The following is a 72,089-nucleotide window of genomic DNA, read 5'->3' as shown; positions in this document are numbered from 1 at the left end:
ATCTGAAATGGTCTGCTGGTGGACCTTTATGGTACCTTAATTGAGTGACAAACTTACAGTTTACTTAATTTCTAGATTTTATCATGACCCATAATTGATACAGTATAAGATCGTTTTGGATATTAGTTCACTAATCGTTGTGCAGTAATGCTTTGCTTGCTATGCGTTCTTGGGACATCTAAAAAATGATGTATTGGGACTTTAGCGCATCACAAACCACAAACAAAACGGATCTCCTTACTTGCTAAAACCGGCTTGAATTTAAGTGTCTTCAGCATATTGATTTTGATGTACTACACACCAGGCATTTAAACACCGATGATTGTGATATATTAACACATGTTTGCCTTGGCTAATAATTGACTTAGTTTCTTTGATAAGATCAAATACATCTCTCAGAAATAAATTACTGATTGTTAAAGTTATTGTTTAACTTTAAAGGTACCCTTATGACATTGGACGGATAAAATAACCTGTGCATTGCCACAATTTATATATATAAGTTTATAAATAATTATAATATATAACATTAAAAAAACATCAACACACGTAAGACAATTTCGGATCATATTATAAGACTTCAAAATATAAAATTAACACATTTGTGCAAATAGGCTTAAATAATAATATATGTTAAAACCTGGTGATTGTTCCAGAGCTCTTTATATTTTCAGCTCCTTTTGTGAAATAGTTGTCATTACTAACGATGCAGAATTGCATTACAAACCAAACGAACTATTAAATAAATGGGTCCAAATTTACTTGCATTGGCATTATTGCTCAGTGAGTTTCGATATTGTGGTCATAACTGTGTGTACTGTTGAATGTGTTTGTTCCCATACTGTAGACAACCGATATATGTCAAAAGACATAAATCAATTTAATCCACTCGCATCACTTTTGATACACCAGCGCCGTTATTGGAACATGCTTAGGTAGATCGAAAATTGATCCAAGCACGCAGATCCTTTTTGGCAGAGATCAGACATACGATACATTTTATGAGTTTTGTAACGTGTCGGGTGAGAACGTTCAAAGGTAAAGATATCGCAACATGTGGCCATTATAAGAACATAATGGTGCAACGTTGTATTTCACACAACATGACCAACACATATAGAGACAATATAACATAAAAATGTCTGGCTATGGTTATTACATGTGAAGATAAGGAATTAAATATGTGCCATTACAATATATAAAAATAAATGAAGATTTAATAGTATTTAGTAGTATTGATTTATTTATGTGTTTTATACATACAATACAAACTCATGATCATCTTCGTTATGTAAAGTAGCAGAACCATCTTATGAAGCACTCATTTAAAAAAAAATATCCTCAATTGTTGGTAGACAAGAAAAGAACATCGTCGATTCAATACTCGAGTAAAATGGATGAAGGCGACAGGTGACAGTCATTCGCAGTCATACATTTTTTCCAACAAAGCCGTCGCGTTTTGGTGCTAACTATCCTAAGCATAATTTTTACAAACACACTCAAATACTAAATTGGCTTGAATATGTTGAACCACTGCGACTGCAGGCATTCCTGAATGCTAAGAAATATATATATATATATATATATATATATATATATATATATATATATATATATATATATATATATATATATATATATATATATATATATATATATATATATAATTCTAGTATTTTGCAGTCTTCATGTTAGGATGTATTAAAATGTGTGAAGGTGTTGGCAAAAGAACATGCGCTTACAGGAGCATTTATATTTTAACGGTTTTGTACCTGTGCTTAGATCAAAAGTACTGCATGTTAGATGATGCTTAGTAGTTCAGATGGATCATTAATGTGCTTAAATATTAAATCCCCAGGACTTGTAGTGAATATAGAAAGTTTAATCTGTACAAATTAATTAAACTTTCATGGACCGTTGAAGTATTTGGTTCCTTCAAATGCGATACTAATGGTTTTACAAATCCGCCCTATCCTAATCGATATCGAAATAGGTTCATGTCTGCTTTCTCAAAATAGGCTTGAAATGCAATAAGCAACAAAAGAAAAATATTGTGTTAAACCAATCATGTTAAATGAACATATATATATGCATATAGTGCGCCTTATGTTGCGTTTGCCTCTTTAAAACAGGAGCTCGAATCGACAAACAAATCTGATAAATTTAGTACCGCTCGAAACCATCAATCAAACTATCATAGGTTATTATGTTAGTAATTTGACAAACCGGGATATATAAAGAACAACACAAATATATATATATATATATATATATATATACTATTATTTAAGGTGGGTCGTGGGCAGTTTTGTCGTCCTCAGACGGTTTCGTGGGCAGATAAAAGTTCGTGGGCAGATTTCCATCTGCCCACGAAGCACGTCGTCCTTTTCTGCACTCTTGCCACAAATATCAATAAAATAAATGCATATTTACGCTGCTGAATGTTAAATATTCGATACATATTCATCTGCAAAATAAATAATTGCCTTTTTACCTATTTATTTCCATTTTTTCATTAATGAATTGAATTGAATAGCACAACTTGAGTTACCTCCCTTTATGTACTAGTATATATTGCACCTTAAAAATAGATTGACCCGGAAGTAGTATGTTTCAAATTTACTGCCCATGATGACGGGGGTCGTTACAAAGAAAATCAAGGGATGGGGTTCTAACCTGTAACAATATAATATGTTAATAGTGTTACAGGTTAGAACCCAAATCTGTTGATTTTCTTTGTAACGAGCCAATGTGCCCGTGATTATTATTGTGAGAGATCAAAACTGCCCGGGAACCAGGATGTGGAGTGAATAATCTGCCAATGTCGCCAACAAGCACCATACATATATACTATTTATTCTGATATCTAAGAAGTTTTCAATAATGCTAATTAGTAACATTATAATGAGTGAGCTGTTATATGTCTTTCGAAATACCTCTATTCACTATTGCTGGTCTTGAGCCCAAACTAAGAGGATTGTGACTGTCATTAGAAATACAAGTGATACCATTTATTTAAATCCAGGCTTAGTAAGTTCATAACTTCACTTAAGTTCATATTATATGCTGCTGCATTTTCTTCTCTCAATCTACCATTAGCAACGACAACAAAAGAAAAATGGTGTTTACTCAGAATTTGTTCCTATATTTATCAAAAAATTTGTTTTGGAACAGATATTTTGTTGGAAAAGCTGAAAGAATAAAATTGGGGGAAAATCATGATGGTATAATAATACAATTGTTTACTTATAATAAAAGAATACTAGATTTAGTGTACAACATCCTTGCAATAATTAAATGGCATTGTGAATATGCAGAACCCCAATTCTTTAATGTACATGTACTGTTTAAGGTACAAAACTGTTTTGCATACTTCATAACTTATTTCTCTAATAGTGCAAATAATAGGAGACAGAAGACATTTAGAAAGAATTAATTTGTCAAAATAAGTTAAATATCAAGATTAGTTTAATGGACGTTTGAAAATTTACTATTAAAGTAAAATTGCCTATTTTTGAGAGAAAAATCCTAATAGTAATACACGTAATTTTATTTAAATTAGCAGTAATGTAGAGGATGCTGATTTATTTATGAAATATACCATATACGTGTGTTTCATGTTCATTACTCCAAAGTAAAATACCCAAGAACCACCTCAAAAAATCAGTAATGACATATTCACGTAAAACACAAAACACAATTCTAAAAAAAGTGATGGAGATGCAGTTATCAGCTGTGAGTCACATAGCTAACACATGTTGAGTAGCAGACTGGATGATTGGTATGGAACGAATTGTATTTGCCTTGTCAGAATAGTTGGTAAAGATTTTAAGAGGACTTCCTGGTTGGAAAAAAGTGAATTGGAGAAATGTATTATTTTTTTCATCGTATGTGTCCTTGTTTCACTTCATTAATAATAATGATATGACTTTTGACAAATCTTTTTGTCCGAGTGACTCAATGCTGATAAGTGTAAAAAAATGTCGAGGCTGCGACAGATGTGTCCTCTGTAGAAATGGGTGTTTATTAAACTAGGTCAAAATTAGGTAGTGTAAAAATAGGAAGTGGAACAATACACAATATGGAAAACGCTCGCTGTGGAAGACATTGGGCGGACATACAGACACATCAAGATGTATTTAATAAGATTCATACACATATTATATACTGTTGTATAGCTCTCCTTGTGTGCTTCAGATTTATACTATAAACATTGAAGTTTGTGATACCGAGACAAACGGCAATGGAAGATGCACGTATCAAGGTTATGAAGATTGTTAAATTCACAAGCGATACAGAGTCAAATATACCAAAACTTTCATATTACATTTTCTTACATTTCTACTATCACAGATCGATTTAGACTGATGCGAAACCTATCAATTTATATCAAATTTGTCAAAATCGGGGTTTATTTACTATTGTTATGAGTTATTCACCTGTATGGAAAACGATCGTATAGGAAGACATTAGGCTAAATGACAGACAAAGGAAGATATACTTAATAAGATACATACACATACTATTTACAGTTGTACGGCTTTAATTATATGCTTTAGATATATAGCAATAGCACCGAAATATGTAGTACGATCGCAAAACGGCAATGGTAGATTCACGTAGCAAGGATATAAAGTCGCACCCGATATTCAGTAAAAAGAACAAAACCTTCTATTTTGCATTTTCGCACATGTCTATTGGCACAGATCGATTTAGTATGATTAGAAACATATCAATTAAAATCAAATTTGTCATCTGATATCAAATGTGTCAAAACCGTTGTTTTTGCGATTGTTATGACTTATTCGCCCATATGAAAAACTTTCGTATAGGTCGGATCTAGGCGCACGGACAGACAAATAAAGACGTGCTTATTAAGATATATACACACATTTTATAATATTGTATAGTTTTAATTCTATACTTCAGATCTCTAATATTAGCATCGAAGTATGTGCTACAATCACAAAACGGGAAGGGTGTATTAAAGTAGCAAGCATATGAAGATCGGTAAAGTCGCACCCGATATTCCGTAAAAAGTGGAACTTTTTTATTTTGTATTTTCACACACGTCTATTGACACAAATCGATTTAGGCAGATGAGAACCTATATATTAATATGAAATTTGTCAAAAGCTGTGTTTGTTTACTATTGGTATAAATTATTCACCTATATGGAAACCGTTCGGATAGGAAGGCATCGGGTGCACAAACAGACATATGAAACCGTACTTAATAAGATACATACACATATTATTTAATGTTGTACATCTTAAATTATATGCTTCAAATCTATAGTATTAGCATCCAAGTATGTGCTACTATCGCAAAACGGGAAGGGTAGATGCACATATCAAGGATATGAAGATCGGTAAAGTCGCAAGCAATAATGAGTCATAAATACCAACTTTTTTATTATTAATTTTCTCGACTTTTTTTGGCACAGATCGATTTAAACTGATGAGAAACCTATACATTGATATTATATATGTCGAAATATATGGTTGTTTAAGATTGGTACAACTAATTTACCTATATGGAAAATCTTTGTGTTGGAAGGTATTTGGCGCACGGAAAGACAAATGAAGACGTACTTAATAATATATGTAAACATGTTATATGCTGTTGTTTAGCTTTAATTTTATGCTTGAAATCAGTAGTATTAGCATCGAAGTATGTTGTAACCCCCCTCCCCTTAGTACGCTACTGCAAGCAGACTTTGTCAAATGCTAAGAGACACTAATTGCTCGAAAATTATAATTTAAAAAATATTTATGTATTTATGGACTCGTATATTATAACCTTATAATGCGCCTTCATTTTCCATCAGGTAGGTCTCCAGGTCGAGTTGTCATGAAAAACAGGAACCAGTATCGTACATTCTTTACTAAGCGACTTCTCCGATGGTGCAATGTGTCTATAGAGCGTCCGCCTCGGATGCGAGGGGTCGCGTATTCAAACCCCTGCCGAATCATACTAAAGACATAAAAATGGTACTAGCAGCTGCCTCTTTTGGTGCCGATCATTAAGAGGTTAGTGTTCGGATTAGTCGGCCTGGTGTCAGGATAGTGTGACTGGGTGGGACAAGTTTGTCTTATGTCCGCTAAAATGCAAAGGCCTACTGAACCAAGTCGAACAGGTTACGTATTATACAACTTATTTTCGAGGTTTCAGCGCCCCGCCCCCCCCCCCTTAAATGCGTACATATATTATCAGTATACCTCCATGCTCAAGCCTATGCATTTGGGTTACCCCCCCCCACCCCTCTATGCGTACATACTAAATGGACGGCCCCTAACCATTCATGAGATGGTATTGATTCAAATTTACGAGTGCGATTGTGATGTACGCATTTCCCTACACAAACACGGGATGGTATTATTCAACCGTACATGTCCACAAAACTATATATATTTATAGATATATGTATACAACCATGGTACATCAATTAGGTATCTAATTACATAATGACAGTGTAGTGGTTAGCAAATTTGAGAAATATACTTTTTTATTCAGACACCATGCCAAAAGGAAAGAACTAACTTACAGTTTACGCTGAACTAAATTAAATTTACTATTTTTGTTTCCAGCATGGTCGGAATATGTTTACATGTTTCATATTAGGAAACAATTTGCATTATGGCTAAGTATATCTAAGAAGGAAATAAGATGTTCTTACAAACTCTTATTTTGTTGGTGTATTGGTTACCTCTCAATATATGAACCATTCTTTGCCATCTCACGATTATAATCCGTATGTACTTAAGCGTTGTCTCATTTGTAGTGTTAATTTTTAAATGTATACTTTGCTTGTAAAATGATCCCACTTTATATAAATGTACAAACACCGCAATCGTGATGTGCTTACAGGAATACATTCTTCTGAGTTCTACTGAAGTCAGTTATTCAGTATAATTTGTAAAACGATATGGACTGATTGATAAAAGTGACTGTTTTCTTTACTTTGGTTTGTCGCAATATTTTTCTAACACAGTACTAATACACACTGGTCACACATGACGCCCCAAAGAAGCAGTTGTAGTTAATTCTTTTTTACCTGTAGTAATGGGATTTTTACAATATATGGCTGTGGCAGATGTACGTCGATTATCAGACAATGGTCGGCTTTTGCACTATTCGCTTATTTCCCTACTTCGAGTGCGGACTGATTGACCGTTAAGCAAAATCTCAATTAATCTCTGCGATTTATGTGCAACGTACGATATTGTCCCCAGTGTTTATTTAATTCCATCATCGTTTAACAAAACTTCTTTTCTTATCCTCTCTAAATCAACTTTTGTTGACCAAAGACAATACATTTTATAAGCAAGGCAGAACGCAAAATCACATTACCCATCCACGAGTACAATGAAAATATGTAAACAAAAATAGTTAATAAAATTCCAAGGTATGTATAATATTGTAATATATTTTGGAGTATGCGCATTTGTTTACCGCTCTCCATTTTAAGGATTCCTTATATACTTGCTTGAATATGGGAAGTCGGTGCTGGGATTATAGTCTTTAGACCAAAATAATTAGCCAATTACTAGGGGCAAACGTTATGGAGTGAAGTGTAAGTGAGTTTCAAGATGACATGGTTTACTTTTGGTGAATTCAGGTAAGAGCCGCATGAGCATCCCTGTCACTCAGTAGTCCCTATTCAAATCTAATTGCGTGAATTGATCGTGTGACTCCAGGTGCAGTATTTATGACTGGAGATTGGTAAATTATACAATGGAATCAACAGAAAAGGACTGTTCCGCCGTCGGCGGGCGCCATTTATTGTTGCTGTGGTGGTAAATATGTTACAAAGTTACAGGCGAAATGAAGCTAAAAATCATGATTTAAAAGGCCTAAGGTGGCGTAGTAAAAACGGTTCCCTGTATTAGGTTGTTGAGTTGTATAGTTTCACGGCGTGAAATACTGGCGGTAAGTTACGGAAAGTTAACGAAGAGAAGCTTTGCAGTTGTGACATTGACATACAATTGGGAAGTTGGGATTTGTGGTCATGTATTAATTAGAGTAACATTACTGATAGATTGGACGCGTTGGACTTTCCAGTTTGCAGAAGTAGTTGTACAGGATTCCTTTGATTCGGGGAAACCTATGACTCGTAGCGGGATTCGCGCAAGGGCTTGACATCGCTCGGTCAAGAAACCCATTTGGTTGATACAATATTTCTTGCGTGATCATAATGCAAATATGTATACTGGCTTGCACTGTTTTCAGCTATGATGTACGATGTTAAGATCTCAGTCGGTCAGGATATTCTTTAACAACGGTATCTTTTATCCTAACACGTCTTTCAATACGGTACCATTTACCCCTTGCAATAAAGTATATCAGTTGGAGGTTGAGGATGAACTAATCGATATTGAATTTCTCTAAGTACTGTTTGGTCAATGTTCGGATCTCATTATCTTGTTATTGCAAAAAATATATATTGGTTATAATCAATTACACCTTTAGTGTTATGATTATTTAGACATTCTATATAAATCCAGCATGGTATCAGATAATATTTCGACGATATTGTTATATGTGACCAGTACATTTGAACATGTATGATTATAAACAGTAAAATTAGGCATTTAAACTGTAGGAAGAAAAATTCTACTGAAAAATGTTTCATCAGCATAAAAAACTAAGGATTGTCAAATCCGAGACTAGCAATATTTTATAGTACCTATATTTGCTCTTTTCAGGCCAAGTTCTCAAGTAATGGCTTGTTTTAGTAGATTGCTTGTTTTTGTGTGGGTTTTTTTGTGCTCCCACACAAAATGCGCATGCGCGGAATTTATTTTCCGTTGCCATGACGTATAAAAGTTACCGGCCATGCACCAACATTTTTCTTTATACATCAGATTTGCATAACATGATTAAAAGTAGTTATACTTGAACAAAAAGAACCAAAAAAAACCTATAAAGTGTACAGAAAAAATAATTTAATTTCTCGAAATAAAAGTATACATCACTGTTACTTAGATACGATTTTCCACCTATAGAGGACGCCAGCAGGAAATGACGTACATTTATCCCCACAAGACGAAGTACTGGGGGGGGGGGCCGGCACCAGACAGACCCCCCACCCCACTTTTCCAAAAAATTATAGTGTTTTATGTGTATTTATCCCCCCCCCCCATGCGTTGTATGTTTTATATTATGCAAAAGAATTTAGGTCAAAAAAATTTAATTCTCCTTTTTAACGGGGTATTTCTTTTAAAACCTAGTTTTATCTATAGGGTTGTTTTTCCGAATAGGTTTCCATCTTTCCATCACCTGACTTGAAATCCCTTCCCTATACTCTTGGTTGACCTTGGCTAGAGGTCGCCTATATCCCGTGTGTGCTATACGTATATATGCTATAGTTTGTGTATGCTATATTTTGCTTCCATGTTGGGATAGCCTATATTTTTTTTCCCAAATCTCCCCAGTAATCTTAGGACCTTATAATCGGATCAAGAAAAGGTTTATTTTTATTTATTTAATATATTTTTGAATTTTGGCTAAGTAACGGTGTATTATAATTTAATTAAGAAAAAAAAAACTTAATGTGTTCTGTGTGCAAATATATTGTGTCATTATTCACATATTGGCTTTGTAAATTGAAATCCGCTGTACTCGAGTTGGAGTCCATACACTTTTTTATTTGCTTGTATTTCTCCCACCTAGAGTTAGGCCGTCTCAAATTATTTATTGGATTTCTGCCAAAATCTCTAAAAATGGTTGTTCTTCCCACACACACACACACACACACACACACACACACACACATACACACACACAGTGGGGATTTACCGTGCAGTGCGAGAGCTGCACATTTTGAGCAAATAGAATTAGAAGAGAGACTTATTAGATCCTTTGTTTTCGTGTATGTATGTAAAGTTTCCTATATGAGGTGTTTTTCCCGACTCTTTCATAGCCCCATGACGTCATTATCTCGTACTTTTCCCATATAGTTTCTCTGTCCCGATAATTAGGATTTGTGATAGTTTACGTAATATAATTAAAGTCTATTTAATTATTTAATTTTAATTGTAATGGATAATAAAAAGAAACTGAAGCTGTTTAGGAAAATTTATAAGAAATTAAAAGGGTGGCGGCTACAGCAGATTCCAATCCGGGGTGGGGGTATGAGGGCAAGGGTTCACTTTGTGATGGTCCCCTTTAAGGGGAGATTATCCATTGCCCCATCTCCCTCCCTTCTTTTCACCCTTTGCAGCCCCGTCCCTCCCATTCACAAATCTTCCTAGAAGTTCTTTTTTCTAATTAATTTGAAAGGATTACAAAAAAATTTGCCTATTCATTTTTTTTATGTTTATGACTTGGTCACACGCCATCATGGTTTTAGTTATGTTATCTGTTATTTTTCCTATTAAAGTTTTGTTAAAGTTGCCGTCTTGATATAAAACTTGGTTTCTTCTGTATTTTTATTTCTTGGATATCTCCGTAATTAATTGTATCCTGTCTTGTTTCCTAAACTCGCACTGTGCCATCGCATGATATTTTGTGAAGTTCGCACATTTGCACATGAGATATTTTACATGTATGCATATGTCGTGTAGATATTTGAATATCAAGCTTTGTATTTTTGGAGAGCCGATGTTGGTCCAGTACCTCCAAGGTCTGTCCCAATTAACCGAGATATTTCCTCCTCTACTTTATTTTTAATTTTAGAGGTTAAATTTTCCCTTATCCAATTATATGTTTCCTTAGTTTCAATTCCCCAAAGTTCCTCATTTTCCCTATATTTACATAAAAGTTCCTTTATACTTCTAAAGGTCCTTGTTGTTTCTAGTCTTTTTACCAGTTTATTATTTTTGTAGATGTCACTTATGTTTTTCATGCTAAAACCAAACCAGTAAATGTATAAAGCTTCCTAAGGGGTTTTGGGTTGGATATTTACTTCTTTTACATTATAAATTAAATACTAGAGAGGAGGCCTAACTCGAATCGGGAGAAACACAAATAAATAAAGAAAGAAAGTGCAGACCCTGACTCGAATACAGCCTACCTCATTTTGAAAATAGACTTTAATGTGAGAAACGCCTCACCATAGTCAATCACATAAAACAAAAGGTTTTATTTTAATTTCAAATGGTAGTATACCGTTCATCTCACCGGAATTCTAAATTGCAAATTAATTCAAAAGCAACTAAATTTATACCAGGACAAACAAATAAATTTGAAAAGTCCATAGAAAAATATATATTAAGACAACAGAGACAAATTTGACATAGTATTGCTGTCCCTACACACAGACTATATAGCATACACACACCATAGCATTGATACACATAGCATACACGGAACATAGAAAATTCTTGACAAAGATCACTAAAAATCAAGGATATGAAATCTGAAAATGGGAATAAGACCCATGTTTCAGACTACTACCCTTTAGAAAACACTAGGACTAATTATAAACTAAAAGTTTGATCAAAATTCCTTTTTTAAACTTTAAACAAGCACATACATCTTGGGGTATACAAGAGTACATGAAAACACTTTATTTTTTGTGGGGGGGGGTCATCTGTCTGGTGCCCCCCCCCCCATGATACTTTCGTAACTCATACTAGCGAAAGATTATCATTTGCACTCACATTGTATGTTCTTTAAAATAATGATTTCTTTTTTTATTTGCGAGATATCGTCGTATAGTTAACCTGGATACAATATAATCTTGGTCCGTTTGCACCTTGAAACTTATCATGCGTGAATGGCAGGCGCCTTCAAGCAATCTGGTGATATTTTCGTCTCTTTTGCGATATTTTTTTTATCTGACATTAGCGATACACACACAGTAAGGATGCATACGCATGCCGGCATCCGCTACATTTACGGAGTTCGTTGATATATTTTGTTCTGTAAATTTCGCATGATGAAAAAAGAAGGAATACATTATAACAATGCAAGGTTAGTTTCTTTTATTTTATTTTCAATCAAGTGTTTGTTTATTGTACCGTGCCGGGGCGGGGTGGGATGGGGGGGGGGGGGGGGCACAAATTCAACACAAAATTAGTTCCTTTCTTATCTGCATGGAATAATGGAGCAAATATGATTGACGATATTGACTAGTAATAACAAGCTTTCAATTTACGCGCGCACACACGAAGACAACTTGAAAAATAGAAACAAACAATAAAATTAACTGGTAACTTCGCACTTGCTCAAGGCTTTGTAGTTACAATGGGGGGGGGGTCTGTGCTATTATCTGGTTAGGCATGACTATTTCGCAGAAATACAAACAAATCTTTTGAGATGAGCATAAAATACAATTATTTCTTTTCCTCCATACATTTACGATGCTCTCAAAGGACCCACATATTTAGGTAAAAGTATGACCGTTACCAGGCGTTACCGAGTTGAAAAAATGCCGAGTAAACTTACGAATTACGCCACGTACAATGTATCAACAACACTTGGCAACTTTTAATGATAAAAGATGGTGTTTTTATTTATTTACTTATTTATTTAGTTATCAGAACTCTTTCAGAATAACAATGTAACTGCCGATTATACAGCTCGCCTCTAAGAAGATTTTCGTAGTTTCCAACTGCCATGCATAAAATAAGTTTATGCCAAAGTGATCGTGACCTACAAAATGTTGGCCATTGTCACAGGGCATAAAATTCATAAAACAATAAAGAACATTCCTTTTTGTTCTACCAAAGCAGCGGAACCATAATGAGTTGATAAAACACAAGGATATTTGTTGTTATTTTGCAAACCATTGCTAATAAAATCAGCTTCAGAAACTATTATTATTGTCCGCCCCAGAGGAAAGATTTTACAAGGTGGAAATCACTGACTGTCAGTATCCCTGGAATGACAACCAGTATGACAACTATAACTAGCTTGTGCATCAGTAAATAATCTTGAGTAGCCACTGCACCTGAAATGCGTGCAGTCCATTCATCGAATACCTCCTATTCATTCATTGTATAATACACATTTTACTTACTAAGAATACCCTATCACAGTATAAATGTTTAGTCATAAATCGGGAAAGTTTACAACTGTATATGCATATTTATTTCTATTTTAACCGTACTGTCATAAAAGTACTTCTGTGGAGGCTAGTGTGTATATGTCATGATGAAAGCTTATGTCATTAATAGTTTTCTTTCTTTGCTCTTTACAAAAAATCAAAATAATAAGACTTTCGTTCATCTTTTGTTAGATTTCATATTTTCTTGAGAATTTTTTTAAAAATGTATCTGGAAAGTAAACATAAAAAATACGATAATTTAAAAAATGAAATTTGGGTCTCCATCTAAAGAATTTATATATTCTTAGTTACTACTCAGTAATTTTGAATTATTCATAAATGATTGTAAGATAAATTAGTTTTACAATGTAAAAGTGCGAGTTTGCTCCATTTACAGAAGGGTTTACTTGCTATTCTCTTTGTATAATTCTCCCAGCTTTAAACTACAGATACAGAACATTACATAAGACAGCGAATTTCAGTCTTAACCTAAAGCTCGAGGCTGGAGAAGAGGTCACTAAATTACCGTTTCCATAGTTACACACTGGTCAGATAGAGCAGTCTCCCGCAGGTATCATTCCCTATAGATGAATTAGAGGCCAAGTAAACTGCTTTCATTTCATGAGCTATTCTAGTGTAGTATAGATGACATAAGTTTTCAATTGCAAAAGTTGTCTCTTTTGTAACCAAAGTACAAATCAATAAAGAAATATAATGACATGTAAAATTACATGAACAGCAATGAAGGATCTTTTCACGAGAGTCGCAAAAGATTGAAACTATTTAACGAATTTCATAAATTTCATTTTAAATAATCTTAAATGTAAGATTATGTTATGTGTATCACATGACAGAAATGATATTCAATAAAAAGCATAAAAATAGGTTACATAATTGACTTTAAATTACATTCGTCATTACACCTTCAATTCATATGTCGTCATGCCGGCATTTGCTGAGTTATTGGGTGTTATTAAACGTATCATATAGTTACGTATGATACTGGAAAATATCTTATGGGTATATTAATCTTAAGAGGAGCAACATTGGCTCAGTGGTTAGCGTCTCAGACCTGCGACCGAAAGGATGCAGGTTCAACCCCTGCCATCGGATCAAATCCTCGACCTTATTGGAAAATAATGAGATAACAAGTATATTCTACAAAGACATGGAACCTATTATCTCCACTGAAACGTACGAAATGATCATCTAAATTTGCAACAAGTGATCAGGAGAAGTGCGACCTGTTGAACTCGGAAGTTTGATATGTTACACGTTTAAAAAATTATGATAAACAGTTACCGCATTTTGAAGTTAGAAATGAAACTTTTATTTCTGCCATCATTATATATAAACAAGAAATTATAGATGTAGTAACTAGTCTTGACCTAAACAAAACCGCTGGAACCAATCCAGTTTAGTATGTAGGATATTAAGGTGACATTTGTCAGTAGCGTAATTTTAGCGTGATGACCCGTTAGTTGAATTAGAAAAACGTTTCTTAAAAACAGAAAGATTTGGAGGATGAGAAACCTATAAACTGATATCAAATGTGTTAACATCGGTGGTTCTTTACAATTGGCATGACTTATTTGGTTATATACAAACCATCAAAAAACGGCAAGGGTAGAAGCGGGTAGCAAAGATATGAAGATCGGTAATTCGCAAGCAATACCGAGACAAAAAAGGCAACTTTCAAGGTAGCATTTTCACATATTTATATTGACACGGGTCGTTTTAGACTAATGAGAAACCAATAACTGGATATCAAATAGGTCCAAATCTTTGTAGCTTTTAATACGATTAACATGACATATTTAGCCTTATAGAAAACGATCATGTTGCAAGGATATAGGCGCACGGACAGAGAAATGAAGATGTACTTAATAAGATACATACACATAATTTTTACTGTTTTATTGCTTAAGTATATGCTTCATATCACTAGTATCAGCATCGAGGTATGTGATACCATCGCAAAACAGCAATACTAGAGGCACGTAACAAGGATATGAAGATTGGTAATGGTAAAGTCGCAAAGGATACTGGGTAAAATATATAAACTTTTCTAGGTTGCATTTTCACACATTTCTGTAGGCATAGATCAATTTAGACTGATGAGAAACCTATCAAATAATACCAGATTTGTCAAAATCTGTGTGTGCTTACGATTGGTATGACTTATTCGACTCTAAGATAAACGTTCGTGTTGTAAAGATCTAGGAGCACTAACATTCAAATGATTATCATCGAATTATATGGTACCATCTCAAAGCGGCAAGGGTAGAGGCACATAGGTAGAATATAGAATATGATGATCCGTTGATGATCCGTAATATCGCAAGCGACACCAAGTAAAAAATATCAACTTTTTTACTTGCATTTTCACACATTTATATATTTCACAGATCAATTTAGACTGATGAGAAACCTATCAATTGATATCAAATTCGTCTAAATCGCGTTTTTAAAAAATTACTAATGTTATAACTTATTTGCCTATATGGAAAACGCTCATTGAGGAAGACATTGAGCGGACATACAGACACACAAAGATGTACTTTATAAGATGCATACACATATTATATATTGTTGTATAGCTTTCCTTATATGTTTGAGATCTATAATATTAAAATTGAAATATGTGGTACCGTGGCAAACTGCAATGGTAGAGGCACGTATCAAGGATATGAAGATCGTTAAAGTCGCAACCGATATTGAGTCAAAAATACAAACTATTTTATTTTCATTTTCACACATTTCTGTTGGCACAGATCGATTTAGACTGACGAGAAACCTAACAATTGATATCAAATTTTGCTAAATCGGTGTTTATTACTATTGTAATGACTTATTCACCTGTTTGTTAAACGATCGTATAGAAGACATTAGGAGAAAAGACAGACAAATGAAGACGTACTTAATAAGATACACACACATATTATTTACTGTTGTACAGCTTTAATTATATTCTTCAAATTTATAGTATTAGCATCAAAATATGTGGTACAATCGCAAAACGGCAATGGTAGTTTCACGTACCAAGGATATGAAGATCGGTAATGTCGCACCCGATATTCAGTAAAAAGAACAATCTTTTTTATTTTGCATTTTCACACATGTCTATTGGCAGAGATCGACTTAGAATCATGAGAAACGTATCAATTGATATCAAACTTGTCAACATCGTTGGTTGTTTGCGATTGGTATGACTTATTCGCCTATATGGAAAATATTCGGTTAGGAAGGCACTAAACGCAAGGACGTACAAATGAAGACGTACTTCATAAGACGCATACACATTATTTACCGTTGAACAGCTTTTATTATATGTGTCAGGTTTATAGAATTAGCATCGAAAAAATGTGATACGATCGCAAAACGGGAATGGCAGATGGACGTAGCAAGGATACGATGATCGGTAACGTTGCAAGCGATACTGAGTGAAAAATACCAACTTTTCTATTTTGCATTTTCACCCATTTATATTGGCACAGATCTATTTAGACTGATAAAAATTTATCAACTGATATCAAACGTGTCAAAATCGTTCTTTGCGATTGGTATGACTTATTCGCCCATATGGAAAACTTTCGTATAAGTCAGATGTAGGCACACGGAAAGACAGATAAAGACGTGCTTAATAAGATACATACACATATTTTATAATTATGTACAGCTTTAATTCTATGCTTCAGATCTATAGTATTAGCATGGAAGTATGTGCTACCATCGCAGAACGGGAACGGTATATGAACGTAGCAAGGATATGAAGATCAGTAAAGTCGAACCCAATATTCAGTAAAAAGTACACTTTTTTGTATTCTGCATGTTCACGCATGTCTGTTGGCACAGATCGAGTTAGACAGATGAGAAACCTATATATTAATATGAAATTTGTCAAAATCGGTGTTTATTTACTATTGGTATGACTTATTCGTGTATATCGAAACCGTTCGTAGAGGAAGGCATTGGGCGCACGAACATACATTATGAAGACGTACTTAATAAGAAGATACATAAACATATTATTTACTGTTGTACAGCTTTAATTATATGCTTCAAATCTATAGTATTAGCATCCAAGTAGGTGCTACCATCCCTAAACGGGAAGGATGGAAGCATCAAGGATACGATGATCATTAAGTCGCAAGCGACAATGAGTCACAAATAGCAACTTTTTTATTATTCATTTTCACACATTTTTTTTAATTATTATTATTTTTTTTTTTTTGTTGCACAGATCGATTTAAACTGATGAGAAACCTATAAATTGATATCATATATGTCGAAATCGGTGGTTGTTTACGATTGGTACAACTTATTTACCTATATGGAACATGTTCGTGTAGGAAGGCATTTTGGCGCACGGAAAGACAAATGAAGACGTATTTAATAAGATATATAAACATGTTATGCTGTTGTTTAGTTTTAATTTTATGCTTCAAATCAGTAGTCAGCATCGAAGTATGTTGTAAACTCCCCCTCCCCTTAGTATGCAAATGCAAGCACACTTTGTCAAATGCTAAAAGGCACTAACTTTCTTGAAAATTATAATAATCAAAAAAATTCCGGATTCGTATATTATAACGTTATAATGCGCTTTCATTTTCCGTCAGGTAGGTCTCCAGGTCGAGTTGTTATGAACAACAGGAAACAGTATCGTACATTCTTTGCTAAGCGATCGCTCAGGTGGTGCAGTGTCTGTACAGAGCGTCCGCCTTGGATGCGAGAGGTCGCGGATTCAAACCCCTGCCGAATCATACTAAAGACATAAAAATGGTACTAGCAGCTGCCTCTTTTGGCGCCCATCATTAAGATATTGGTGTGAGGATAATGTGATTAGGTGGGACAAAATGCTGTATGTTTGTGGTATGATGCCACATTGCTGGACATCATTATAAACTGTCACAATGCAGACATGGTAGCGATATGATTGCATTTTTTTTTTAAAGCTACGTTAAAAATTACACACACACACACACACTTTGCTTGGTTATTTGCTATTTGAAGAGATGGAATATTGTTCATATTTCAACCGCTTTTTATTAATGATCATCGATGTGACCAACATATACGATAATAATACTCCCGATGATGATGATGATGGTTGTTGTTCTGATTTCTGTATTACTACTGCTCCATGGGTATATTATATATCGAACTTGAAAACAGAAGCACTACCAGCAATAAAGCAGCTTTGAAAACAAATCGCACTTAATCGATATCAATATATATTGACATCAAAATGAACGTCAAATGCTCTGTGCAACTGTATCGAAATGAACTATTACATGCTGGTTTGTTTTCTTTTTTTTTTTTTGGACAGTTTTAGACCGAAAAAAGTAGTACTTCAAGGCTCTGTCTATGGTATAAATATGTTCATGTACACTTTTCCATTGTAACTTTAAGTGTATAGACTGCAAATACGATGAAGCACAAATCGAGGACGTCGAGTGTTAGCATTTGAACAATGTTACTACTTCGGTCGAGAAGGATAACGACCTATATATGTATTCCTGCCCACTACCATGTAGGATGTATCAAACTGTATATTACTCAAGCGCTCTTTGTCGAGAGTGCTGGTGTGTGTGTACAAAAAAAAATGGAATATAATAACTTTAACTGAAATATATACAATTAAATTCAATATAAAAGTGATGCGGCACCTGGGAGTAAAGCAAAAATGGAAGAAACAAATTTCCGGATCGCTACTATCAACAGCAATGGGATAGACAAAGCGAAAGCAGACAAAGTAGCCAAAGAAACAAACTTTGATGTAATAATGATACAAGAAACACACTATAGAATTAAGCCAGAGTTCAAAATTTTAGTAGAAGACAAACTTAACGCAATAAAGATATGCAACAATTTTGCAAATAATGATATTAGAGTTGGTTGCAACAATAATATTTTTAAAAAGCTGGGAAAGGTTTGAGGAGGGGGGAATTTTTTAAGGGACGGTTGCTACGTGTTAAAATGTTTAATTGGCATATTATAAATGTGTACATGCCAGCTAATAGAAATAAGAAACTAATTTTAAAGAAAACTTATATACCTACCTACAACAATATTCGATGGAAAATCTAATCATAGGGGGAGATTTCAACTGGGTAACTATAAATTAAACCAGTCTAGCAGGATTGATAAATTTTACGGAAATTTTTATGATCCATTAATATATATTAATACTGCAATAACCAACCAAAAGCTATCAGACCATTTCATGCTCACTATTGACCTAAAAATGAAAAAAATAGAAAAATGTGGGCCAGGACTATGGAAACTAAATAATAAGATTTTAAATGACAAAGAATATGTCGAAATAATAATTAAAAAAAGAAATTGAAACCGTCAAAAATGAAGAAAATATTAATATAATAATTGATTGGGATGTTTTAAAAAACAAAAAACGTATATAAGCGAGAAGAATTTAAAAAAGGGGGTGATACAATTTTAAACAATATCAAAATAAACAATGTAACCCATACTGTAAAAGAAGATATCCTAAATAATATTTCCAAATATTATAAAGAACTATACACCACACACCACACAGAACATATACTTCAGCACAATCGACAGCTACTTAAAAAATGTCGACTGTGAGATGACATCAGCAGTACATAGAGACCAATGTGATGATGTCATCTCAGATGAAGAAATCACAAAAAGTATATCAACACTCACAAAAGTCACCAGGGAAAGATGGACTCATCGTGGAATTCTACCAAAAGTTCCACGGTGAACTGACGCCGATCTTAAACGCTTTGTATAATAATATAGTTTTAAGTAAAAATAAAATGACTATGAGGGAGGGAGTTATCACAATTATATACAAAGGGAAAGGGAATAGAGACGAGATTAAAAACTGGAGGCCTATATCACTTTTAAACACGGACTATAAGATTTTAAGTAGGATTTTAACAAATACAGTAAAGGGTAGGATAAACAAGATAATTAATGTAAATCAAACTTGTGGGGGAGGGATATACAAAACAATATTTTAAACATTAAAACTACAATTAACTACATAAATGAAACTGGTATGATGAGTGCTATGGTACTCTTCGACCAGGAGAAAGCTTTCGACTGATTTGAACAAAACTGTATAAAGAATGTTTTTAAAAAATTTGGTTTCGGACCCAATTTCCAAAATGGACCAAAATCCTACACACTGGGATAATTAAACGGGAAATGCACGAAAGAATTTGAAATACAACGATCAGTGATACAAGGATGTCCACTATCAATGCTAGAATACGTAATGGCAATATAAATCCTACGTCACACGATAAGAAACAACCCAGATATACAAGCAGGGGCGTATTAACCATTAAGCAGACTAAGCACGTGCATAGGACACCAGGGCCAAAGGGGGCACCACAAAGTTGAGAAAAGGGTGAAAAGAAAGAAAGAAAAAAGAATGAAGATTTGTAAAAATAAAATGATACAACTAGTGCAAATTGATCATGATGTTCTGTTTCTTGATCATTATACACCCTAGGGTTATCTTCTCAGGTGTACGTGGAAAAGAGGGGGGCACCAAGATTTGTCAGTGCTTAGGGCACCAGTGAGCCTTAATCCGCCCCTGATTATACAAGGCATACAAATACCAAACCTAAAAAAGAATTAAAAAATGCTCTAACATGCATATGATTGCAACATCTTTATAAGAGAGGGGAAATGCTATAAGCATCGGGTTCCAAAATAAACCACAACAAGCACGAAATCTTAAAAATAGTTAACTGGAGGGGCAACCACCCTGGATTATCGCCCCCCCCCCCCACACACACACTTACTGAGAGACACTGTAAAGGCTCTAGGGGTTTACTTTGGTAATAAAAAAGAAGCTGTAGAAAATTATGAACATATTATCAATAAAATAGGAGAAAATGTGAAAATCTGGCCGTGGCGCCATTACCTATCATGGAGCGGGCCCAAGTGGCCAAGACTTATTTATACTCAAATATTAACTACATAATTAAATCCATAGATATGGATAATACAATTTTAAACAAAACAGACAACGAAATAATAGATTATATATGGAATCATAAAATGCATCATGTAAAAAAAGAGACATTATATAGGGCCAAAAGTAGAGGGGGCTTGGGGTTGCCGAGCCCTCTACTACTATAATTAACTAACATAATCAATAGATTAAAAAAAAAATGCACTCAGACCCGGCTACAGCGTGAGAAGCACAGTACATCTACTGGTTCGGCTTCACCTTGAGAAACCGACCAGAGATATACAAAAATAACAAATTAATATAAAAAAATCGAAGTGACACGCAAACATATGAACTAATTTTAAAATATAGAGACAAAACAGATTTATGCAAAATTTAATAAGTAAAAGTCACGCTTGGATTAGGGAGGAGGTAACCAAAAATATAAAATGTAGAGTAGAGCAGGACAACTGAGGGGGTAAATTGGACAAAAAATTGGAAAAATTGGGGAAAATATGATCTGTCAAAACACAAAGTATAATTTTTAAATACCTGCACAACACCTGGCTAACAGGCGAAGAAACAATCAAACATCGTATGCTGAGGATAATGCCGAAATGCCCTTTATGTAAAACAGCGAACTTCACCAAACTACATACGATTGTCCAATGTGATAAAACTAAACATAATAGGATAAAGTTAATAATGAAAATTTGCAAAAAATATAAGTATAACAAAAATAACATTTTATTCATAGATTTAGACTACGAAAACAAAATCGTTCTAAAATGTATAGACTATATAGTAACTACGATGATATCCTGTGGACAGGTGATAAAGATTTTTAAATAAGATACGTGGTAAAAATAAGAATATTAACCACAACAAGAACTCAATACGTCTTACGACGAATAGATACTTACCGTCAGGTTGATATAACGCAATTGATGTTGGAATTGGGGGAGAGAGGGGGAGGGAGGAATAGGTATTACAGACCGAAGGGTCGCGTAGCGCAATTGCGAGCTGATGCCATACCCATACCCCCTCCTCGCACCCCACAACAGCCATATTTCAAAGAAAATTTCAAATTCTATTTCAAATATTTCAAAGAAACCCATATAACTTTTTTTTTAAAAGAGAAAAGGGAAGAAAGGAAGAAAGAAAAAAATAAAAGAATTTTGTAATTTAATTTTTTTTCTTCTTTCTCTGAAAGAAAATTCTAAAGACATATATAGGAAGGGATACAGGGAAAATATAAGGGGGAAGTAAATGGCGATGACATCATGGGGCTAAGTCACAGGGCTCAGTGAAGTGCACAGGCCCATCATGAGTCTTTGAAAACACCCAATGTAGAACATAAACAGACAAAATAAAGACACAAATACATACTGTATAACACTTAGTTTAAAACCCTACTAACTTCTCCCGCACTGCATGGTTGACCACTATAGAATAATGTGGTCTCATAAATACGTTTGGATCTTTCAATAAAGCATAATCAGATAAACTAAATAAAGGAGGCCTAACGCGACCCAGGAAAAACACATAGAGAATAAAGAAGCGTGAACCTTGGATCGAGCGTAACCTACCTATCAACATCTTTAAAGACTATTATGAGGAACGACACATATTATCACTCGAATAATAAAATAGGAAATTATTTTTTTTAAACAAAATCTAAATAGTACACCATTCCATCGTCAAAATTAGAAAACCATAAAACAAATTAAAAGATACAATATAACATCATAAAGGAAGAAATACAACTGGGAAAGATATTTGATCTATACTTGCTGTCTCAAACATAAAGAAAATATAGCATACACACAATATAACACCATTACATATAGCAAACACTGAGACCTAGGCGACATATAGCAAAGGTTACAAAACATTTCAAGGGAAGGAACTTCGAGCAAGGTGAGGGAAACCAGACTCGGACGAACAACTCTTTAGATAACACTATGGAAACATAAATACCCCATCAAAAATTCTAAAAACTAAATTTTTTATATAAAATTTTGTTTTAATAAAACGTAGAACACATCTGAGGGGGAAATACACAAATATAAAATACTTCTTATTTTTTTTGGGGAAATGGGGGCATCTGTCCGTTGCCCCCACCCCACTCCCCAAAAAGTGTGTGTGTGTGTGTGTGTGTGTGTGTGTGTGTGTGTGTGTGTTATTATACCCATTACATTACTTGCAAAATATATACGGTGCTGACATTTTCGGCAAGAGGGAGACCTACCGATATTCTGCATATAATTATTTTAATGTTTTTCAGAGCGAGAGTATTGGGGCCTGATCTGTTCAATATATTTCTCAACTGATACAGCAGGTATAATCAGAGGCGTAGCTGGGGGGTGGGGGGTGGGGTGGAAGGGGAGTACATATGTTCCCCGGGCGCCAAGGTACAGGGGCGCCAAAATGAGGCTTACAACGTTACATTATAATAAGTAAACAAGGGTAATATTCAAAAATGTGATTATACGGGGAGGGGGCTGGGGCGCCAATTTTATAGTTCGTCCCCGGGCGCAAAATATCATAGCTACGCCTCTGGGTATAATAGAGACCCCCCCCCCCCCCGAGTTTGCTACAGAGCGCTCGTGTAATATACGGTTTAATACAAAATACATGATTGTGGGCAGGAATATACAAATTTTGGTCGATATACATGATCGTTGTTATCTATTCAAACGAGGGCCATGAAATACATTAGCAAATTCCTACAGTATTTTAAGGCAGGCGATTACGAATTATTTAAACCACGTTTTTCATCTGTCACAGATTTTATAATCATTTTGAAGTGGCTGCTTTATCTCGAGGAAAACGAGCGGTAAGTGTTATACAAACAAAATCTTAATAGCAATTTGATCACTTTTGCGTCATTTGACAGTAAGAATAGTAATAAATAGAGGATAATTTCTTTTCCTACGTTAGGCCTAATACCTGGTATGTTTTTTAGTGTGGTACACACACACAAAAAACAACCCCAAAACAACACTAACAACATTTTAAAAAACCCACAAAAACGAGTGCCGTGCCGAAGCCACGGGCTAAAATGCTTTATTATCATTTTTTTTTATTTATAGCATCAATCACAAATTGAAATATATACAGTATTAGCGTTGGAAAAGAAAGTTTTCTTTTTGTTATATTTTTTTTCTCACCCTAGCGAAACACTTTCTGCAAATGACCTTAATAAAGAAAAATAATAAATTAACCTAAACCACTTCGAATGTCGACCGTATCTTTTATTTACACGGCATCATGCGCGGAAGAAAATACCAACTGAACCGGGATTTCAGACAGCAGATGAATTGAAGTTGATTCATTGAACATCATTAGCAATTGTACAATCAAACAGATGCAACAATGAAAAGTGGAACTATGAAAAATCGAGAATGTTAGATTTGCGAAGGATTTATTCCGAATCATTGTCTGCTAATAGAGAATTCATGTCAGTTGCTGTGTCGGCGATGCTCACACAGCGCGCCGTCCAAATGTGAAGTTGCGTTTTGCTGACAGACATAACACTGTGCCATAATTTATCTGATGGCATGTAAAGAAGCTGCTTAAATTATAGTATTTAAAAGTTTCTTCATTTTGTAAGAGCTCAAGAAATTAATTCTGGTTTGAAAGACAAGATGACGGTAAAACTCAGAAGACGTAGCTGTACAGTACCGTTGGTGTTGGAGACATCATAATAAAGGTAACTGCGTTAACTTCGCTTTTTGTTTGGTAATTTGTTGGATATTATCTTTTGCTGATCTTCTTTGAGCTTGGAGTAAATTTTACATTCTGAACATTTTTATTTGCACTTATCTGCTTAATATGTATTGCTGGGATATCATATAGAATATGAAGTCAGTATAATGGTACTATATTTTACATATTTGAATGATAAAAGATTGGTAAATGATATAATGATAAACTACAAAATAAATAATTTGCCCATTATCCCAAATATGTTAATTAAAACAAACATTGAATGTAAATTCAGATATAATGAGCAGTTGTAAGAAGTAAGAAATAACATTTTATCCATTGAACCTGTTATGTGTTATCATCATCAGTTTTAAAATAAACACATGGAGACAAGTTTGCTTAAATTCTAAAATTAACACACACACACACACACACACACACACACACACACATATGGTATTTTAATCTAATACAGAAATGGTGACATTGATATATGCAGACCAATAGTTTTTTTTCTTCTTCAGATATAAATTAAAAAGCCTAATTCTGAGAGTTTCACCTACAACATTCATGATGGGAAAGGGCCACTAATTAAGAGCTGACATATGTGGAAGAAAAATACCATCCATGTTGAAAAGGGCTAGAGGTAATGTGAGAAAACATAATTTATCAATCTTATTTAACATATTGTTGATATTTTATCTCAACTGGTCAAAAGGCTAAGTGGGTTTATGTAATGGTCCAGTGTGTGTTATTTATTTCACATCCCTTTCTGTCTTTCAACAGTAAGAAATTAGCTACTTTGGAGTCCATAGTTCTGATCAAATTGTTTATATAAAACTTGGTTTTGGGCTTAAATCAACATCTTGGATAAATCTAATAATGAGCAAAATCCAAGTATATACATGTGATCATGTATAAGATTAGTTGAGTTTTTTAACCAGCCTAAAAGCCATACTTCCACAATATAGGCTAAAATCATTAAGTTGTCCTTGAAGTTTGATGAGTGTTAACCATTAATAATAATAAGGTGATCTTTCATCTGAGTATGTTACCACCGCATGCAATATTTATACATGTAGTGCAGTTTTTACTAAACTTAGAATACATGCTTATATAAATGAGATCTAGATTGAAGAAGTGAAAATGCATACAAATACATGAGGTTATAACCACTACTGCTGATTCAAGTTTGATCATGCTTGGCCATTGGGCTTATATAGTCAAGTTTCACAATGATGCTTATTATGAGTGTGATAAAGGTATGGTAGTGAAGTGACCTTGCATCTGATTGGCAGAGTTTCTTATGATTTGCACAACAGTGTTTATGATCCAATTTAGATCTGACTTGTTTAATTATTTGCTTGTATGTCTGAGGCTATAAGCAAAATCTATGCATATAATGTGGTGGTTCTACATCTCACTAGCCATTCTTGCTACTGCTCTTAAAACTATTTCTCATTAATTTTATCAGACTTGGTGAATAGATTTATCTCATCAAGATATAGCAAAAGAGCAATTTTGTAAAAAAAATATTCATTCATATTAAACTCAAATTCTGCATCAGATTGGTTGACTTTGCAAATACTATAAGGGCTCTATTTCTGACAAAAAGATTATTTTGATCAAATGTAGCAGAAATGCTTATATGATCAAAACATTGAACATATTTGATGACAAATAAGAAATAGTTTTTCATGCAAATTTGATAAACATTTATAAATCGGTTCATATCATTAAAAGCTTGGAAGAGTTTGATTACATGCGAGACCATCACATATTAATCATTCTTTATTTAGTGAATTATTTTTGTCAGGATTTAGTAAAATATGTAAAATCAATATGGACTGGTTTTGTTATGTACAGCAACACTAGTTGTTTACCGAGTACTGAGGGAATTGGAGTAAGGCAAGGGTACATTGCAGTAGGTAACCTGGTTGACTTGATAACAGGATTTTAACACAAACATTTTTATCAGGAGTCTAGCATACTAACCATTGATTCACTGCAGATCCTGCCCCCATTAGTTACCTTCTAATACATAAAGCATTTGGGTTTTTTATGTCACAAATCCCATAGGGATTAAAATTAACATCATAGGTCTCACTGGATAGTTTCGTATTTTGACATCCCTCTAATTTTTAAGGTAGAAGGCATGAACCTAATTATCACAAGCCTAGCATTTATAAATTTACACATAAGCTAAATCTATAATGTGGTTCAGATTTACTTTGAGTTAGGCATGGAAATAGGTTGGCTTGTTGGTGACTGCCTGTCACAGTTAGATGAGCATTGGAGATCATATGCGTAACTTAGTCTGCAAATGAGCTGCCGACTTTTATTTGTGTCTGCTACAGAGGTAAATATAAAAAATTCTTGATGGTAGAGGGGTGATGAAAAGTATGCTAATTTGTTATAGTACTAGTGAACTTTATTCATGCATAAGGCACATACTGATTCTTTTAGTTGCCTTGTCACAGAAAAATATTGAAAATAGCTATTTCTAGTAAAAAATGAATGTAAAATGTACCTGCATCCTTTGACCCTACCAGAACCAAACTAAAAGCTCAAATTTGTGCAGCTGCTTTTGCTCATCACAAACATAATTGGGAGTATAACTGCTAACCCTACCCTCTAGCACACATTTAAGATCTTTAGAGTTTTTAAATACAGCCAGGAATTACATCACAATTAATACTTCCAGTTCAGTACCCACGAATGTAGTTCTAGTCTATTTTTAGAACATTTTTTCCTCTCTCATTTTGGTGGTGATAGAAGAGTTTTATTTATGCATTTTTGGTAGGGATTTAAAGGTAACTGTTTATTCTTGATAATATGAGCTCAGGGTGTTGTTGTCTGTATGTATTTTGGCGACAGTGCACAGTGAGTAATAAGGCCTTGGTGATGATCCGGAAGTGAAATACGTGTTCTGGTTACATGCTGTTATGTTGACAGTCAATGATCTAAAAAAAGAGCACATCAACCTTTGACAAGAACTTCACCGTGAAGTCATCTTTGAAGGTATTTTAGATTAACATATGATTTGCATTGATTGTCACACAGTGGAAAGGTCAGTACTGAGAAACAAATGTAGAGAACATATAGTAAAATTAATTGTGTACTATGTCCTGTCAGGGCAGTACTAAATCAAAGTTTAAATTGGTATAAAATCTTTATTATTAATGATTGACACATGAAATTTTAATATGTCATGTATATTGACTTTTAAAATATAAAAATGAAATTAAAAGTAAAAACTTAATTTTTATTTTAAAAATTTTAATAAAATTTTAAAAAAATTAAAAAAAATAATTATAAAACCCCTCAAATGCACATATATAATATTTTTGGGAATCATATTAAATGTTATCAGCATGTATGTATTCCTACACCATATAGAAGCTCCAATGTTGGATTTTTGTCACATTTTGTCAGAGAAAATATCTTTGTAGTCAAAATGAGACCTTCATTAAAAATACATGAAGACAAAATTATAATTTGTATTGGCCATTCAGACTATTTATTAGGGGTCCAATCAGTTAATTTATGTGTTTACGATGGGGTCACTTTCTGAGTAACAAACATCTGCTTGTATAGCCTTCAGTAATTCTTTATAAACATAGTTATAAGGTATTTAGTGAGAGGACAGCGATGAAAACTTTATACTAGAACCTACTCAAGTTCTGTACTAAATCATTTTAAGCTGTCTGAGAATGAAATACAGGTCAAAGGGATAAAATATGCTTCCCCCAGGTATATTTACCCTTGGATTTAAGAAAAAAGCAAAATGATGTAAGTTGAATACAAAATGCATTCCATTTCATTGTTCAGTTAGGTTAAGATATTATTGGTGTAGTGCGGCATTGTGGCCTATATGATGTTATGGGAATTCTAATGATCCATCTTGCTTTATGCATTATTAATTACTAATACTATTTGTTAACTGACACTCTAAAGATTACATAAGAAGCATTCAAGCAAATTATTTGAATTTAACTTTGTACATGGTTACATATCCCACATGTACAAATATCCATCCATTTTAGAATGTTTGGGATCAAAAGTTCACATTCAGTACATCATATAGGCTGACATTGTACCTATAGTGAACCTGTAAAGCACATGTATGGCTATGTGCACTGAAAATATCCCAAAATGTTATTTTCATCATGAATATGCCTATGTATGGTAACATATTTCAATTTAGTACTTTGACAGAGTGCGGTATTGAAACATCAGCTGATATCTGATTCCACTCAATCAATGAGCTTAATAATTGGTAACCAACACTCTTCAAAATACCATATAAATGTTCAAATAGATCATTTGAATTATGTTTGCACATTTGATCTTAACAAGTACATTGTATATGTCCCACATAAGCAAATTTCCATCCTTGTTTACAAGTTTTGGGGATGAGAATTTCACATTTAGCTGATGATATAGGATTTATTGGTGCTTATAGTTGTTTTGTATGACCACAATTGGCTGTATTCACTTGCAATATCCAAAATTGTTATTTCCCTCATGAATAAGAATGCTTATAGTAACACATTCTAATTTAGTACATTGTCACTTGACTTTCCTGTATACTGGTATGTAATAATGTTTACACCAATGATCAAACCTCACCACCCCAACATTGCCTTAAACTTTATGATACATAGTCTACCTGATTAGTTATTTAACTTGTAAATGGCTAAATGTGCTTCTAGAAACCTCATATACTTTTAGGATGAATTTAACACTTTAATACATGGCCATTGCTTCACATTTCTGAGTGTCACTCTGTCAAGTTTAATATTTTCCCCCATGCTTGCAACCTTAATGTTAATTTGAAATCACCATATCTAACACATTTTAACTTCATTTACATAGATCTTACTGTTTTCTAGAATTAAGTGAAACATATTGTATCTTTTCAGGTCTAGCCTGGTATCTGGAACAAAGTGTTAGAGTTGGATCAGCTTGGAAGCTCTCCTGAGTAGTCTGGTGGTAATAGCATGGTTTCATAAGGGCATGTGCAGTGTACTGCCATAAGTGACCAAGATTAGTTCATATCACCACACTGATATATGGCACCTCAAAGACATGGCTTAGGTTTTCATGAGAGAGATCAGCACCATTTTTCAGTAAGGTAGAACCTCCCTAGAAACTATTTTCCTATCCCATTGCCACCTTTTGTTGTTATCGACATTGAAATGGAATGCATTTTTGCTATAAAACATGGTAGTGGTCCCATTAGAACTTTAAATCTGAATGTGCTATTAGTTATGGAAACAACTGCCTAAGTACCTGACACAATAAATGTGGAACATAGCACCTGTCAGTGTTTCTTCAGTGTGTACACCTATATGCATCTGGACATGCGGTTTGCTGCCAAAATCACTATGAGCTATGATGCTTCACTACCCCTGGGGAAAATGTTATCAGTTATACAGACCCAAACTACCATTTGTTTTAAATATCATTCATTAATCAACTTTTCTGTCTAAAATTTGTCAAACTGTGTTTTAAAACTTGTATGAAAATTTAAGTTTTCAATAAAATTTAGTTTTTAAAATTTAAATGTTTATTTAATTTGCCATTAAAACTGAATTTATCAACATTTGTAATTTTCAAACATATTTTCAGACAGGGCTTATCTTGTATCACAATTAGGTTTTTACTGCATTGAAAAATTCCTATAATTAAGGAAGATATAGCAAATTTAGTTTTGGTTTCTCAAGAGCACTTGGACCAGAACTTGCACGCTGTGGAACACCAGCACTACATACTTTCTGACAGGTGTCACATGTTTTCCTTGCAAGGAAATTCAAAAAGACTTCATGTATAAAGTTGAAATAGGTATAGCATGCAAATATAAAAGTTTGACTAAAATTGGCGTAAAACATGGAGCCTGTCAGGAATTACATCACAATTAATACTTCCAGTTCAGTACCCACGAATGTAGTTCTAGTCTATTTTTAGAACATTTTTTCCTCTCTCATTTTGGTGGTGATAGAAGAGTTTTATTTATGCATTTTTGGTAGGGAGTTAAAGGTAACTGTTTATTCTTGATAATATGAGCTCAAGGTGTTGTTGTCTGTATGTATTTTGGCGACAGTGCACATTAGTAATAAGGCCTTGGTGATGATCCAGAAGTGAAATACGTGTTCTGGTTACATGCTGTTATGTTGACAGTCAATGATCTAAAAAAAGAGCACGTCAACCTTTGACAAGAACTTCACCGTGAAGTCATCTTTGAAGGTATTTTAGATTAACATATGATTTGCATTGATTGTCACACAGTGGAAAGGTCAGTACTGAGAAACAAATGTAGAGAACATATAGTAAAATGAATTGTGTAATATGTCCAGCCTTCTAATTATACAAGTTTCATTACATTGGTCAATAATTAGTCACATGTGATGACACTTGTAACTAATCAAACCACAGCAACTGAGAGCAGACTAAGCACTGATATTTATATGGTACAGTGGCAATATACAGTCTGTCTGCCGCAACACATGAAACAAACTGGACAAATCTGAAAGCCTTGAATTTGACTTTATTTATCTGTATGGTAGAACAGAACCTGAGTTGAAAAGCTTTTAAAGAAAGACCTTGATATCAAACCTAATAATAACTGCAGGAGTTATATTATGGATAATTAACCATTCTCTCAGTTTCAAACTGGGCATTCTATCCCATGGGGTTCTAAATGTAAACCAAGTGTAACTGATATCCTAATGAACTGTAAAGACCATAGCAGCACAACAGCAGGGGACCAGATATGTCCAGATCCAGAAATCATAGACCAGTTTCAAACTGATGATGAACCACATAAAAATTACACATCTGCTAGAACTTATGTTATGAAGATAACTTAAATTGCATTATTATTAATCCTCCTCCTCACATTCATCATAATTGAGATGCATCATATATGTTTTATTGTAAAATAGTTTATGCAACATAATTCAGTGAAGACCTTTGCTGCCAATTTACCAGTGAACCATTTGTTTCAATGAACATATTTTATGTTGTAACAAGGAGCATCATTTAAACATTATGATACACTTATCATACCTGTATATGAAATCTTAATACTAACACTTATACTTGCAATACTACTACTAATAAAAACACCTGCATTGATAATTTGATTATGTTCAATTGGACTTGTATCTAAATGATCACCAGCTGTATGAAAAGACATATTTTAATATATAGATATTGGATGGAATACTAGTTACCACAATTGAATAGTCATATGATAAATGATATATTATTTTAAACAATTTATATTTGCAGTGAAACATACTTTTACATTATTTTCACTTAAATTTCATTTATAGAGCAGTATACTCTGCATTCATTAAATTACTGAAATGGTGAATAATACAACAACAAATACTGCAACTTCCAGAATCACAAAAATCAAAAGATATAAACAGAAACTTCCCTACATGTATCAACAGTTGTCACTTAATAGACAGAACTATGAAGATTTAGAATAGGATGTTAACAAATTAGGTATTCAAGTTAAAAAGAAAAAAATACCAAGTAAGCTTACTACCAAAAAATCAAACAATAACAGTGAATTTTAGTACATTCCCAGGAAACAGAATATATGATTTTTCTTAACTTGATCTGATACATCTTAGATCTATAGAAAATGATTCATATTGTATGACTAAAATATTATGTAAACAAAAATTCCATCACTTTTTTCAGATGCAACATGCATACCCCAACCCATCCTTCTTGATCATAAAGTATACCAGCATTCCACTATAAGATGGGGAGATGTAGTGGCTCAGTGGTTAGCTTTCTGGACCTGTGAAATAAGGTAGGTTCAAATTCTACCATCAGACCAACCTGGGTTAGCTACCATGGTGTGTCCTTGGGCAAGGCACTATGCTTAAAGTGCCTTGGCACTAAATAACTTACTTGTGTTGGTTTACCATAAAAGGCCAAACCAAACACAAAAAAACAACAACTTTAAAATATGAGTTTTGTCAATACTAAGTAAAGGAAAATCATACTGAAGAAATGTTTTTGTTAATACAGTTTAATGGATCTAAAAAATCTCTTTCTTCTGCAGGAGTTTAAAATGTTAAATTAAAAAGGTCATGGTACACATTGCTTTGTTCGTACACATCAGGCTCCGTAACCCATATCCAACTAAAAATTTTAGTAGAGTCTGAATAAAACATATTTCAATCTGGATGATAATATTCTTTCTCCATTCATATATTACACCACCAAGATTGATCCAAATAAGATTACATTTTACTATAACACTGAGGATGAGTATGCCTCTTAACAACTGACAAATGTGGAGAGAATGGAGTTAAACTGAACTTTGATTTCTTTTCAACCATAGCACAAGATGATCATTTATTATGAAAAAACCTGAATAAAGTTGGAGTTCATAACCATGACAGTCTTGATATAATATAAATTCAATATATTATTGTTGTCTTGAGGTATAGTTCTGTATATTACAATCTCACACAAGATCAGGGTATATTTTAGTACCATACAGTTAATTCGGGATTGTATTAATACCTATTCTGGTGAATGAACATTAAATAAGATTTACTATTTTGGAACCAGTTGCAATAAAATTTACTAAACAAGAGAAAATATGACTTTACTATAATATCTAAAATGTAAAATCTGCAAACAGAATACTTGCTTGACTTTACACTTCAATTATTTAATTGAAATGAATTTATACAAATGGCATTAAATTGGGTTTCAGGCTGGTAATGACAATGGTAGTAGTGAATAGGGACGGTCTAGGGACTAGGGAACTTCCATGTTAAAAAGGGTATATCCACTCTGGGGACTATGTAATTTAACATGGGAGAAAAAAAAATATCCATTCTAGGGACAAGGGGAATTTAACATGGGAGAAAGAAAAAAAACTATTCATTCTAGGGACAAGGGAAATTGAACATGGGGAATAAATCGTGGGACTGTCTTGGGACTAGGGGAAATGGAACAGGGTCGGGACCCTATTTTAATAAGGTCCCGACCTGATGGGTCTATGAAAATGGAACAGGCGAAAATTGAAACAGGGAGGGGTCTCTATTTTTTTATTATTTTTTTAAACAAAAAAATAAAAAAAGGGGTAGGCAATTGAAAGTCAAGATCTTTTCGAGAGATAGGAATGACCCTGAAAAGGGCCTTTGGTTTTATGTTAATATACCCTTAACATAAAGGGCATCTGTGACATCTTCTTGACCTTAGGCTGCGCCTGACTGCAGGACCATAGATTAAGACTCTTTTGAGGCATCCTTGATGCTCCACATAAGATTCTTCGCATCCACAGGCTGGTGTCTGTCCTGTGGATAACTGTCCAGTTGGATCGGACATACATTGGTATGTCCGTCCGGAACATCATCGAAGACACAAGCGTTGAAGATTGTACGTCGGTCCACATGTTGGGGTGCTGAGTAACAGGTGAAGGAATGCAGTGAACTGTACTTATTTATAGGGAGAGGAAGGATTGAAATGGATTGAGTTTGTTGACCAATCCAAACACACGTTACAAAATTCAGTCAGCCCACGTCCAATCCGAAGAGAGCAGTCTGTGACGTCACATAGTCTATATAGATTCGCTAGCGCCTGTGCGCAGTCAATCTAAGCGACAGTTTTTCAACATGACGGAAACTCAGAAAACGATCAATTGGGGTGCACTGATGGTGGAGACTACCCAAGGGAACCCAGACTTACTTTCAGAAGAGGTGAATTGGGATTTTGTGGATTTTTTTACCTTGCAAGAATTTGTTCCTGAACCTTCGTCACCTTCTCCTTCATTACCGCACATGGAAAATTTTAGACAGAGACAGAAAGAAGAATTGGAGAAATTTATACAACAGCAAAAGGAAGCGGAACAAGCTTTTCTCCTACAGCAACAGCAGCAAGAAGAAGAGGTAAGAAAAAAACAACAACAAGAAGAAGCAGCAGCAAAGAAACAAGGGTGTCAAAATCAAACGGTCACGGTACTGTTAGACATTTTAGCGGAGTTAAGAAGTCTGAAACAAATGTATCAGACTTCTTTATTACGGCTGAAGAGAATACGACCTTCCCAAGCTAAACACTCCAACCCTGTGACTACGCCTACCGCACCACCCTTAGTGATTTCAACGAAATCATCATCAACAGTACGCAGTCCAGAATTAGGCCTTGGCCGTGGCAAAGCTTAAGACAGTTAAAGTTGATTGTTTAAACTCACCCCTTACACCAAAAAAGGCCCTTTTCAGGGCCATCCACGTCTCTCGAAAAGAGATAGACTTTCAATTGCCAATAACTAAAAAAAATCATTTTACCCAATAGTACCTGTCTGTGTATGAGTGTACGTGAGTGTAGGTTCTTATTTTAAAATCAAAACCCAAAGACACTTACCTTTTATAATTAATTTATTCTTTTATAAATATTTACAATTCACAATTCACAACAGAGCACTTTAAAAAGTTCATAGACTTATTCTGTCTCATTGTTCACTCTCTGTTTTTTTAATTTCTTCACCGTCATAGTCTTTTCCTCCTCTTCCTCCTCACTTTCTTCCCTTCTTTTCTTCTTCTGTTTCTTTTTCTTCACCTGTCTGTTTTCTTCCTCTTCTTCTTCCTCTTCCTCTGAAGAATCCCTCTCTTCTTCTGACTCCTCTTGTTTCTTTTTTGGGCAGTGTGGTGACCAATGTCCTTTTTCTTGACAATAATAACAGGTATCTTGACTTTTGTCTCTTCTAACCCCTTTTTTTTCTTTTTTGACGGTCTGGACACTCTGAAGACCAATGCCCTTTCTTCTGACAGATATAGCAAGTATCTTGACTTTTATCTTGAAAGGAAGGAGAGTAGTCCCTCGGCTGGTCTGAAGAGAATTTTCTAATGACCCCTCGCAAAGCTCTGATGAAACGTTCGATCTTGGTAGTCTCTTCCATCGTTGTGCTCAGTTTGAGAGTGAAATGAATAGTGAAAGGACAAGACACATACCCTTTATATACGCTGGTCTACTATGACTATAAATTAGTCCATGGTGTTTAAACTTTAGTCATTTGACTTTTTGCTATCGAGATGAAATGATCCAATTCATATGAGAAGAAAGAAGAAGAAAGTAAGAGGCAGAAACGTGATCTATCGCCTCGTACCAGGGCTGAAGTCTTGGCACAAATTCATGCCAGTGATTTTGAAGAGGACATGAGTGAACCAGAATCCAAACCCTCTAAACAAAGTTTACCACCCTTAGTCAACCCTGAATAGTACTATGACATTCGAGAGACGGAAAAACGTCCCTCTAGAAAATTTAGAACTACGGCTTACAAATACACAGTGAAGTTTAAAGATTTCAAGTCTGAAGTACTGTTAGAGAAAGCAGAAGGGTTCATCACCGACATGTGGGATTCTTTGCTCACCACACTCAAGCGACAATGTCAACCCAAAGAAGATGATCGCTTGAGACTTTCCATACAACATGACGGCTTGAAATCCCCTGTTTGGATCGAGTTTAGCAGCCCTGCAGAATTGACCACTTCCAAAGTCATGGACAAGATTCAACACGTGCAACAATCTAATGACCAGTTTGACATCACCGATGGAAAAGCCACACTGGACATGACCCACGTCTCTCCTCCTCAAGGGACCGGACAATGCAGAAAGACGTTATTGGTCAACTCCAAGCGAGAACTCCAAGTTCAAACCCTACCATTTTCCAGTCTTCTTACCTGACTATTCTGATTGTGCCCGTCGATTGGACATGTTTCAAAAAATGGCCTACAGGATAGGGAAGGATTACCTTCTTCGTATGTTTTAGCTAGAACAGGATTTGTCTACTTCGGACCTGAGTCAGGATTGGGATACGAAGTACAGTGTTTCGCTTGCGGACTGAAGTTACGAATGGATCTATGTATCTACAAAGATTCAGCTATTCTGGAACATACTCGATGGTCTCCGCACTGCCCTTACCTTTCAATGGCCTTTCCACCCATTAAACTACGGTACAATTATGACGGTACCTTAGAGACGGTACCTTCCAAAACTAGACGTAAACACATTGCATCCTATTTCATTGTTGTTTCTTTTCCACATAATAGCTTATTTTTTATAAAATGTTAAACTTTACTAATCTTTTTTCAAGATCACTTTAGTTTGCAAAAATATATCTTGTCATTTATTGGCATTCTACATTGAATTTTGTAAACTAGCTATAAACCTGACCTAATTACTCAACTTAACTGCTGACAGAAACAGTCTACAGTAAATGTATTTCATTTCTATAGCTCGATGGATAAACATTACATCTTTTAAAGCTGTGCACAGAATAGGCCGACATATCATGAGTCAGGAAAACATGGGGGTGGTATCCCCTGTGTCCAAAATTAATATCATTTTGAATAGAATATTCTAGTGACAATTGCCTCTTTTCAAATGGTAAGCATTGCCTTTTTTTTTTCGTCAATCTGTCAAATTTGGTATGCATTTTGCTTTAATATTTGAGATGGAAACCTTAGGTGCATAGAAATGTCAGACAGCATTGTACATCATGGATGGTGTCCAACATACTTTTATGATCATAAAACAAAATCCCATTGTTTTAGTTATGGCCACTGATTTAAAAAATATTCATCCAAGCTAAATATAATAATAATAATAATGAGGACTTTGCATAGCGCCTAATCTTTAGAAGCTCTAAGCGCTTTGCAACATTAGACAACATAAAAACATACACAATGATATGATTACAAAAACAAACACCATGAAATTAGAAAACATAAAAAACATGCTGAGAATATTTAAGGTAGTTAACATTATTAAGTCATTAAGTTTGTTTTTGCAGTCAGAATAAGTAGTTTTGAGAGCACTCTTGAATGGGATCACTGCGTCTTTGTGTCTAAGTTCAGTGGGCAATTCATTCCATGTTGCTGGGCCCTGGTATGCAAAAGAATGCTGTCCATGTGACTCTGTTTTCATAGTGAGAATAATGAGTATATGATTGTCGGAAGAGGAGTGTAAGTATCTTGCTTGTGTGTACACATAGGTGAGGTCGGATAGGTATGTTGGACTAGAGTCTGTCAGTGAAACGTAGCACAGAGAACTAATGTTGTGTTCGATTCTGGATCGAATGGATAGCCAGTGTTGGGTACAGAGCAGCGGGGAGGTGTGCTCTGATTGTGGTACTCTAAGTATGATCCAAGCAGCTATGTTTTGAACTTTTTGAAGTCTCTGCAGTAGATATTAAGATGAACCAGACAGAATTGAGTTACCATAGTCCAGTCTTGAAAGTAGTAATGAACACACAAGTGTTTTAGTGGCATCAACTGAAAGATATCTGAGAATGGAGCTGATGCGTCTCAGCTCAAGATATGCAGCCTTGCATATGTTCATGACATGTTGGTGCAATGTGAGAGTACTGTCCAGAGTAACACCTAGGTTTTGTACTGATTGTGTGAATTTAATGTTGGTGTTGCTGATATTTATTGTGTGAGGTAAAGGATGTGAATGAGAAAGTCTTTGTGTTGTAATCAGAATGGCCTCAGTTTTATCATCATTCATCTGCAGCTTGTTACAAGTCATCCATGATTTCACATCAGAAATGCACATCTCTACACCTTGGATGGTAGCATCAACTTCAGTTGGGTGGCTAGATTTGTATATTTGGGTGTCATCAGTGTACAATTGGTGAGACACTGGATGATGATCTATGACACTTGAGAGCAGCTGAGTGTATAGAGTGTAGAGAACAGGTCCAAGAACAGACCCCTGTGCAACACCACAACATAGATCAACTGGGCTGGAGTGTAATCTATTTGCAGACACAATTTGTGTCCTGTGGCAAGGGCGATATGCAGATTGTACATTGCTAAAAAGACTGTTTGAATTCAGACAAGATGCAAGCTGGGATTGAACAACCTTTTGTAAGATTTTTTATATGAATTGGAGATTAGAAACCGGGCAGTAGTTCTTTAAATCCTTATGGTGTAGTGTTAGTTTCTTCAGCAGAGGTTTTACAATGGGAGTTTTGAAAAATGATGGAAATTATGCTGATGAGAGAGAGGTATTAATAACATCAGTTAGTGAAGGCAATACTGGATCTAAGCACTCAAGCAGCAGTAATGTTGGAATTGGATCAAGTTCACATGACTTTGGTGCACTCTAGGATGATTACTTAAAAATGCATTTATTGGTGGTGAGAGACTAAATACATGACATGATACTTGTGTTTAGCATTAATTGGAAAGCTGAAGATTAGTAATCTTTTGACATACATATCTTAATTGTACCATTTAATTTACAAAATTCAATGTAATTTGCATTGGTAAAATGTGTAGCACAAGAAAAGTCATTATGAATCAGAGATAAATCATATCTTTGTTTTGTCTGGAGCTTGACTAATTTATTGCACATTTCTGTACACTATTTTGTCTTTAATCCAGGATTACTCACTGCATTCGGATGGATTTCATGGTGAAAATTCACCAGCTGGATTTAAAAGTGGTGAATATTGCTAGCGATTGTTCTGCAAACCCTGTATGTCACAAGGAGTCAGTGTATTCAAGGACTCGTACAGTATTTACAAGTTCTCATTGACATTTCAGATGAAAATGAAGAACTGGAAAAAGATGAAATCTCAAGTGGAAACCTTTCTGGTCAGCCATCTCATCCAAAACGTCCTGAAATGGAGAGTATTTTGCAGACTCCAAGATTTCCTCTTATCCTGCTGGTATGTTCTATTTAGTTTATCTGGTCTCTTTTTATTTTTTATCAATTGCTTTTATACCATGCCACAATTGGAAATTCTTTATCAAAAGTATGTATAAATTTCATCATTTTTCTGTCTGTTTAATAAGATGTGTTTAAGAGTACTTACTTACTCATGATGCTGTATATATGAGATTAGATGTTTTGTTAAAAAAGAATGCATTTTGTGATATATTGTATCACTGCTTTATATACAGTGGTCATTGCAACCAGTATGCATTTTGTTTACATGCCAAAAAATCCGGTCTGATTTCTTTGTTTCTTTTTTACTGCAATTAAGGAGTAGTGATAATCTTTATACTCTTAGCTGCATCCAGAAGGACAACACCATCACCATCCCCATCCACTCTGGAGTGGAGAATATAAAGATTTCTTTCTGCCAGTTCCTCTGCAAGTAGTAAGTATTGAGGATGGAAAAAAAATGTACATTATAGAATAATGAAACAAATACTACAGGTGTTGACTTTTATATAATCTCTTATTTCATTTACAGCTCTCTAAATACGAGTAGGTCAATTATACACTGTATTTATGAATTTAATTCTCATCTAAGGTAGTAGAACTGTTTTATGTTTGACAAAATGTTGGGTAATTTGTGGCCATACACTAAAAACACATTTTGTAGCATTTAAAAATGCTTATGTTCAATGCACGTAAAACTCATTGGTTTGTTGTCACTTCAGTTGATAATAGTCTTGTCATCTTGTAGACATTTTGAATGTTAGTGTTCAATGCTAAGGTCATATACATTGATTCAACATCAAAATTTGTTTGCAAAATGGAAGATTATGACATGAAAGCACAAGCTCTTGTAGCTTAGATACTGTTATTTCAGAACATTGTGAGATGTTAATTAATTAAATTATAGGTCATAAAACATACTGTTCAAGACTTATTTGTGCAAATAAACAATGAATTGTTTTTCATTGATGTGTCAACTGTTCATCATTCCATTGTTTTTTTTTATTTTTCTTTCTGATGTATACCATTGTCTTGTGTAAGTCAGATGCCTAAACCATCTACATTGAATGCAGACTTTACAGACACCAGCAGTGAAACAACATATCCTGGGAATAAAAAAATAAAGGATTATGGGAAAAGTTTTCATATAAACTGTACAAAAACCATGTATTTCATTCCATAAATATATTTCATTGTTAAACCCATGTTCACTGTACAGATCTTTTTAAGGAGTTTATAATAATGATCTTGATCTTTCAAAACTAATTTCATCACAAATCTGTTACAGATTTCCAGTTCAATGTACTTATGAAACTGGACACAAATATTGAGAATTTGTTGGAGCAGCTGGCCCTCCAAGTTCATACACAAGGCCCAGACACAGAATATAGAGAAGAAATTCTTGCAATGCCATGTGATTCAGTGGAGGAACTAGAGGGCCTTTGCCAGAGGTTGGAGGAGAATCCCAAACTCTCCAAGAAGATGGTAAATTGGGGCTTTATTTTCTATTTAAAAAAACTGTTATAACCTTTATTTGCTGTTGTGAACCTCAATATGCATTATGCAAGTTCTGCAGTGCCTGTATAATTATTTTTGGGGGTGGGGTGAACATGTAGTGGTCGGCTGTTTTGTCTTACGGATGTAGGCCAAAACATGTTTAGAGATGAACATGTAACAGGTATTTTACTACATATACACTATTACATATTATGTGGCTACTTTAATTCAATCCTTGAGTGAATGTCATTTATGAAGTTAACAGATTCACGGTGGTTAATTTGGTTTATAATTGCTATTAGTACATTGTGTTTCATAGTTAATGTTATCAAATTTTTTTCAAGTTAGAGAAATTAAATTTGCTTGCAAAACCATGGCAAAAAATAACTATATACAAGCATATTTTGTCACATCGATCATGAAATACTACTACTAATAATAATATCAAAATCAAAAAATAGTAATATTATTATTATTATTATTTTCAGATATGCTACTTGAGCTCCCTTGGCAGGTTTACAATTGGGGATAGTGTCTGCAGGATGATGAAAAGCTTAAAACAAAAAGACTGGCCAGAGTATAGTCCAAAGGGACGTAAAGGGAAAAAAGCATTTCAAGAGCTTGTGATATGTCAGGTTTTGATAAGTAAGTATGGCTTGATTTAAATTGTGTTTTTCTGTGACTTGCCAGAGATTTTTAAATGAATTGATAAAGTAACTTGAGACCACATTTCAAAGTACATGTTTTAAAAATATTCCATTGATTATTGCTGGCATTTAGAAAAATGCAATGCATCCTTTGTTGTGAAACTTTTTTAAAACATTGTATTACTCTTGCAGAAGCCTGCTTGAAAACTAATGGCAAAGCAAAGGCAAATGGAATGGAAGAGACCATATCAGAGACCCTCAACTATGTACCCAACCAACGCAGAATGATAAAAAACAAGGTAATCCAAATGACTCTTATTTCATCAATATTGGAATCAGTTTCGTCTTTTAAAGCATAGTATTTGCAAAGCGGATGTATTTCTAAACTGATAACAAAATCAGCTTATCCTATTGCCCAGGACTATCAAAGCTAGAGTCCAGCTAACTACAATATGCATATATCTTGTCTGATCGGACAAGTGCCTCCATTTGGAATTTTTATTCACATGAAATATTTGGATGAAATAAATTCATCTTTGTGCAAATTGATTGCACCATCCACTTGCCAGAAATGATAAGTAAGTGCAAAGTTATCTAGTATCATGGCTTAACGATAGTAAGGGAAGCACAAGTGCAGTGAAGAAAATTTCATACATTTTTTTAATGCTGATTAACATGACTTCTGCATATGTAACTAGTGCTGAGATGATATGACTTTATTTAAGCATTACAATTTTGTTTTAATTTGCAGGTGCCTGAGCAGAAGAAGTAATAGATAAACTTTACAGTGGAGTTGGAGACTGATTCTGATTCATAATCTTAATTAAATCTAGAAAATAAACATTAAAGTCATATTAAAATATCTGTTGTATTGTTTCCTTCTTTCATTTTTCTCTTAAAAACAAATGTCTCAACCTTTAGTCTGTAAATTCAATGGATTCCTTATCAGCCCATCTACTTTTACTTTACACCATGCTACTTTAAAAAAAAATGAATTATCCCCATTGGGGTAGGTCCCCCCAACCCCCCACCCTACTTTGTCAACTTACCTGCCACATTTAAATCTAATGGAAGGCCCTGCTGTAAAGCCTGTTAGTAAAACTACCCAACAAGAGGATTTCATACATTTGCAACTCCTAGGTGGATGGTAATGTTTTCATTTTTGTAATGTAGATTTGGACATTCTTGCCACCAGTATGGAATATGTGTTTCAGAAACACAAGCAGCTTTCATCAGATTTGCATATAGGTTTTATATGTTGTGAGTATGTTGTAGGAAGTTTTTTCAAATAACATCATATGAGATGATGCCAGTGGAAATGGCAGAAAAGTGTCTGTATTGTTCACCAACTACACCTTGTTCTTACAAAATGTGGCTGTTACACATTCCCATGATGATGTCACTGACAGCCATCAGTGAGGAATGCCCCAACAAGCATAATACAAATTGCTTCCATTGTAATTGTTACAATTCCATTCTGACCACTCCGGTGTCCTAGTGGTTAGAGCGTCCGCCTCAGAAGCGGGAGGTCATGGGTTCAAACCCCAGCCAAGTCATACCAAAGACTTACAAAAATGGTATTAACAGCTACCTCGCTAGACGCTCAGCATTAAGAGGTTAGTGTTAGGACTGATCGGCCTGGTGTCAGGATAATGTGACTGGGTGCAACATCATACTACATGTTTGCAGCATGATGCCCCAGTGCTATACATCACTATAAACTGCCACACTGCAGACATCGTAGCAATATGACTGAAAAATTATTCAAGCTACGTTAAAAATCCAATCACACACACACAATTCCATTCTACGATCCAGAACCAACACTAATTCCGTACTACAGTTCTTGCATTTCAATCCAATTTTGCTTTTGAAATGTAGTGCCACTCAATTCATAATGAACCCATTCATTTCAAACACTCGCAAATACATATTATTCCTGTCTACAACTGAAAAATATCTATATAAAAAAACGTGTAACTGTGTTTTATGCAAGGGCATGGAGATGCACAAAAACTTGCACCTGAAGCTTGAATAAATCCCCGACTGTGGATAAGACTTTACCCATCGATTACCCCAGCTTGGGGATAAATTCCGACCATGGCGATTTATTATATATCCTATGACTGCTCCAGCTTGAGGGCAAAATCCAAGCACATCCCTAAAAAGATAACAAGTATAGCGGCTCTTTACCTTCTGTAAATGCCACTTGAGCTTCCTGATGCTGTTGTATCTGCCATTTGACAAAATCACGAATGTGGATATATTTCTTAATTGCCTCTAGCTGTTGAGTTAGTTTAGCTGTATGAAATTCCTTTGTGCAGACTCACTCATTATTAATATTACAACAGTGATTTAATTACACATTACCTGTCAGCACACCGATGATAAGTCAGTTATTTTATAACACACCAACAAGCTTGCCCCTTGCACCCCCCCCCCCTTTTTTTTTATTTGGGCACCTGTGGACATGAATCTGCAAGGCTCAAATTGTCATTTTTAATATAAGATCTCAACATTTTTAAGGCCTTAATTTTAAAGACATCCTTAAAACCCCCAAAAGGTTATCAACTGGATCACCAGCCTTCGTTTAGAGTAACAGCAAGTATATATATATATTTAGGTCTAAGGAAACACAATGAAAATGTTTGATTTAACAATGACATATTTGCCTCAGGTCTGTGATCCTGAAGTGAATATTAACTGTCCATTTATTTTCTTGGCTTTACTTTACTAGGAAATTGATTATAGAGATTTCTGCGATGGTGAAGGCAATGTAAAAATTGGTTACTATAACATACTTTTTACGCCATGTTTGAAAAAATAAATCCAATGGAAAGGTTATAGTCTGAAAATCTTCATTAAATTAAGCTAATATAGGGGAAAAAACTTTAAGAGTTCATAAATATTTTTCAGTGCTGAATAAAGATATAACATAACACTTTCTGCTGTGATTTTAATAGTTTCTGAGAGCATGAAAAATTTCTAGAACTATAATGTATAAATGTTTTCAAAAGATTATATTAATATGAGGGAAAAATCTGTTATGAAATAAACCGACAAGATCTTGTATGAATTCATGTTATCTTTAAATATGATATTTGTGTGAAAATATCTGGAAGAAAAAACAAGATGGTGCCACTCACACATACAATGTGGTTGCCACAGTAGCCATATTAAGAAACTTTTTATCGCTACTTCTGAATGGATAATTGTGTCAGCGTGTCAACATGTGTACAAAATACTTATGTTGATGTCTAGCAGGTCCTGAATGAGAATTATGGTGCTGTACAGACATCCTATAAGGCCACCAATGTGGCCATCCTGAAAATCTTGTTATAACTACTTCTCCTGAATGAATCGTCATATCAGTGAAAGACTTCTTATGTCTAGTTGGACATAAATGAAAATAGTGCCAATCTAACCTCCAGTATGGCTGTTTTAATGGGCATCTGGAAAACTCCTTCCTTGCTACTTCTCCTAGATGGCTGGTCATTTTGACATTGTGCTTTCACTAGATGACCTATTTGATGTCTGGTTGGCCGTAAATGGAACTATGCATATGGTTTTGATGTCTAGTTGGTCCTAAATGTGGTTTTTGCTGCTCATAAACTTCTAATGGTATTATAGTTGGTTCCTTAATGAAACTGCTGTACAAAATTAAAAGGCCTTCTGACTTTCTATCAAGTTGGATACAATTATCTTTACCAGCTAGGATTTCTTGATCCTCTTTTTTATACATCAACCCTTCGCATATGGAGTTAGCTAAAACAGTATTTTGAACAATTAATTGCCCTCTTGCAAATAAAATCCCAATTGCATGCTTTTACCAGTGTGAGAGCTCCTTATATAAGTAGCTAAGTATTCAGTAACTGAATTTCCACATCCACATGCATCAACTCAGAATTAAAAGTTGCAAAACATATACAAATTTGAAAATCTTGAGACGTGTCACTTTGCATGGTGGGTGTTATGATTTAAATGCAACAAGGAAATTGAATTAGGGTTAATTTCTTTAAGCTGTATTCAATCATGGGGCCCTGGATTATAGAATGGTCTAGGCATACACATCACTAATCAACTCTCTCTAGTCCAACCAATGTGTGTATATGGGAAAGCTTGCCAGTAGCGTTATGTGTGTTGATTTCTTCCAATAAATATGTTGGCTGCCATGTAAAGTCTATGATGTCCTGAAAAATGGTGTTAAGCTCCATACAAGCAAGCTAAACAATCAATGATATAATGGAACAGTAGACACCATTTTAGCTAAATATGCCAAGAATTGATTTAGAGACTTGGTTAGTGATGATGACTTAAAATTGGCAAGGGATTAAAAAGATAAAAGAAATGACCTTTCATGGCACTGTAATATAACAAATGAGGAAAAACAAAAGTTTATTGCATTTGAACCTTTTGTTTTTTCACAGTTTCAATTTAAGTCATAAGGCCCCTTATTTTGCCTTACCAAACATATAGCAAGTTATTACCTCAAACCCTAGCACTAATAATGCCTCACAAGTAAGCAGTCTTTTATGAAGTCTCGGGTCTGAGTATATGTCTAGCAATACTTATGTCCAGTTTGTTTATAAAATTCTTTCTCACATGGTACAGTTTTCAGAGAGACACGATAAATTCAACAAGTGTGGTAATGAAGGGACAGGCATTCTTTATTTATGCACACATCCCAAAGGGACATTGCTATGTTTGAATCAACACTGAACTGAAGAATGGAGCATCAGTTGCATCAATTAAAATATTGTGGCCCACACAAAATACTGCAAGGACTATAATCAATTTATGAGTGCAATGGGCATGAATTACTGTAGCAGACTGGAGGAAGTAATCCGAATTTATTAATATCTTGAAGCTAAATAGAGTAAAGTTTTCATCTATAATCTGTGGAATCGTTTTTGCACACAGTTTGCAGGATTTGTCTTTGGGTCATCGTTTTTCTTTTTCTTCATCTTTCTAGCTTATGGTATCTTGATAAGTCTTATGGTGCCGTGCAACTGCACTTGATGATTACCACAACCAGTGACATTGTATCAAATCTTCTGGGATCAGATGATTCAATGCAAATTCCACATAACCTATCACCATCCTCATGTTTGCCATCTGACTTACTAAGTTATTTTGCCTAAATAATAATAAAAACAATCTGGTCTGATGTATTGATAGCGTTCTGAATGACCATAATATATTCTCTGTATCTACCCTAGAAAATCCTGAGTGGATCGCTGTTTGGTTTTAATAAACCAAAGTAATCCAATGAAAGGCATTTTACAGACACAAGTGTCTGTTTCCTGTATGCAGTGATTAAATGATAGTATTATGTCTTTATTTTTTTAAAACTGATGATACATATGATCACCTTCAATGTGCAATATTAGTTATGTTAATTAACGAGTGGGCAATATTTGAATTTCAAAGATAAAAGTGTATGCCATGATCACTTTAGTAGGATGATTTGTCAAGTGAGGTTATCTTTTCTGTTTGAATAAATATTGTTAACTAAACTATTTTCGCAAGTTATGACATAAGAATGATTCAAAGAAAGAAAATTCATTAAATTGAACATATAAAATGTAATACTGCAACAGAGTCTAGATGAACTATTTCTTCAGAGACACAATCCAGACTCTGTGGCAGCAAAATTATCAAATAGGACATAACTAAGAGACAATCACATTTTCAGTCACAATGGTTTGACAATTATCAATGGCTTGAATTCATTGACTGTGAAGGCAAAGTGATTTGCAGTTACTGCAAAAAAAGTTCCCAAACTGTCACAGATTTTAAATTCTACCAGTGGACTTGTAAGTGTAACTGACAAATTCAGGATTTAATCAAGCAAGTCTCATGATAGTATTATACCTAATAAAGCAAAATGTAGCACAGTATATTCATGACACTTAGGCCAGCATGTACAAAATATTCCTCAAGTTACAGTTGCTAGCACTCCACTAAGAAATGTCATTTTATAATAAATAAAAATGTAATGGAAAAAAAAATCGATAAAGTGATTGCACTCTTTAACATAGCCTACTACCTAACTCAATAATGAAAATGATTTGGTTCATTATATCTTTGTGTTTTATGGAATAAATGCATACATCTGATTGAATTTTAGGCAAGAGACTGAACTTTTGGGTTAAGTTAAAATGTATGTGGAACAAATGCATTTTCTAAAACTACTTGTATCAGTGTGCATTGTGACTTTTCTTTAAGATAACTCTAAATGGTACTGGGTATATATCATTTTCTTCAACTGCACACTGTTGTCTTCCATTTGATTTGATGACTTACAGCTATACTGTCTACACAGTAGGCCTCAGTATCAGGAAAAATTCTGTATACTTCAGTTACAGCTGAAATAAGTTTTGCATTAGTACCTGAATCAGACAAAAAAAGGTTGTGTTCTGGTGTGTGAATAGAAATGGCTAAAAGTAATATAGACAAAAGCCATAAGAGTACACAAGTTACATATGAAAACCACCAATTCACTTGCATGTGTGGCATACAAGTTCAAAGATTTGCTTCGTGTTTATTTGTGTACACACATTGTTCAACTCCTAATATATTTTAAGAGCTATTTCTCTATTGTATGCATAATTCATTTACAAATGTGATTAGTGGGCCACACCAAAGGCCATACTATTAGTTCACTTGGCAATATGGTAACGTCAGCTGAAAAGCATAATCATCCATTAAAAGAGCATTATGATATGAACATTAGGTATTTAGAACATATAGATTTTTCTTTTCCAAATGGAGTCCAAGTAATTATTGCCCAATCCAGGTATAATTTTGTACACAAGTAAAGAACAAAATAAGATAAATCTTCATTTATTTGCAATTGACAATACACTTCTTAATGAATATACACTTTTACATTTATTTTGTATCACTTGAATAAACAATATTTCTTTCAGTTCATTTTAAACTTTTATTTTATATCACTTGAGTAAACAATATCTCTTTCGTTTCATTTAACACTTAGAAACAGGTTCTTCAAGTTACAATAATCAACTCTGGAAACAATAAACAAACTGGAACTTTTGACCTAATTATATTACATTTACTAGGGTTAAAACAATAAATTCCTTAACATAATACATTAACAGTTCCAGTTAATCAAACACAAAATCATCTTTTATACAGGGTGTGAACTGTTAATATTTACAGGATAAAGCTTATAGTTTCCAAATTGATTGAAGCTTACATGTTGCAGTTGCTGGCACATATCTATTTCCAGCATGGTTTGCATACATTCCACCTTTAATAATTTTGTTACTTCCCTACCCGACCCCATTCAGTAACAAGTATCAAAAATCAGGCTCATTCTAAGGCAAAGTCTGTAACTTGTGTACCACAGTCATCAGAGTGACAAAGATGCAAAACTTTATGATGCCTGTCAAAGGAAGAAAACAGTTTGTTGTTTACCCAAGTTTTGAACCAGTTAACTTGAATTCTCAGACCATCAATTGCTACAGCCCCACTAATTACAATTGTTAGGGAATAATGAGAACTCACCTTCAGTTATCTGTGTATATATATAATTTTAATAACCAAGAATACCGGATGTCTGGGAACATTATAGCATTCAATGGTAACGTCAGAACTGAGATGAGAGAATTAAACAAGCATAGTACATGACATAATATATCCATAAACTATTGACTGGGAAAAATACTACAGAACACCATTTCTGCTGGCAGTAAGATGTTGAACCTATATGTCATAAATATCAGGTTGGACATCTAGGACCAGTAATATTCATAATGGGCAGTACCCACCCCCCACCCCCCAAGTGAGAAGGGCCTGATTTGTAATCTAAGCCACCCAACCTATCACAGCCTTTATAGTACTTGAAACAAATATTGAGTAATAGTAAAACAAACTCTGAAAGTTATTAAAACCAATTTGTTATATTTCCATAACTCTGCATAGTTAACTGTGCAAGCAGACTTAAACATATCAGTGTATGACAGTTAAATTGAGCTATAGCATCGATTAACAGAAGCTACGAATTCATCAACAAGCAGTGAACAATCATCTTCACAATAAATGTCAAACATTAGCATCCATAAGCTGTCAAGACAAGTTGTTACACTGGATATATAATCATCCATTTATTTCAAACAAGCTGTGAAAAACGAACCTCACGTCCGCTATATGTACGCTGGCCATTGCAAAGGATGCTTTAATAGATTAATGTTTATCGTCGTGTCTTGACAACCATTTTGCGCGCGCACACCGGAAAGTCATGCTATATATTTGTTACTTGTGAACGTATTCGTGGGCAGTACGCTATATATTGTTCCCGGGGCCGTATTCGCGGGCAGAATGCTATATGTTTGTTCTTCGTGAACGTATTTTTGGGCAGTTACTTTGTCATCTTCAACCTAAAGGTCAAAACTGCCCATGAAATTTATATATCTGCCCACGAACCGAAAACATGAATAGGACTATAACATAAGTGTATATACTTATTTTCAACATATACATAATTACTATGTAAGAAATACAACCTATGTATATGTATTTTGATTTGAAATGTAAACTATATCATGTCCTTCCCGTAAACCCACTTTCGGGATGACTGCCCACAACGCACCTAAAACGTGTATATATATATATATATATAGTATATACACTGTTTCAATGATGTGCAACAAGATGTACACATTTTCGTTAAAAGAAAACGAGGATTGACGAGTTTGCGTTTATCGAAAAAGTTATATAACGTGTGTTATATCATTAATACAGCGTACATACTATACATATATTGTATTTGTCTCACTTACAAATACACCGATTTGCACTTTAAATGGATTTAAGATATGCCCCGGATAACTTTGTATTGACTGAGTGAATGAACTCCATCATATCCCTGCGAGTGTAATTCTAAAATTTGTATTGTTGTACACACACACATAAGCAAGTTGATACGTTGTTTTATTTTGAGTTTCTATTTTTACTCAGATTTATTAAATCAATATTAGACACATTCATGATTTAAAAATTAAATATGTTTTTCATAAAGAAATTAGTGCACAATAATTAGCCTGGAATACAAGCTAAACGAAATGACTAACGTACATTAGGTAATTAAAATAGTGTCATATACTGACATCATTTAAGTCATTATTCTGCATTAATTAACATTTCTAGAAATTATAAAAGTATATCTCTCTATCTCTATCTCTCTTTCTCTCTCTCTCTCTCTCTGGCGTCACTAGGGATGGTGTCACTCAGTGCGATATATCATGGTGACACCGCCATGGACCTATGTCCTCGACCAAACATTTAAACATGTTATATACAGTCATTTTGGTGTCACCCTCTGATAGTGTCAGCCGGTGCTATCCGCAAAATCCTAGTGACGTTACTGATCTATCTATCCCCTTTTGACGGTTTGACTAAATTTTACCATCATTCATAGGTCCAGTTACATCTTCGTATGACACAAGCGTAAATACTCGACGCTCGTTTTATCATGAATTGTCGCCCGCATCTGGCTACGATAATACAGAGAGAGAGAGAGAGAGAGAGAGAGAGAGAGAGGGCGAGAGAGAGAGAGAGAGAGAGAGAGGAGACGGCGAGACCATTTGGTCACTTTTTTATTTAATGATTTATAATCGAGATTTATAGCATTATATTAGTTTAAGAAACAAAGACAACAAAGCATTTAATAAGCTACATTATGTGATCCTAGTAACTGACAACTTTAACATATGTCCCTAGTGTCGACTGACGCGTGAAACGCTTTATCGTTGATATCATGATCATTGTAGATATATTCCATGGAAAGCGTAAACATACTGTGACCACGAACCATACATGTTTAGGTTACTTGGTACATGCTCAGTTTAGATGTTTTCGTCAAGCGCCATATGTTTTTCTCTCTCACTCCATATTTATATTGTCACTTACGCACCAGAGGGGAGAGGATAATATAAAAAGAAAGGAGTCCGACGACATTGTGTACCATTTTATTTTCGTTTAGAAAATAGTCACTATTAATACTGTTTATCGTCATTTTCATATGTCATTTATGATTAATGAATGAAATGAAATTCATCATTGGCTATTTTAAATTATCATACAGGCATACATCAATTAAATAGATGTGTCTTGATATGAGCTGTCAAGGACGAACGCTATCTTTCATCCAGCTCGAATGTCATGCAAATTTCCCAATTTAATACATGGCTCTGAGTAGTGAATTGTCTTCAGGACCTGCATAATAGACAAATTGCTTAATAGGTAATTAGTAGTCTCGATTTTGTAAAGGATCCAGGCAATTTCTCATCTCATACATTTCTTACAAGTTATTTTTTGTTTCATAGCATTTAAGTCATCATTTTCATCAGCATCATGCCAGTTAGAGTCATAATTTTAAAAGAAATTTAAAATTAAATTTGTTTAAATGTAAATAATTAATAATACATAATTATTATAAAATTATAGTTCTTTTAATTAATATATGATTAAAAACAATCAACATAAATGTTATATCATGTAATTGGAGCAAGCTGCGATAACAATGGACGACCATTTGCTGCCGAGTTTCCCACCTCTGAAAATATCATGGCGAGTCTGGTAGTCAAACAACTATGTGACCCTGAGGTATGCACTCACCTGTTCTATAAACGCACCTTCCTTCCATGCACCACTGTCAAAAAGGAATATGCATATATTTAGTTTTAATAACCGCGGGTACATATTTTCATTGGCATACAATCATGTAAAATCCGCTGCTTAACTATTTAACTGAACTAAGTGTGAGTTAATGCACAACGTACTTAGTGATATTAATTTATTTATTGCTTATATTAGGAAACAACAAGCGCGGTTAGCGCGATTTGATAACAGAAAAGAGAGAAACAGAGAGAGAGAGAGAGAGAGAGAGAAATTACCATATTTTGTCCACACGGGGTTCCTCTAGCTGCACTGAAATAATCTGGCAGGCATTTGAGCGTTTTTGGATCCGTACATCTCATTAAATGACAAATCTCGTTAAGCACAGTCTTGAAAAGATGATGTACTTTGACGTAGAGTGAGAGGTATATGAATGCATTTAACTTGTTAGTCTCGTATCATTTCTTAATTTAGTGATATGTCCCCATGAATTCATCCATGGGTTGATTGAGTTATTATATACTTACATCATTGGTTCTATTTTCACAGAACTATCATGTATTAATTGTAAATTCAGCTTCATCCAAACTAGCATATACATTTAAAACAATAATTTCAAAATACGGATAAAGTATCATAGGTCCATTTGCATTATGTCTAAATAGTTGCTTTATAATGAAATGACTCGACGTTTTATGGCAAGTGACCCTTTAATAACCGATCGAAAATCCCGCCTAGCAATATATAGTAGTATATCGTTTTCGTTCATGATTGTCTCAAGTAATTATTACGGTCTCAATGCAAACCATTCACATCAGAATATGACCCAAACAAAACAAGGTAATTACGAAGCTTAATGTGGAAAGCAGATTATAATTATCATAATGAGGAAAATGAATAACTTAATAATAATATTAATCTCTTCCACTTTCCATTTCGAGAACCCAACAATTAAATAATAACAATATCGTGCCAAATGTTCGATGCTTAAAAGAATATGTTGATTACGACAATTAATATTTGCATAAGAAATAAAACTGTTTTGATATATCAAAATAAAGGTCACAACATCACTGGCACAGTTATAGATTTCTTCATAAATTCGATGATTGGATACATAGCTATGCAAAACACATTACGAGTATATAATAGTATACTATATCAACTCACTAGCAATTAGAGACTCCTTGCGTAAATCAGTTAAAACTTAGAGGTTATACATACTATAAATATTTTTTAAATGTATGTTTTTACTCTGGTCCTGTCTTAAAATCTATGAATTTTTCATACACACTCTTGGTGGAACAACGCTAAAACTGAAATTCAAAATGTGACATACTTAGATATTATGCACAGCGTCATGCAATGGACATGCATGTGAACACTATTATACTAAAATATATTTGAACACTATTCTAATTAAATGTATATGAACACTATTCTAATGAAATGCATGTGAATGAAAGTCTCGAGGAAAGTATATGAACAATATTCCAATGAAATGGAAGTGACCACTAATCCAATGAAATAGAAGTGAACAAAGAGTTCAATGATGTGTACTTATACAATAGTAGCAAGACATGAAGGTGAACAATATTATCATGAAACCAATGTGAATGCTAGTGACATAACAATAATATAACAATGAGATGTATATCAAGCAGTCCAGTGGATAAATAGAAACAAAACTATTACGATACAACAATACCTTTTCTTTAAAACAAAGCGATGCGTAATTTTTAAGCTTGACGAAATAATAAACTATATATGAAGATCAGATGAACCGTGGACAATTCGGCATTCCTCGTGCTTGCTCTGTCAGATGTACAACAGTACATGTTAATATATAATTTGTTATATTGCTGAAAAGGATATATATATATAGCATTAAATGTAATGACATGTTGCATCCAATATACAGATAAAAGTTCCAGATATGGATAGGGATCAAGACCTTGATAGCAGAGCGATTAAAGTGCAAAGTGATGTTTAAAAATAGACCTTTTCTGTTACTTGCAATTAAATGACGATATATAGGGGTCATCCAATAGGCCGATATAAGTGATAAAAAACTACGGATCCTACAATATAATATTGCTAAAATTTATACAGGAGATTCAATATTCCGTTTAATCTATTACAACGGGATATAGGGGCCCGGAGTGGACTAGCGGTTGACAGCGATCACCGTTACGGATCACTGGCATCTCACTTGTGTCGAGTCTTTTTCTCGGCCACTATGTATATATGAGAAAACGTGCAGGTAGTTTTTCGTGGGTCACATGTTCTTTGCAGGGTTTTCCCGGGTTCTTCTTCCACCATTTATAGCCTATATTGTGCTGACAAATGGCGTTTAACTGTTTAGCAACAATAACAACAACAACAACGATATATGAGTCGCCCAATAGATCATTTAAAGTATTAAGAAAGTATAAGGTTAATCCAACAGACTGTTGAAGTAACAAAACGTATAGTGGATTGCACCTTCATCTGATGAAATTTGTATAAATAGAATAAATATACAATTGTGTAAGAATACAAAGATTGTCTATGCTTGTACCAAATCAAGTCAATGCAAAGATGTTTTCGTTGATGTATATTATTTTCTAATAAGACACATCCTTATTGCCATTAATTAGTGTGCTCCTTGAATTTTGTTCAGAGGCGTGACTTTAAATCGAGTTGTTGTATGCCTTTGAAGCTCATTATGGTCGGGCTTACCATCATTTGTATTTATAACAACACATTTTTGTTGCGCATCATCATCTAACAATTTGCTACCTTACTTGTGGATTGTAAACTACTTCTGTCCAAACCACTTTCAGGGGCGTTTACGGTAATGTGTTGTGGATACAGATTCATAATTACTTTTCCTTCCCTTTGTTTGAAGTACGTCATTGTTGATCAATATATCCTTGTAAGACTGCTATGATAACTGTCTTGTTTTTTCCATGTCGAATTTTAATTTTTTCATATCTGAATAGAAATTACATGGCATAACCATTTTTAAAATGTGTTAGAGAAAAGTGTATGTTTACAAGCTCTCCATACGTCTTTAGCCTGTTTGAAGATCAGCAATTTTCTTTAGTAATGATGACGATTTGAAATTCGTTTGTGATAATACTATAGGAATTTGATAAATACTTAACAATGATTCATTTTTGTCAGCTTAGATTAGTACAGTTTAAAGGTCTCATCAGGGAATGTTTTTCTGATATATATATATATATATATATATATATATATATATTTATTTATTTATTTATTTATTTATCCCTAAGAGAATATATTCGTGTTGTTTGCTAATAGAATGGGGGATGGACGATTGGTCTAAGTAGATCGTCTTTATAGATCTCTGACAGCACCGTCTCCAGGGAGAGTTCCATGCTCTGGCCCGGCAAGCAAGGGTATGTGGGAACGTGCAATTCGCTTTCCGTGGGTCGGTGGCTTTCCCGGGGCTTTCTCGGACTATTCCTCCTCTAGATATACTGGGATACATGTATAGCCTATCATGTACTGATAAATGGCGTCAAACCCATAACAACACCAATACATAGCTTGTAATTGGTACATGACGGAACGACCTTGGCAGTTTTGTTTGTTTACAAATTATGTTGGTATCAGTTAAACAGTATTATTAATTGACAACTTGCTTGAACATGTCGTCATAATTCAGAAAGATATTTTCTTTAATAACACAATTGATAACGATTTTAGACATATTTCTTTTAAATCTAATTTAATTTTTTTTAAAGCATCGACCTAAATATATAAACAATCTGATGGGAATGTCTGAAAGTTCATCCTGGAGAAATCCAACAGTATATTGTTTCTCTATGTGATAGCTGCTTGCCCTTCTGTTTGCATTAGTGTCATACAGGTTAATGGTCTCCTTCATGTCTGTCCTTTTCAGTGAAATATAGCTTAGTCCTATCTACGTATTTGTGACAGATTCGCTTGTAGTAAAATATATAACTTCAGTTCCTTAATTATATCATTACAAAGTGTTCATAAATTGGTTTAGCGAGTTTGATCTTTCATTTTGCAGTTTTGATACTAAGAACTAGTGTATGATACTTATGTTTGCGAGTGACATATTTTTTTATAATTGTTAATATCGTATTTAATCTGAACAGTTTTTCATCTTCCCTTTCTGTCTGGATATCCTCTTGTATGCTAAAGACAGCGCTGATCATCAAATTGAAGCAGTCCTTCTTTCAAATCCTGCGATGCGTTTTCTCTAAAACTAGATGCATAATTTCAGCCAAGATCGCTGATGGTAACGAAGTACATTGCATAACATGCTTAAATTCAAGCATCATTGACGATAAAGACATAGATTGCAACAATGGATGACGTATTTTGGTTTTGTCTTCAGGTCTGCATAAAAACATTGATACAGTTGTCCTAAAGCTTTTCTTTATTCGTCGAATTACATTTTGTCAGTGGAGAGAATTCGTTTGGATAAGGTGGGATACCCATTTAAAGTGTCGTTCGGAATTTCCAAATCAGTTGAAAACCTAGAATGTATAATTATCAGTTTTGTATGTTTAGTAAATTGAGTTGTCCTTTTGAGTTCGAGTCTATTTACCAATTATAAAACCATTCAATGGTAAATGCATACAACCAATTAAATTGTTATGAAGGTACGCTGTGAATGATTTTAGATCAGTTTATTAATCTTACTTTCAATCATTTTGATTCGTCACCTTCACCTGCATAGAAGAAATGTTTTGTTCTTGCTCAGCCTTTATAGTTATCAAAATGTCACAACAAATCACACTTGCAGTCATTAAAAATATAATATTGTCAGAGACGTTTCCACTCCTCTCCGATGTCTTTAAGCTTGCATCGTATAGTTTTTTCTTTGTGATACACTCAGTTGTAACATACTAAGAAACATAGCAGAGTGAGCCATCAAATCATGCAAGTTCTAATAGTTTGCATTGAAGAGTAATACATAGAGACCTTGAATAGGTTGTTTCATCGAATCATTGAAATGAACATAAGTACTCACATACTGTAGGTCGAATGTTTTGAATCAATGGGTAATTATGTCCTATGTTCGTCTAATTTATTTGTTTTCTAAACAGAAAATCATTACCAGAAACCGAAAGTGATCTAGAAATATAACTTCTTTTGCAGAAACTGTATCCCCATTTTAATTATACATAATGGACAATATAATCCTTGCTTAGACGAGATAGATATCTCATCAAAGTGGACCATAATTGTCCAATCATTTCCAGGATATTAACTAATTAACGAACTTTCACTTTGATAAATAAATGTGAATAATATAGAGATGGGATGAATGTTCGATATCAGTCAAAGACAAGTCTGCATATCCAGAATATTTTGTTCCTGGTTTTTTTTTTGTGCAAGCCTCGATCAAAATCAGAAACATCTACCATGGCATTAACAACTGATGTTAAGCAATCAAAACCCACCCATGTTTTAGCACGATTCTAAGAATACTGTCATTGTTGAAACATAAGCGTCTGTAGAAATAAAGGTTATATTGTAAATGCTCTTTGTATCCCTTTCTCTCGATCTGGGCATATACAGTCTTTGTACTCCACCATAATGGATTTTTTATGTTATTTCGAAAATCAGTATTACATCAAGTTCTGAACCGTTTCCGATTTTAGTACTTTAAATGATCTATATTATTGTTATTATTATTATTATTATTATTATTATTATTATTCTGCATGTCATTCATTTATTTCGTAATATGCCAATTCAATTCCAAGTGAATGCGATACATATACATATAAAAAAATCGATATGCCATGTAACTGTTCAGTAAGGTTGACTGGATGCAGCAGTGGTGTGAGTGACTGCTTAACAATAACATGTAGCAATGTAGTTACAACAAACAGCTCCAAAAACTGTTTTACAAGCCTAAAGCGGTATCGACTCAAATTAGGTGTTTGGCAATGTTAAATATCAAACAAAGGCAAGACAATATGTGTTTTTCATTGTCGTTTCTTTGAATTGTGGTTTAAAGAATCTTACATATCTGAAAAAGAGTCTTCACTGAAATAGGAGTAAAGAAATTAAGAAGTTAAAGTCATTATCGCCTTATGCACAATTTACCTGAGGTGAAAAACGCGCCCCAAAAGAGTACATAGAGGACATACCCCACAATATGAAGAATATTTCCCGTTAATGTGATGGCACTGCTCATTAGCAGAGTACACCTCTCCTGGTTGTTTCGCCATATACGTCTTCCATTCATCCTCGTTGTACACATTTCCTTTAGTCCATACGCATTGTCTGAAATACAGGAATGGGTTGTTTGATGATAATTTTATATATGTATGTGTGTGTGTTCGTGTGTGTGTGTGTGTGTTTGACTTTCATAACTATCTCCGTATTGATTGCTCTTTCAAACCAACTATTTACATATGTACATAAATTGGAATATGTGTGCATAGACAGACAAACAGGATCAAACACAAAACCTGATGGGTTATGATGCATTATAGTCAGTCCGATATTTGCTGCACCAAGGAGAAGATGGTTCTGAGATAGCAAAATGTATTCTCTTAGTAGGAGGAGTGGGTCTAGAAATTTGCGAGAACCGAAAAGAGACAGATGATATTATCTGATGAAAAGCGAGCGAGCGCTTGGGAAGGCATAAATGTATTATATCAAATGCATTCAACATGCTCATTACCAGAAGTTTACAATTATTTGCTGAATTTATTCATGTTAATTTCATACATCAATTTGTCAAGGTGTTCATAAGTTAACAGTTTGCAGGCGTTTGTCGGATATGCTATATGAATCTTGCGATATACATATATAGAAACGTACTTGAAAGATAGAAAATTCCGGAACGATTGCACGCTGCAGTTAGAGAAAAGCCATAGGTTCCTGGAATATACTCTGCCTGGGACAGTTCGAGGCACACTCGGAGTCATAATAAATAAATCCCCGGCGTTACAAACTTTGGAGCGCCCTTCTCCATCGTGATCAGCTCCAAGACTGAAAAAGGGATGCAAAACGCAATACTATAAGCCAGATTCAACTCAATTTTTACAATCAGAAATTAAACCGATCTCTAAAATAATAATAATAATAATAATAATAATAATAATAATATAAATACTACTAATACTAATAATACAATTAAAACTAACAATAAAGTATACTCATTTTTATTACGATAACATTGGTGTCACAAAACAAATATAAGCGTTGATTTCAAGGATTTCGCACCAGTTGCAATAGTTCACCGGCTATTATAGCACGTGCATATCGTCATATTAAGTATGGGATATATCACTGATAAGTATTCTTCAACAAATACAATCACATCGTTATATCTTGTGCGATGCGGGAATGTTTAAGTAATCGCCACTTAAGCGTATTCTTTGGTCTCACACGAGCGTAAATAGGCCACTCATCCGACTTATATACTGTATACAATTGTAAGGTATTTTCATCGGTATTATACAGTTAATTTCAGTGTTCTTTTAATTAAATGTTACATATATTTGATTTAATTTATATCTGATTTAATATATGTTTGATTTGATTTGTTTGTTTGTGGGTCTTAAATTTTTTTCATATATTTTCATTACATAATGTAATGTGATTCTATTTCCTATAAATTTTATCTTTTCCAGAAAAAGTGAGTTTTTCCTTAGATACCTCATAATATAAACACGTATTTATATTTTGGACCTAATTCCTGGTCTTGATTGAGGGTCAAGTAAACAATTTTTTTCTTGCAGGAAAATGATTTGTTCTTTACTAGGGCATAAAGGGGCTACGTGATTTTTACATGTAAACATGATCACGTGATCCTCTATTTCGCAATTAGGTATTTCCAAAATTGCAAAAGACTTAGTAGTATTAGTGATGTTTAGGAATACCGTTTGATGTTTTATAACACTTGATGTCATGTTTGTTTTCTATTGTTGTGACAGTTATTCAATTTTTTAGTTTTTGAAGTGTATTTTATTCTCTCGGATTCTAAAAGATTAATTCATTTCTCTGGAAATATGTTTTGACCACACAGGATTAAATGACGTATTGTGCTTATACAAATAACTGTATACTTCAACACAATACAGGCTACAACATATGTTAGTCTTCGTCGGTAGTCGAACTTGAAAGCATTAGAACATTTTATTATTAGGACTTCTAAAATATTATTCTTGGATTAATTTTTTGGATTACTTTTTAATTTGATTCTTAAAACCGTAAGTTCATATTGTTTCATTTGTACAGATTTTGTCTAGGGAAAATAATTGTAATATTTGTCAAAGCTTGTTGTTTTCACTCGTGCTTGTCGTACAGTTTATTCGAGCCTAAACACATAACACTACATTTGTCTTCGCTCACAGAAAAAAGAAAAATCACCCACAACAAAGTATCTATAATGCAAGTCAGCTGACCATTTATCTGTTGATTATGCAATGTTATTGTATATAAAGTATTCTCTACGGCCAGGATTATAATATGTTCGGATACATGAAATATAGGAAATCGGAGACCCGGAAGGAACAACTCACATTCGAGACGTGGCCAATGGCTGTTGCGCATGTGAAAATTAAGAATCCAACATAAGACACCAGATGTGCTGAACGATTTAACATATATATACGTGGACTTACTTGTGTCCAAGTTCGTGTGTTGCATGAATTACCGTCCGAACATAATCACTTGCCTGGATAATCGAAACTCTTTTACCAACAATGCATACCCCTATTGTCTCGGAGATACCTGAAAGTAAAGATAATAATTGTAGAGACCATACTGACATTTATAAAGCCTACAATGTTTAATTTATCAGCTGATCTAAGCTGATGTTATAAAACATTACATAAATCCAAACTTCGGTTGCAAGCATTTAGTTTATTCGTGACTCGGAATATATGTTTCATCTCCTAAATATTTTCCAAAACCATACCCTATAAATTAATGAACTCCAAATCAAATGTCTAAGTAATTACGCGGATGCAGGCGGTTTTCTTTGATCGTTTACGGTATAGATGTATATGTATGATATTAGTATCGAAGTAATTGGAGCAAAGTCCCATGCCCAAGAACACACCACAGGTAATCATCCGGGTAGGATCAAAACCCGCAATCTTTAGGCATGATGAACATCCAGCATCATCGTGACGTATTACGTTGATATAAACAGGTTTACTAATATAACTAGATTCAGTGCATCCAAATGTTATTAACGATATGTGTCTGCTCGAGTGTACGTGACCATGTGTCTTGATTTAATAACATACATATGTTTGCTTCGATGCTTAAAATTTTAAGTCTATAAAGATAATCCGATATACTGCTAAATATGACTTCAGCAAATGAATTATAAACATTACAAAAACATCGAGTCACTTCCATTTTACCTAATTATCTGAAGAATAGATAACAACGTTTACTGTACGCATTGTTACCACCTTCGCAGACGCAAAGGTTAATCATAGGGCTCAATCCTGTGCGTTCTAAACATTGGTAGCGGAAACCGATGGGAAATTATCCCCATAACAAGTGCAGTAAAGTAAACAATGATTACTATGTATGTTTATACACATTTTACACTTTACTGAAAGGATTCGACCAATCTGCTCTCAGTAGGTTTTGCCTCATAACTAATCAAGGACCCTCATTGAAGAGAGTCGAGTTCGGGAAATTTTTGGCAAACAATAGCATGTTGCACAACTGATAAGACTCTACAAATGCAAACGTTGGTGTAACACAAAAAACAAGTCTATATATCATAGCTGCCTTATCAATTCCAATCATTAAATATACGGAGACAGTTAAATGCATTCCAAACGCTAAATAAATGTAGCTATATTATTTATTTGCATACATATATAACACACTCCCATAACAAAGAAAAGGTTGTACCCATATAATGTTAGAAATAAACATAATATGAATATCATACAAATATGATTATATTATATTAATATGTTGCTTAGAAAGATATTATTAGGAAAAGATAGAGAAAGGGACTGAAATAGACAGAGATAAATGGATTGAAATAATAGACAAACATCAGTGTACGAATACAAGGAGCAATAGCAACGCAGAAACTGTAAATTACTTGATGTCTTGTAGGATATATCACCGGTTTGTATGGTATGACCATGTTAAAACTGACTTATTATGGTTGTGAATATTATAATGGTTACAACTCTCGATTTATATAAATATCATAGGATCACATTATAGCATGAGGCAACTCTTGTATGTGACAAGTTGAATATAATTTGTCAGAAACACTGAAAAATAAAATATTGTTTGGTAACCGACTAGAACATTCGTAAATATGTCAAGGGAACTGCGACAAATCGAGCTGTTTCTATAAACAATAAAATCTGAAGTTGAAAATGTGCGCTACGTGTGTGCTGTTTTACCAGGTCTTACGGTGAAACATTCAAATAATATTATCGTGCCCCCATTTTGATACAGAAAAACATGCCATTAATTGGTGAGTACATACATACATACATACATACATACATACATACATACATGCACATTTGCATACATGCAATCGGCCCATTGTAATCTAACGTCTTTTGTAGAATAGGAAAACATTCAGGTCCCAATAAGTGTTTTTTTAATTTTAATTGCATTTTCAAATAGTGGCTACCTCCATAACATGGGCAGTCCTCTTTGCTAGCCTAACGTTTGATCTCAGAAGTCGGCTGGATTTTGAATGCTGGATGAGTTGAAGAGGTTAAGCGCCATATTGAAAATCAAATATCCTTATGTCCATTTATAGTATTAATGTACGTTTTGGTTCAAACATTTATCTATAAAAACACTTACACGTAATGATAAATTCGGTTTCTAAATGGTAGGCACTAAAAAAGGACAGCTGTAGTTTTAAATGCACAAATAGTTAAAAACCAATACTAAAATCAATACGAGACACTTAGGGTAATATGAATGTTAACATTTCGGCGCGAGATTTGCCACCAATTAAGGTGGCGGTGACTTGACTGTAACTTCGTATTTACTGGCTAATGACAAGATATAACTTTTTCATTGACATGTATGATACTAATTAAGCATTTATAATAAACATCATATATCGGAGAGAGAGTGAAGAGTGAATGTGGGTACATACCGGAAACATTGGTGTTTCCTAGAAGATCCCTATACAAGTTGTGGCTAAAAATACAAAATAGAAATTCTGCGTTTTATATCTGGCTGTTATATATTTGAAAGGTCCTTATCTCCTATCAGAGTAGACGATTTCTTAAAAAAAAATGACATGTCAGATAGTCCTAAGCTAATACCCTCAAGTATGGACATCAAGCGGACTATATATATATATATATATATATATATATATATATATATATATATATATATATATATATATACCGCTCCATTAACAGCTATATAACATTGCCATTACAAATATTGAAATTATCATGTTACCAAAATTCACAAAGCTGAGTTATTAAAATAAATAACTTAGTCCTACATATTTGTGACACATTTTATCATATGAGAAGTCCATGTAAAATGAACATATATATCACATAACATAAAAGTTATATGTTCTTGTTTTTGATCCACTGAATGCACTGCATCTGAAGCGCCAGCATAATTGATCAATATTTATCATTTCATCACATTGTTTGATAGACTATTGCAAGCGTTGATATCCGATCCAGACATGCAAAAGATTCTTCCATAAACATTTACATGGCGCTAAGGTGTAGTGGAATTATCTATATTAACAAGATCTAGCAAGCTTCATCCATCCTTTCCCTTAGCGTCCATACCAAAGGAGATGCGAACAGCTACATGCGTTTTGTCCCAAACCTTGTAACTTCTCAGGAAGCTGAATAACTTTAGGCAACATACGCAATTCCTCGCGAACGAAGCCTCTGCCTCTACTGAGAGAATCAATCCCATAAAGAGATTTGCTGACCTTGGATGTCAATCAAATCAGTATGGGTAAACGTTCATGCAAACCATGCATACGTTCAATATTACTACTTTGCCGATCTTCCAGCTCTCTGAGGCACGTTTGCATGAAAGACACATGTTTATATAAACACTAAGACATTTTGTTAATGAAACGTTCGTACTTGTTAAAAATGTAACTAGGCGAATAGAAAAATTGAAAAGAACGAAACGTCTGGTTCAACTGATGAGAATGAAAGTCATTGTCTTAATTTCTTCTGACCGAAGATACAGATATTTGAAACAATATTGAAGAACTGGTTAACTAGGAAGAGATTGGATTCGTCAGCAAAGAATAAAATAAACAGCGCATAGTTGGATCCACCCGTTAAAAGATAAGCAGGATTGTCGATTTACGGGGTCATAAGGGTGGCAAGTGACGGAAATGAGAATGTTTGGAAATTTGTTAAATTAAAATATTTTCAGAAAGACAAGCAATATTTACTCAGATGAAGCCAATAATGTTACTATTACAACCGCCACTACTACTACAACCAACTGGTTTGGATAGAGTTCTTGCAATATTCTTGCTTTGCATCTTTGCCGTCTTGGTTGCATTTACAAATCCCTAACTCACCTTTTTCGGCCACAGCTGTTTATCAATGACAGCTTATTCAGAAATTGTATTGGCTAATATGCAAACTTGTTCCAGCCAAAGTGCGAACACGTGTTTCTCAAGCATGTCTGACTATATGCACATATACTGTTATTTTGGACAGACAAATGTATAATTTGACCTTCATAACTATATAGCTTCAATGTTAATTGATCCAACCGTTTTTCAGCCAGTTCACTCTATAAACGCAAAATATACCAATGAAGACATGTCAGCATCTTTAACTGAAAAGTGACGGGTTTTATTGACGATTACAGTAAAAATGATTGTAACTAGTCGGATCAGTTTTTGGTGAGTCTTCTGTTCGAGATTGCATGATTGAATGTTTTGAAAATTGTCGTGTTACAACTTTAAGAGGAATTTCTGAAGACGAAGAGTAGATTGAATATATTTTGTAATTATTTAAACAACATTGAGAAAATAACCTAATGTCATTACAAATGTGTCTAATATCTTACTGTCATAACCTCGCGGTGCCTATAATTTATGTAATGCCAACAATGCCCATAATATAGACTTAAACCTTTGTGTGCATTTGCCATTTAATATATGAGAGCTTTTGACTTTAGTAAACAAAATGAATCCTAGAACACAAAGTATTAGAACTATGAAACATTATAGTGACAAACCTTTTCATGATTAGAAAAAATAATGGTACGTCTCTGATCTATAATAAAACCTAGAAATCTGTTTTGCAGATTTCCCAACGTAAACAATGGAATGAGTATCCCATCTTAATTTAGAAAAATATTATAATTTTGTTAAGAAATGTAAAGCGACGTGCAATACAATACAAAATATAATATGTTTTGCATTGAATAAGTTTGACATTTTGCTGTTTGAATCTTTCTAGGAAAAGATTATATAAACTATGGAATCTGCGTCCCGTCAATTGGAAACACAATACATTATTTATCGTACGTTACTTAATTTTCAGAAAACAGAGTTACTGTAATAATACACGTTTGGTTACAATTTATCTCAAACATGTTATATTTTAATGAGACAATAGAGTAGCATTTATATTTGATTGGCATTACTTTGCTCGTTAGAATTGTATGTAACACGTAATAATTGTATATTCAAAGTTAGCATTTCACCCTGCCTCCATAAACCTACCTTGTAAACAACATTGCGTGGTCAAATACTGGTATATGTTTTGAGCCGATTTCTACATCCCATTCTTTAAAATCGCTAAGTAACTTCTTCACATCAATATATTTTTTTCCATTAATTATCTGGACACTAGACATCTTATGTGGAAAGAGGGATTCACGCTTTAAACAAAACAAAAACAAATAAAAACGATCAAATAAATGCGGAAAATCAATTGCATCCTTATTCCAAAAACTGTAACAACTGAAAACGATATATTTTCTTTGTCTATTGATATCCTAATGTATCATTAAATGCCTTAGATACAGTCGATTCCGATATATGTGTGTTATGATCAGTAGCAATGTAAGACAACAAACTTTTTATGATAGGAAACGAGACAAGGATATATCGATGGAAGGGTAAAGAGAGACACTATAAAATAAAGCTATTCTTTATTATTTTTGCATACAAACAAAATAGCCAGGATGAATTGATATGTAGATTATAAACAGTTATCATATATGTATTAGATGCATGCATACTTTTCACAATGTCCAAGCAATATATACATATAAATGTACTATATAATTCACACTATCATGCATGGAGAAGACAGTCTACTATATTACTGTATAGATCTGAGTCAATGGCATATTGCATCTTAACATATCTCTTAGATAAGTCTTGAAATTATATAGTTTCGAACACATATTTTGATACGCAAAACCTTAGCTATTAGTGATGTATAATCCTACATTGATTCTGTTGTTTTTTTTACTCCAATTCAAAACTTACAATATGTACTGTTAAATTCAATTTATTAAAATGTGTGTTTTTTATTTATGGGCATTCCTACAAAGATATGAGATGATATATGCCGATTCATTGTGCAAAGCGCTCGTAGTTTTGATAATGAATGTGATATGATTATATATATTGTGAAATGTTCGGACAATAAGCATTGGCTGGTAATATATTATTAGTTGGTAATATATTTAGTAATTTGTGTCATAGATAATTCGATGTAGTCATTGTATGGCTCTGATTGTCATCCCTTTCCAGAGGACAAGCTAATGGAATAAGTGCATACATGATATGAATGCCTCTGGCGTCATGCTAGAACACGTGCAAGGTACACGGGGGTGGATCTGTTTTTATTGCGACAATTTGAGAATTTCAGCTCTATTAAATAATCATAATGGGTTAAGAATTAGTTTAAATTATTGATGTAAAATGCACTCTTTGACTTGTACCTTTCTGCATAATAACCAATTATTGGAATGTGGATTTAATAATTACATACATATATAGCAAAACCAGAAATGGTCTACGGTTCCAGTTTAGATTAGATCATCAAAACCATTTATGTTTCATTCACATGCACTAAACCAATACAATTATATCTTGGCATATCTTTATACATATAAAGGTACTTTATTAAGATTCGTCTGAGTCGTCATCTGTTGGGGAAATAATAAAGCATGTAATTTCATATTATACCTATACTACTATCATTATCTCAGCATGCAATTGAACGGTGTAGGGAAAAGCTGATAGCCCCGCAACATCACATTACCATTATAAAACAGTCATTCGAAAATAAAATAAAAAACATACTGAAACTGGACAAGCAACGTTGCAAAAATCACAACGTTTAGCAAAGGGTACACTTTGCTGATGATAATGTTTTGAAGAAAGTAAAATTTTTGTTAAGTATGGAATTGTATTAATTTCTGCTACATGCAATTATTATTCAATTTGATGATTTCACCTTGGAATGTACCATACATGGATCCATTATGGTCACACAATGTTGCATAATCAATTGTACTGGAAGTCATTTCCGTAACGAAACAAATATATTATCATTGCTCGTTTTAGTGTAACTGCAACCGACATCACCTCAACACAGATAGACTGAAAATGGAACTGTTAAATTTGTTTTAACTAAAGATGTGCATTAAATCAAATCTTCACTGATAACGCAACATACTTTGAAAAATCCCGACATCGCAATAGTTCTTACCTCGATAAATACAAATTTTGTAAGGGTCACAGTGATTGATATGCGTGGATCGTCTATTGCCCTGTAGCGCAGGTTAACCTATGGGAAAAAGCACAGTGCGTATAATTTACAATATTGACATGACAATGCTTAACATACCTTGCTTTTGGTTTCATTAAGTTCCTATCGAAATATATATAAGTAAAACTTACTTTAATGATAACACAAAAATGCTCATATACTCTGTTATAATTAGATGGCATAATGAAGGAAATCTGATTGTCTACATTTGTTATCAAACACTTGTGCTAGACTTCGTTAAGATAGGTGAAACTTATATAAACAGGACACAATTAACGTCAATACCTTGGCCAGTTCAGAAAGTAACGTAATTGACATATTGGAACCATTTCGTATTTCTTTAATGTTACAGATGGTCTACTATAATATAAAGTGGTAGTATAAACGTTAAAAACATGTTGATAAATCCAGTGTTTAAGAATTCATTACGTACACCGTTCATAATGTATGAGTAAGCTTCTCTTATCTTTCTTTGCACTAGACCCCGTTTTCTCTCGCTATATGCTGTTTGTACAGTCGATGAATATCTGCAAGTAGAGATAAAATACGTGTACGCAGTATATATGTTTGTATGCATAAGTGTGTTCCTGCTAGGAATTCACTCTGTTGTCAAAATTGATACGTACCAACCGCAACCGTGAATATCATACATGTCCTATTTCTCAGGACAGAAATAGCGGCAACAATTTATTGAAATAATAAATGATTATGACAACGTTTGTCTGCCATTTGGTTGCAATTTGCATGCATATAAAGTGATTCCCATTTACTAGAATAATAAACTCTGGAAAATATAAGTTTATACGAGTGAAGATTGAAATAATTAGTAGTCGTATCATCCAGACAGCATTGCCGAATGGTGCAAATGTAGCACATGACACTCGTCGAAAGTGTGATAGGTCAGGAATAATACGCTCATTACAAACGGGGACCTGATAAGGGCAAACTGGTCGATGCGTAGGTGATCAAATATCAAATAATTAAACTTAAGGTCCACAAGAACAGGGAAGGATATATATATATATATATATATATATATATATATATATATATATATATATATATATATATATATATATATATATATATATATTTACAGAGAGAGAGAGATGTATAGACATATAGTTAGATACTGATATATATATATATATATAGAGAGAGAGAGAGAGAGAGAAAGAGAGATACATATATATATATAGATAGATTGACAGATAGATAGACAGACAGATAGATAGATAGATAGATAGATAGATAGATAGATAGATAGATAGATATCGATATAATACTAAGTCAATGTTTCTATGATAAATGGTCAGGATGGTCGGTTGATATATACAGCATTGTAAAGGTATATATATATATATATATATATATATATATATATATATATATATATATATATGTATGTATTATGTGTGTGTCTCAACCTACACCTTTTCAATACAGTATTTATCAACACACACACACACACACACACACACACATATATATATATATATATATATATATGTGTGTGTGTGTGTGTGGATGTGTTTGTGCAAATGTATCACTTACAAGTCCCATATCCCTGGGTCTATCACTACAGCTACATCGACATAGTATTCTTTCTTTAGATTGCGTGTTTTACCTGTAAAATTAATTTTAAATACACAAATACATTCATTGACAAAGTCAACTTGGTGAACAATATAATTAACACTGATGGGTATCTTTAATATAGAATATATTTAGGTACGTGTTCAAAATAATTTATGCTTAAACTGTTATATTCATGGAAACTAAAGTACCTTCGCAAAAGGTATGTATTCTTTAGTGACGTTAAAAGTAATATACTATGACATAAATAAATTAAATAAATGTATGTGTCTGATGATGAGTTATCTTACCATCTTCATATGTATTGTAACATCGCTGATATTTATATACCATATTTGATCTCACCTGTCGCTTGTCTATTACGTAAATATGTTACATCTTTTGAATATGATACAGTAGCTGGATGAAGAAACTTGTTATATTTTTCTTGTAATTTGAAACGTGGTTGTAGTCTTAAATATTCTTCTTCCTTTTTCGTCTCTTGGACATTTGATGGATCTGCAAGATGAGATAATCTTTATCGCAAAAAGGACCATCAGTTAATTTGAAATATTTTCAACATTTTGTCACTTTGTCACCGTTCTCTATATTCAACTCAAAGTGTATTATAAATGAATTTAAATGATGGATTACGGTTATTTGAAAGGACGAGAAAGAGAGAGAGAGAGAGAGATAACTTTTTAAGAATAGTTGTATAATTATAATTTTCCCACTTTTGTTCATGATGTATGAAGATAAGTCATTAAAACAAGTCATTAAACTGCAGTTGATGCAAAAGCCAGAACAATCGTCATTTCCTGGTATGAATTATAACAGATTAAATATATCAAGAAAAATGAAGAAAAAAAAGCATAATTCATATGGATACAATAATCTTTCTCAGATCAGTTATATTATTTTAATGGTTATCATATAAATGTCAGACTTTTGTTGATTTGCGGTAAACCATTTGCATATAATAAATATATACATATTTCATTTTCCATATATATTTAGATTGTGCATACCTTTTTGTTCCATTAAATGTTCTGGTTTTATACTTCCAGGATCCTGCAGAAAATATTGTGTGCCATGAAGACCTGGATCAGTCAATAAATGACCTGATGTGACGTCTGTTCGCGCCGGTAGAAGGTCGTAAATATTGTCTCCTATTTGTATGTTCCCGTACTAGATTAAGTAAACATTCATATATGACTAAGGAAATGTGTATGTTTATAGGGTATACTAATACTATAAAGAAGTCACCAAAGTATGTTTATTACTTATCATAATGTAGCTAGACAACGTTTTCGAGCAGCTGATAAGCGATGCGGTCCAGTCCAATTCGCCATAGAGTTCAAAACGAAAAAAATAACAGATCATGAGTAAGACTTACGTAGACAATTAGGAAAAGAATAACGATAGTCCTATAATGACAGCTTCGAGTACAATTAATTTACATTACATCGAGCTACTTCTTTATACACAAGCTGGTAAGGATGTACAGTTTGGAAGCTGTAGTAAATGCTCAACCTATAAAGCAGTGACAAATATGAACCAAACTAATAATATTACAATTGCCATAGTTTGTGTTGCAAGGAGCAGAACACTAGCAGGTGCTTTTGAAATATTACATTTAAAGTATGACTCGTCCAACTTGAGAAGGGGTTGCTACTTCTTTATGAGAGAATTGTGTCACATAATCTGTACTATTTGTTAGTTCATTTCTTAAGTTTAGGACGTATTCACGGATAAGGACATAATGGAAGTTGTAATTATTCCCTTGACTGGTTTTACAAGTTGAAATGAAACTGATGGAGTAATTATTTATATACGTGCCCAGATAATCGTTCATGCAATAGTAAATCCGTTTTAATGGTAGAAAAACTGTTAGTATTTCTTTCATTTCAAGCTAAGTTCTGAGTATGTTTAATATCCAAGTCACTGAAAACTCTTAAACACACAAAGTAGCCATATTACTCGCTGTGGTGGACAACCAACCCTAATGCAGAACGAAATGTGGATCTGCCTCTAACGATACTAATTTCAGTGGGAAGAACGATCAGGTTGCGGCTGAGTAATCCATCATCTATATGTTTATGTTTATTATGTCTAACTTCGCCTACTCAACCAGGACCCTAAACATACTGTGCACATCAGCAACTCACACATTTTGGGTCAGCATTGGTATCAATTACCAAGTATGGCGTCGGATACCTATAGTTAGATTGGTTATTCTGTTGAGAAATAGTTTCTCAAATACGAATCAATCATATTCAAATAAATCATCTCACCATATAATTCACATATATAAAATGCACATATATAAAATGCGGTCCAAAAGTTAAGCGTGCCATACACTTTGAATTGAGTGTCACTACTAAATCTTTCTAAGAAGTATTATTTGCATTTATGAAAACAGTTTTTAATGATGTTGTACTTGACATTGTTGACGATATCGCTGTTGTCCGAAATTGAAGGATTTGAAGTGTCGTATTCACAAATAACCATTACATTTTTGCGATAAATATGTGTGAATGTAGGATTACTGGATGGAGACAATCACATATTTACTGTAATATCTTT

General features: G+C 33.9%; 1 protein-coding gene across 5 annotated transcripts; it reads left to right on the top strand.

The window, feature by feature from the left end:
* Positions 1-23,832: 23,832 nt before the first annotated feature.
* LOC149790178 (uncharacterized) lies at positions 23,833-42,376 on the top strand. 5 transcript variants are annotated; one of them, XM_089972167.1, is made up of 10 exons: positions 23,883-24,663; positions 25,184-25,310; positions 29,585-29,796; positions 32,379-32,493; positions 39,247-39,371; positions 39,717-39,806; positions 40,659-40,855; positions 41,356-41,512; positions 41,707-41,813; positions 42,266-42,376. In XM_089972167.1, exons 7-10 carry the CDS (start codon positions 40,679-40,681, stop codon positions 42,284-42,286), a joined length of 462 nt encoding a protein of 153 aa, XP_089828293.1. In that variant the 5' UTR covers positions 23,883-24,663; positions 25,184-25,310; positions 29,585-29,796; positions 32,379-32,493; positions 39,247-39,371; positions 39,717-39,806; positions 40,659-40,678; the 3' UTR covers positions 42,287-42,376. The 5 variants fall into 5 exon arrangements, with proteins under 5 accessions (XP_089828294.1, XP_089828295.1, XP_089828293.1 ...); XM_089972165.1 differs by having other exon boundaries at positions 24,199-24,663; positions 25,184-25,305; XM_089972166.1 differs by having other exon boundaries at positions 24,200-24,663; positions 25,184-25,305; positions 29,585-29,791.
* Positions 42,377-72,089: the final 29,713 nt, after the last annotated feature.

The sequence above is a fragment of the Sinohyriopsis cumingii genome, chromosome 10, assembly GCF_028554795.1.
Source record: "Sinohyriopsis cumingii isolate HCF-2022 chromosome 10, ASM2855479v2, whole genome shotgun sequence".
NCBI lineage: Eukaryota > Metazoa > Mollusca > Bivalvia > Unionida > Unionidae > Sinohyriopsis > Sinohyriopsis cumingii.
This window is presented reverse-complemented; position numbering and strand designations above follow the sequence as displayed.

Bases quoted from the DNA above. Each gene is read 5' to 3' on its own strand.
- LOC149790178 (XM_089972168.1), top strand. From the start codon at position 40,679: ATGAAACTGGACACAAATATTGAGAATTTGTTGGAGCAGCTGGCCCTC. The intron at 40,856-41,355 runs GTAAATTGGGGC...TATTATTTTCAG, and splicing joins CCAAACTCTCCAAGAAGATG to ATATGCTACTTGAGCTCCCT. The intron at 41,814-42,265 runs GTAATCCAAATG...TTTAATTTGCAG, and splicing joins GCAGAATGATAAAAAACAAG to GTGCCTGAGCAGAAGAAGTA.